A 72,089-nucleotide genomic window follows, 5' to 3' on the forward strand; every position below is an offset into this window, starting at 1 on the left:
TTCTATTTTGCCAAATCTTTCCTTGTTGTTTTATGCACTGGCTCTGGCTTACGCTCACTAATTTCCCTTCTCTTTAGTCAAGGGCCAAGCAGTTTTTGTACAACTGGTGTTCAGACACCTTTTCCGTTGGTTCAGGAGTTTCACTTTGTAACCTTCAATATACCTCCTATCTGAGCACTTGCTTTGAAGAGGTTCAGAAAAAAAAATTTTGGGTGGTGGTCATTAACCTTTTAAGAGGTTAAGAAAAACATGTTTTTGGTGGCTATCATTAACCTTTTGAGAGGTTAAGAAAAACATGTTTTTGGAAGCTATCATTAACCTTTTGAGAGGTTAAGAAAAACATGTTTTTGGAAGCTATCATTAACCTTTTGAAAGGTTAATGGTTAATGATAGACTTGAAAACACGTATTTTGAGTCTATCCATTAACCTGTGATAACTTGAGGCTCAAAAGTTGGATTTTAAAAATTCCAAGTGTTGTGCAAAGCTGATAACGAGTCGGAGACATGGAAGTTTAGAGACTCACAAAAATTCAAAGATAAAATGGACAATTTAAGGCTTAAAACCGAGCAAGTTTCAAAAATTAACCATGTCCTATAAAATTGAAACAATTTTATAACCAGGCAACAATATTATAGATAAAAAAGAAGATATGATTGCTACTATTGAGCACATGAGTGAAGGCAATAGTAATTTTAATTTTTTTAAGGGTGCCATAAATTTTTAAAATCAAACAACCAATATTACAAAGATCAACCAATTTCCCAATAAAACCCAAATCGGGTATGTCCAAATTAGTGCCAAAAAAACTTCACAACTTCACAAATTACTAATAAATATGAGAATGGAAATTTTTACAGAAATTTCAGCAACATAACAACCTACAAAATGAAATTTCCAGATTTTTATAGCATTTACACAACAGCTCACAAATGTAGGACCAAACTATGCTCAGTCGGGCTCCCGAAATTAACACACAATGCCCGGAAACACCACAAAAACACTCATAAACTATCTCAGCAGTTTAATCACGACCCAATACATATATTCAACTCTATTTTAACATCTTAAAGTCTGAAATACAGAAGCAACCCAAACTAATATGAAACACTCAACTGAAAACACCAAACTCAAACCAAAAACAACCCCAAAAACCCACAAATCGGCACTATTCAGCACAAAGGAAAACTATGTATGAGCATGCACATAGAATGGCTTCAAACTCCCATCCTTAGCCTTCCTGGAAACCTACAAACTCCCATTCTTGGGTCTCCTTCTCCACAGGTTTGGCAGCCTCTAAAGAACAACAAGAAAATTAGCAAAAATCAAGTTCTGGAAATGAGTCCAAAATGCCTCCAAACCCCTTTTAAAGAGGGAATAACCCTAACTCACGTCCAAGAGGGGTTAATAAAATATAATTTAATAATAATTTTTATTTATTAGTCCATTGGTTTCCAAAGATTAGCCCCTTTTTTTCGACTTCACCTTTTTGGAGCCTGCCTGCCTTAGCAAAGTTTTTTTTTTTAAATTATTTGAATAGGGGACATGACAAGTCCTTCCCTCCCAAATATTGCTTGTCCTCAAGAAATGAAGGTTGGAATTCTTAAGAATATGTGCTCCTTCCCAAGTTGCATCCTCTAGTGGTAATCCTTTCCATTTGACCAAATGCTCTATGACGCTCCTATTTCTCAACCTTTTCTCTCTTGTATCCAAAATCTCTTCTGGTATCAAAACTAATTTTCCTTCATCATCAAGAGGTGGTAATTTTGTAGATACTATGGTTTGCTGGCCTAGAACCTTCTTTAAGAAAGATACATGAAAAATATTATGTATTTTTCTGTTTGGTGGGAGCTCCAATTCATAAGCTACCTCTCCTACCTTCTTGATGATTTTATAAGGCCCATAGAACCTTGGCTTGAGTTTCTCTGCCCCACTCCTCTTCAAGGTGCTTTGCTTATATGGCTGCAACCTAAAAAATACCAAATCTCCCACCTCAAAAGATCTTTCAATCCTTTTCCTGTCAGCATATATCTTTTGTTGGTTCTGTGCATGTTGTAGATTATCCTTGAGGGACCTTATTATGTCTTGGCTTTGCTTGATGAAATCACTTGCTGCAGGTACTCTGCTATCGGAAAGTATTAGATCAACAAAGGAAAGGGCATCATAACCATAAAGAGCATGAAAAGGAGGCATACCAATAGACATGTGATGAGATGTATTGTAACAATACTCCCCTAGGTGTAACCATTTCACCCAAGCATGTTGTTGATTGGAAACATAGTTCCTCAAATATCCCTCTATCCATTTATTAACTATCTCTGTTTGTCCATCTGTTTGAGGGTGATAGCTAGTACTGGGAGTGAGTTCAGTTCTTGCCAAATGAAAGAGATCCTTCCAAAAAGAGCTGAGGAATCTACTGTCCTGGTCACTAACAAGGTTTCTAGGCAAACCATGTAATCTAAAAATTTCCTTGAAGAACAATTCAGCCACTTGTGATGCCTTGAAATCAGATGTGATAGGAAAGAAATGTGCATACTTAGTTAGTTTATCTACCACCACATATATGCAATCCTTACCTTAAACCTTGGGCAACCCAGTGATGAAATCCATGGCAATACTTTCCCATTTTTGTTCAGGAATAGGAAGTGGCTGCAACAACCCTGCAGGAAAATTTTGCTCACTCTTGCTTTGTTGGCATACCATACATTCCTTGATGTGTTTAAGGACATCCTCCTTCATACCCTTCCATGAAAATCGCTCTCGAATTTGCCTGTATGTCTTGAAGTATCCCTGATGACCAGCCAAAGGTGTGTCATGAAAGGCCCTCAATATCCTCTCCTTAGTTTTTGACCCTGGCACTAAGAAGATCCTGTTCTTGTAATATATCAATTCATCAAAAACCTTGTACCTATTATCATCCACTAACTTATCCAAAATCTTGGTGGCAAATGAATCTTTAACATACTCTAAAATTATGGAGACTTTCCAATCAGCAGAGATAGATGATAAGGAAAACAAAGTGGGCTTTCTTGAGAGAGCATCAGCAACCACATTATTCTTTCCTTTCATGTATTCAATATCAAAATCATAAGCTTGCAATTTTCTTACCCATTTTTCTTGTCGATCATTCAAATCCCTTTGGTTCAAGAAGAACCTAAGGCTATTATGGTCTGTCTTTACAATGAATCTCCCACATATCAAATATTGTCTAAACTTATGAAGTGCATGCATGATTGCCAACATTTCCTTATCATAGATGGAGTAACCTTTCTCTGATTGATTTAATTTTCTACTCTCAAATGCTATTGGATGTCCCCTTTGAGTTAGGACAGCCCCCATACCTTCTCCAGAAGCATCACATTCAACAACAAAAGGTAAAGAGAAATCTGGAATTGCAAGCACAGGGCATGAAATCATTACCTCCTTAAGCTTATCAAATATTTTTTATGCCTCTTCTGTCCAAACAAAAGCTCCTTTCTTTGTCAAATCAGTCAAGGGGGCAGCAAGCTGAGAAAATCCCTTGGAAAATCTCCTATAGTAGCTACACAACCTGAAGAAACCTCTCAACTGTGTAAGATTAGTGGGTGGAGGCCAATCCAAAATTGCTTGAATTTTTTGTTGATCAACCTGTACTCCTTTAGAGCTTATAATATGTCCCAAATATAGGATCTCTGTCAAACCAAACTCACATTTAGATAGCTTAGCATAGAAGGATTGCTGCTCCAAGATTCCCAAAACAGTGTCTATGTGCTTTAGATGCTCTTCCCATGTTTTACTGTATATCAAGATATCATCGAAAAATACCAAAACAAATTTTTGAAGATGCTGACTGAATACCTTATTCATACAAGATTGGAATGTTGCAGTTGCATTAGTGAGTCCAAATGGCATAACAAGAAATTCAAAGTGCCCATAGTGACATCTGAAAGTAGTCTTTTCCACATCTTCACTCCTCATTCGGATTTGATGGTAGCCTGATCTTAAGTCAATTTTTGAGAAGTATACAGCACCATGTAACTCATCAATGAGTTCATCTATGCGTGGTATGAGATACCTATTTTTTATGGTCTTCTTCTTTAGAGCCCTATAGTCTATACACATTCTCATTGTACCATCCTTTTTCTTGACAAGTACCACAGATGATGCAAATGGACTAGAGCTAGGCCTTATGAATCCCATGTCCAGGAGTTCTTTAATAGTTTTTTCAATTTCTTCCTTATAACCTCTTGGATGGCGGTATGGGGTTGTTATAACTGGTTTGGCACCCTGTTCTAACTCTATAACATGCTCAAAACCTCTATCTGGTGGTAATCTTGGAGGCAAATCATTGAAAACTATACTATTCTTATCAAGAATATTTTGAATTTCAAAATGGAAATTACCTTGATTCTTTGGAGAGCTTGTTGGTTGGATTATGACTCCTGCTTCCCATGTTACTTGGCCTCTTCGAAAAGTCCTCTCCATCCTCTTTGCAGAGACCGCCTTAGGTGCTCCATTCGATAACCCTCTCAATATGACTTCTTTCCCATTGGAATGAAATTTAAACTCCATAGTTTGATGGTTCATGTAATAGCCTCCGATAGAGTGCAACCATTGAACACCCAATACAAGATCTGTCTCCCCAATACCAACCACATAGAAGTCATCACATAACTCATAATCTCCTAAGGTCATCTTGAGTTGTTTCACCACCCATGTGCAAGGCATAGTGAATCCATCAGCTACAGTAACATTGAATCCCTCAAAATCTTCTGCTTTAAGCCCTCTTTTCATGACAAATCCCTCATCAATAAAATTGTGAGTTGCCCCACTATCAAGAAGAATGGTCAACCTTTTCCCTGCTAGTACCCCTCGAATTCGGAAGGGATGGTATCTTGGGACTCCTGATAATGCAGCTAAAGTGCCATCCTTGCTGATTTCTTTTCCTTTCTCTTCTTCTACCTCCTCCTTAGTATCATGAAATTCCTCATGCTCATCTGAATCAGATTCTGAAGCAACTTCAATATAGTGCACTTGACCTTTCCCCAAACATCTGTGTCCTGGAACCCATGGTTCTCTACAAGTAAAACAAAGCTTTTTCCTTCGTAATTCACTCCTAGTCTCTTCATCTACCTTCTTTTTTGCCACATTTGTCACATCTTTTGGTGGTAGTGTTGGGAAAGTCTTTTTCTTAAAATTTCCCTTATGTTGCCAAAGATTTGGGGGTTTTTGATTAGTGATTGATTTCATAGGCACGCAAGTTTCAAGTTGCAAGCTTCTTTTGATAGCTTCCTGTAAGGTTGAGGGTGAGAAAGCCTTAACCAAACCCTTAACAGAATCTTCTAAACCATCAAGAAAAAGATAAACGATCCTCTTTTCACTCATATCAGGTACCATAATAGCCACTTTTTGAAATTCTTTTATATACTCATTAACTGATTTGGTTTGCTTCAACTTTGACAATTCTTTAAAGTACTCTTCATCATCCTTGAAGTCAAATCTATCTATCACTCTTTAACTAAAATCTTCAAATGTAGTTACCTGATCGTGACCTTGAGTAGTCATTCCATGATACCACCAATCATAGGCTGCATCTTCCAAGTGTAAACTTGCAAATTGAACAGCATCACTCTCTTTCATGGGGTTAAGTGTGAAGAAAGTTTGTAATTTTTGTAGCCATGCTCTAGCTGAAATTTTATTTGTTCCATCAAAAGTAGGTGCTGTAAACTTTCTTATTTTATTTTTGAGCTCTCTTCCACTTGTGTCATGCTCCCTCCTATTCTCTTTATTGGGCATCAAAGTGTTCATTATATCCACATATTCTCTAAAAGGAACTGAACTACAAAAGTCATCATCTAAGCCATTATAAGTAGCTCTTAATGTAATCAAGTTACCTGTAACCTCTTCCACTGGATTAATGGTTGGATTTGGTAATGGTGGCTCATCTACAGGCAAGAAAATAGTTTTGGTTGATTTAGATGGTGTGGATCTCCCATTTCTTGGCTCCTCTGAAGTGCTCCCTTTCTCATTAATAGATGCAACTCCTTGTAATTTTTCTATCAATATTCGCAAAGCCTCTCTAGTTTTCGCCAAACCATCCACTGTTTGCTTCTGAGTATTTTGGATGTCTTGGAAAAATTTCTTTGCCATCTCATCTGGATCAGCCATACTTTTTTCTTCCTTGGATTTTGTACTTTTGCTTTCAACTGGGGGTTTGATCAAAATTTCTTTATTCTTTTCTCGCTGCAAATATCTTTTTTCTCCTTCACTTAGTTGCATGCGATCATAAATTTTGACATGCAACTAATTAGAAGCAACATGCAACCATAAAATATGACATGCAAGATCTGGGTAGTTGTCAAAACTGACATGCAAGATCTGGATAGTTATTAAAACTAACATGCAACTTCTACAAACCCTCAGGCTGGCAAGATCACGGCTCTGATACCACTGAAATGTCCCTTTACTGATTTTACATGGTATTTTCAGCCTCAAATTAGATCTTTAAAATCAAACAACCAATATTACAAAGATCAACCAATTTCCCAATAAAACCCAAATCGGGTATGTCCAAATTAGTGCCAAAAAAACTTCACAACTTCACCAATTACTAATAAATCTGAGAATAGAAATTTTTACAGAAATTTCAGCAGCATAACAGTCTACAAAATGACATTTCCAGATTTGTATAGCATTTACACAACAACTCACAAATGTAGGACCAAACTATGCTCAATCGGGCTCCCGAAATTAACACACAATGCCCGGAAACACCACAAAAACACTCATAAAATATCTCAAAAGTTTAATCATGACCCAATACATATATTCAGCTCTATTTTAACATCTTAAAGTCTGAAATACAGTAGCAACCCAAACTGATATGAAACACTCAACTGAAAACACCAAACTCAAACCAAAAACAACCCCGAAAACCCACAAATCGGCACTATTCAGCACAAAGGCAAACTCTGTATGAGCATGCACATGGAATGGCTTCAAACTCCCATCCTTAGCCTTCCTAGAAACTTGCAAACTCCCGTTCTTGGGTCTCCTTCTCCACAGGTTTGGCAGCCTCTGAAGAACAACAAGAAAATTAGCAAAAATCAAGTTCTGGAAATGAGTCCAAAATGCCTCCAAACCCCTTTTAAAGAGGGAATAACCCTAACTCACGTCCAAGAGGGGTTAATAAAATATAATTTAATAATAATTTTTATTTATTAGTCCATTGGTTTCCAAAGATTAGCCCCTTTTTTTCGACTTCACCTTTTTGGACCCTGCCTGCCTTAGCAAATTTTTTTTTTTTTAATTATTTGAATAGGGGACATGACAAGTTTTTTTCAGTTTTTTAAAAATAATTGTAATAAATAAAGAATGATTTTCATATGCTAGTTGAATGAATCAATTCATGTTATCAAAGTCTACTTTACTAAAGTTTCTTCATAATTGAAGGGTTGCATGTTTAACTACATTGAAGACTATAGCACAGCTTGCTGATAGTTTTTTAAATCTAATTTCAAACTTTCTAGAAGTACCATAAATAAAGAAAAAATCTTATTATCATATCAAAAAATTGAAATCAACTAGATAAATTTATCAAGCTTCAAGTATAAGTCAATGGGCCCTTGGAAAGACATCATAAGGGCTGAGGCTAGAATCGTACCCCTGGCTAACGGATTGACTTATCTCAGTTTTTTAAGAAATGTGACAAGTAAAGAAAAGATAACTCATTTATAGTCAAAACAAATAAGGTAAAATAGACACTTCATCAATGGATAACTCTAAATCTAATGAAATAAATAATCTCAAATTTGATTCATATTCAAAAAATTTAAAGCTGTAATTAATATGAATAGAACCTAAAACATATTTTTTCACTGTCTCTCATTTAGTTTCTATTTGAGTGCAACAAATAAAAAATTACTCTCAAATACTAGTTGGGAAAATTAATCTATATAATATATAAAAGATTATGTTGTAATTGGTTGATTATATTAGTGAAGATCATAACATGCTTCATCATGATCTTGTTTATATCATTTCAAAATTCATACAAATATAATAAATAAAGAACCCGATATAATTCATCATTCCAATAAATTGGACGGTATAAATGTCTGTACTTTTTAAATATAAACTAAAATATTGTCAATTATTTTTAAACTTATACTAACTCCACTTTTCCCAAATCTAAGTCAATGAAATGTATACCATCAAGCTCCACTCTTAAGTCAAAGATTTCGATCTCCGTGGAGAAACATTAATAAAGACTATAGCATGTTTCTTGTGATGACACTAGCTTATTCTCATGTATAAAGTAATACAATCAATAAAGAATGGAACCTAGATCATAGATCAGATACTTTTAACTGTAAACCAAAAGAAACAAAGTATTAGAAAAACAATCTAGAAAAACAATCTAAGGGCCCGTTTGGTGAGTGGAAAAGGAATAGTATTCTGGAATAGAATGTATTCCTGTTTTCCATTTGGTTCAGCCAATATTTGATCAGATCCGAAAACTTATGTTTTCTAAAATAAATAAAAATGGAATAGGAATATGTATTCTAATAACACCTATTTTGGTGGAATTGCAAAACCCATTTTTGGACCAAAAAGGGAATACTTATTCCAATTTTGGTTCGTATTCCAATCCCATTTTGGTGCATCCAAACAAAGAATTCAAAATTTTTGGAGTTACAAATGAAAGACAATATGATACATATTAAAAAAAATAGAAGGGTTTGACTTGGGGTAGAAATTAACTCGCTCTTGGTTATCTAAACCACGAGTTAAAGTATGTGATTGACATCGAAAAACATGTTAAAAGCTTACTTTGTTGACCTGCAATCATCACACTGGAACATCATTAATCAGCCCTTCAATATTAGAATGCTTTTAATTTAATAGAAGTTCAGGTGATACATTTCCTGTATTGTTTTAGGAGGTGGTAAAAATGAATGGACGCTTTACAACGTACAACTACCATGTCTAGCATTTAGATGGCAGAAACACCAACTATTTTCAACTATTTCAACGATGATAGAAGTTTGAGATAGACATATTTGTTTTTGTCTAGTTGTTGATGTTTGCATTATGATTTTCTTTTAAATTTAACTGGTGTTTTTTAATAGAATATCTCAATCAAATTATTTTCAAAATGATAAAAGAAATAAGGATACCCGTGAATAATTAAGTTATAATTAAAGTGTTAAGAATTATTAAAGTAAATGTCAAATAACAAAAATTTAAAAAAGCAGAAATTAAAAGAGCTTAAGTACAATGTAGATTTCCTAAAAGAAATTAAAAGGAATCAACAATTTGAAAATAGTTTTGGTTTTTAATTCACTGTAATCTTCATATATTGAAATAAGAATTATATGTATAATTTGAAGTTTAAAATATTTGAAAAAATGAAGTCAACAAATTAGTATAACTTTAAGAACATTCACTTAAATATGTTAAATAAAATATAAATGATATAATTCATATAGACTGCTTCACAATTGTATCATCCACATAGGCCCACAAATATATATAATGTCAAAATTCATAATAATAAATAGGGAGAGATAAAGTTTAGAAAATGGACGAAAGCTAAAAGTCAAACTCATGACTATAGCATACTTTCACCAATAGCGTTACAGATAAATATTTTTAGTTCAACTAAGAAAACTGCAAAATATATTAAAACTATATAGAATAATTATTTTTTGAAAAAATCAATGTTGTGATTGGTCAATTAAATTGAAAAGCTGATTTGAATGAATGAATAGTTTCCTATGACACAAAATAATACAAACTGTTCCATAAAGAAATGAGACTTATCATAGTATTTAATTTGATTTGAAATTACAATTTATGTATACATTTTTTATATAATGATATTCTTTTAGACTATGTCGTAAAGCCAATATCAATACTATTAGGAGAGAATATTTAAGTTTTCATTTTTAATTTGAAAGAGAATCTTCTAGCACAAAGATTGTTGATTCTAGAATTATTTCTCCATGAGATTTTTTTTTTTTTGGATAGGTAATCGGTTGAAGCCTAGATTATTTATTATTCATTTTATTATTATTGTTAGATTCAAACTCAAGACCTCTTCGATGAGAGGTTCAAAATTTACTTATGTGTTGTAGGCTCTTGCCTATAGTTCCCCATGAGAATGTTGGAAGAGAGTCAGAAAGAGGAATTTTTTTAATGGACACTTAAATATGAATTTATAGAAAAAAGTAATCTTGTTGAAGTGGTCATCATTTTGTTATGGAAACACATAATTATAAGATTATTCTCATGAAATAAATTTTACATAGAACATTTTTTTCTTTTTGTCCTATCTGTGCATTTATATGTGGATGTGTCCTTCTATTTAACTTCAATTAAATCAAATTGCATTCCAATCAAGTTTCCATTTTAAGATAAGAAAACTCAAACAAAGCAATTCAAATAAGCTTTTTAAGAGAAAGGTTTGATTACAAATTAATCATGCAACTAGGAAAATCCACATGAATGAGGAATACAATATTTCAAGATCTTGGTGTAGTAAAAAGAAAAAAATCTTATAGTAGTGATTTAATAAAAAAACTACATAAAGTGATCACAAGGAATAATCATTGAAGTGGATGACCATGGTATTCCTGAATAAGGAAAATAGTAATAGTATATGAACTAAATCAAAGAACCATAGAGATAAGGAATATGAAATTGGAAGAAGCTTGTAGAATAGGAAATGTTTTAGACATAGTTAAGCTTGAAGGTGTTGTGTTGTATCCATATGACTCATGAAATATAAGATAATGATGAACACAAGTACAACTAATTTTGAAAAATAAAAAATCACTCATTAAAATAAAATGAATCTATGAAAATATGTGAAATGTCATCAAGACAAAAAATTGAGAGATGAACAGGCAAGAACATGCGACACAATAGTAAATTTTGAGCTTCTCATCTAATAGACCTTGGGCTTGATGTTACTCAATCTTAACATATAATAATAATTAATGCCAAAAAATAATAATAAATAAACTAGGCTTCAGTCATTTAGTAATAATAAAAAGAAAAGAGAGATCATCAATTATGAAGCAATATCATGATTGGTTAGGAAGGTACAATAACATTAATATCCATCAAATAGGGCTTATCAAAGAATAAGATAAATCATCACTAAAGGGATGTTTAAAATCATTTGAGCCATATAGAAACATGAAGATTATGGATGAGATAGATCGTAAATCTAAAAGAAAATGATAGGTACTAACTCAATATATAAATGAGGATGAGGGAAAAGTTTTGTACCCTAAAAAATGGTTCAAGCCTGCAAGCCTATATGTTGTGCATATGGTCTCTAGTGTATCTCAACATTGTCTCTTTCTTCAACAATTAACCATTAAAACTTGTTCAATTGATTAAGCTAAAATTTATCGCCTTTTGAATTATATCGTTGATCATGTTCAAAATCCTCATCAAAACCTATCAAAATGTTTTAAACTTGCTCAATGTCCTTGAAATCATCTCTAAATCATGTCAAGACTTTCAAAATCAACTATATATAATTTCAAATGTATCAAAGGTTTATCAAAATCATTGTCAAAGTTTATTGATGCCTAACTAATTCATTAAATCCTTATCAAACTAATTATAATAATTGACCCAAGGAATTGTAAATGTTCATCAACACCTCATCACTATTATTCAAATCAATTTGAGTACATTTCCAAATCACATAGATGCCTCATAATCATGAAACCAACCATTTAGCAGAATTACCAAAGATCATTGGTGTTGTTTTGATCATCATCACTAATTTTCATAATCAACCTAATGCATTATTAAAGGTCATCAACGTTATTTAAAAACTATCAAAATTGACTCTCGATTCATCAAAATCAAGTTTACATTTCATAATCATTAATCAGGAAATTATTTATTAATCCATACTCTATCCCTAGGTCTTAATCATTTAATTCTATTAGTTTCCCATTTTATTAACTCTCCAAAATAATTAATTTCATATTATTTAATTGTCATCTTTTTGCAAGTTAAGGGATTATCTAATTCCTAAATTTATAATTTCCATTTTGGGGTATGTGCTAGATCATGGTGTGCCAAAAAGTGGTAACCTAAAAATTATGTAGTTTTGAAATGCCTCAAAGCATTTCAAAATCTATTCCAACTTTTTTCCACCCATCCTGATACCAAACCAAAAAATTAACACCTTTTTAAGGCCTATTATATCTTTGGATATGAACCCTACATGGTTAACTTTTGAAAATGTCCCAAAAACATGTTTATGGCCTATTGTTGTGTGTTTTTTTACTTCAAACATGTAGCTATCGACTTTTTTATCAACCAACTGGGTTTCTTAAGAATGTTCTTATCTTTCCATAAATGTAATGTCTATTAAGTTACGAGTTCAATTGATAAGTAATTATTAATTATTTACTAATGGAGTTCTATACAATGTGTTTATTCTCACACTAATTGAAAAATAACCATAACTTTCAAATGGTACAACATTTTTTAAAATTCAAATGATGCATCACATTCTATGCTTCTTCTCCTATAAGGAAAAATAAAAGGAAACTTAAATTTTGTAGAGTTTTGAATTAGTTAAGGTGGTCAGACATGAAAGTTTTTTATTTAAAAAATGCTATGGTATAAAATTAATAATAATTTATTTATTTAGAATAAAAATAGCCAAAAAATATACATCACATCTGCGAATGAGTCTATTTCTTATATCTAGAATCTTATTAAAATATATTATCATTTGATTTTGATTAAGGTGGACAAACATATGTCTACTTATTTTTGTCATGAAATTTTGCTACTATTGCATTAAAAAAAATAAAAATTGACCAATCAAATTTTATTTTTCTTAGATAAGGCCTAGTAGTTTAAAAATTAAATTAAATTTCCTAGAGATTAGTTTCTATCGAAATTTTGATAGAAGTTCATAACAAGTTTTAAATTGCATGTCAACTTGACATAACCCTAATTTGTTGATTTTTCATTGTCACTTAAAGACATAGTTTTGTTGACCATAATCATGCACATACCCTTTGGAGCGATTAAATTAAATTTAAATTTTAAAGTTCTCTTCTACTAATTTTTCCCCATCTTCCTAAATTTTTGCCTCATGGTTCCCTACTAATTTGCCTTTAGCTTTCTTTTTCCATTTTCCCTCTATTTATGATATGTAACTACTGCTAATTAGTATCATCTTTCCCTTTCTACAATCCTACTAATCATGCACTCATTTGTGCATTCAATTTGTCATAATAATGAAAATTCTTTGAGATACAATACTTTATTTCTAAATCTAAAATTTGGCCCTAAATATCTATAAATTGAGGCCAATTTCCCTAATTTTCTAACCACACTCCTAGTATTCTTATTATCGTCACTTGTCTTTCAAGTTGTTGGTGTAATTTAGTCATTATCAAAAGCTAGGTCAATCAACTTTGGTGAAGAAGAAAAGAGAACATGGAAGCTATATTTAAAGGGGATTTTATATTTTTTTTACATATGTTATGGATCTTTGTTTCAAATGGCTTTTATTGTTGGAAATCTGATTGAAAAGCTCATTGTTGTTGAAGATCAAAGAGGGAGATTGTTGTGAAAGAATGTTTCAATCATTGTTTTTCCATTGATGTCAAACCTGCTATTTGTAGGAATGATATTTTCTTATAAGATTCAAGCACTATCACTTAGTTGATTGATGAAGAGGAATTGATCAACAAGATGTAACAAGATAACCTAAGAGAAAGGTTGAATTAGGATGTTGTAATGAAGTGCAAGGATTAGCTAAGATAATGGTTAATTAGTGTATTGATAACGTACTCAAAGATATAGAGGATGGTCACATTTAGACATATTAAAAGTTGTAACAAAGTTGTCTGCAAAGCTTTAACCTTGATCATCAGAAGAAACAAAGAAAATCAATTGAAGCTAAGAAAATTCTTAGTAGAAGCTGAGTAATAGACATTTTTAGTTAGTTCCGAGTGACCTTCAAGTGTCGAGTAATCTTTAGGTGCCGAGCATCAAGAAAATCATAGTTGATGCCGAGTAACACAGTATGTGCTGAGGACCAGTATTTCAATAGTGTCAAGCTACTTCATTATTTCAAATAACAAAGATTCACAAAATCTAAGCCGACCTAGTAGTTACATTGAATTTTGTGAACAAGTTAGAGGATAAGGATGATGAGTTGTTGGCACAAAATCCTATGTAAACCATTTTTGGGCAAATTCTAATGGATTATTCAAGAAGCTTCTAGAGGAAACATAATATGGGTTAGATGCAATGAATCCTACCTAATCCATGCGAATTGAAATTGAAGAAAAAGATGAATTGAGTGGGAAAAGGAATTCCAAGACTTCTATTTAAGAAATCATAACCAAGAAGAAAGGAGCTGCTGATACTATTGTTGTAGAAGTGTCAAATCTATGAAGTGATTCAAAGAGTGTCAAGAAAAAGAAGGAAGAGCACATAGGTTCTGCTTCTACAAGTGGTCATGTAGAGATGATTACATAGATACATTGAGTATGGAAACTCAAGAAGACAAAGCTTGAAAGATAAGGCAAGTAGTTAAGAGTTGCAGAGATAGAAGTCCAAGCAAGGTTATGAACAGAGAAGTGATCTAAAATCTATAATATAAGTTATATGTTGTAGTCAAGTCAATATTTTCTAATACTCTCTAGAAATTATATTAGATCTGAAAATCCTATGGACTTAGGTTGGCCTAACAACCATTTGTAAATCCTTTAATAGGGTGAAATTCCAAGTGAATGTTCTAAAGTCCTTTTACCAAACCCACTTCTAATAGGGTGGTTAAATCGTCTAACAAGGTCACATTTAATAGTGTGTTTTGTGAGCCTTTAATAGGGTAGGCCTTTCATAGGGCATCACTTTAGAAGGGTGAGACTTGAGCAACATGTTACTAGTGGTTTTTCCCAAATTGGGTTTCCATGTAAATCACTATTTCATGTGTTGATTTCCTATGTGTAATACTTGCATGATGATTTGCAGTAACTTGCTAATTAGACAAGTTAAAGTTTGAATGAATGAATGATTGAATGGATTTACCACACTTAGATAAAGATTTGAAAGGGACATTTGGACCCTGAATAATTGATTCACCCCCCCCCTCTCTCTCAGTTATTCTAAAGTAATTCTAACAATTGGTATCAGAGCCTTCTATGGATTTAGTTTCAAGGTACTAGAAGCAAGAAGATCAAGATGTCCAAGAGAGAAGTTCCCAAGTTTAACAAAGACAACTTTGCTGCATGGCAGAGTTTGATGAAATTGCACCTTGGATTAATAGGTGAATATGCACAAACTTCAATTGGAACAAAACATGTAACTCTAGTAGGACCTCTTACTGCAGATGATTTGAACAAAAAGAAGGATCACAATCGAGAAATGTTGGAGATTGCCTCTACACTTAGCTACGCCAAATATGATGATGTCAAAGACTATGATACTGTATTCAAGATGTGGAAAACCTTGTCAAAAATTTATGGAGGAGATCAGAATGTCTAGAGAGCAAAGAGAGAAAGCCTAAGAGGGAAGTTTGATGACATGAAGATGGAGGAAGGTGAAAATGTTGCTTAGTATGCTACAAGAATAAAAGAAGTGGTGAGTGCAATAAGAAGTCTAGGTGGTAAATTGGAAGAAGAAACATCCACTGACAAATACTTGAGAACTCTGCTCCCTATCTATGTTGTAAGAGTTTCAACCATTCAAGAGCTAAGGTGTGTACAAGGAAACACACTAAGTTTTGAAGGAATAGTTGGAAGACTGACTGCATTTGAGCTATCCAATTTTGATAATTATAGACCTAAGAACCTTGAATTTGCTTTCAAGGCCAAAATGACAATAAAAGATGCTAAGGAGGACACATCAACCAAAAAAAGGAGAAAAGGAATAGTTAGAAGCACTACTGACCAAGAGATTTCATAGAGGTAAAGGAAAATTCAAAGGTAAGCTTCCTATAATATATTTCAATTGTAATGAAGTAGGTCATATAGCTACAAGATGCCCATAGAAGAAAAACTTTAAAGAAGGAAGCAAGTTCAGGAACAAAAGAGAAGATGATTGCAAAGATTACAAGGAGAAAGGCAAGAGATGCTAAATTGTTGAAGAAGATTCTGATGAAAATGATGATGAAGTAGTCTATGTAGCCATGAAGGATGAATCAAACAAATATTAAGATGAAGCAACAAAATTGGTTACCTATGTGAACAAGAATGACAAGTGGATCATAGATAGTGGATGCTCACATCACATGATAGGAGATAAAAGTAAGTTCATTACCTTTACTCAATATGATGGAAATAGCATTAGATTTGGTAATGATGTTGTTGGCATTATGATTATTTTTGTCATTAGTGACAACACTTACTTAATTATGAATGCTTACCAAGCATCCATTAGTTACTTTGTAAGCTTAGCAGTTATACAGTTTACACCGAGCATTCTTGAAGCTACCAAGTAAATACAGACAATGTAAAGACCAACAGTGTCTACCGAGTTTCTTAGTATCTATCGTGCTTCACAATGTCTACCGAGTAGCAAGTTTGTGTCATGAAAATTAAGTATAATTTGACCATTGAAAGAAGTAGTGTTTACCAAGTGAAGCAAGGTAAAATTAGTGTGCAGTATCTACTGAGTGACACTACATCTACCAAGTCATCAATGGTTATCGAGTTTAGAATTGCATCGAGTGATTAGTATGGAATGAGCCTTCACTTCTATCGAGTGCATGATGATGCCAAGTAATGCAGTAGATGCCATGTATCAGAAGGTCATGAGTTAGTTTAGCGAACCCGAGTTATTTGTTGTTGGGCTGACCTTGTAATGTATTTGTTCACTTGTATTTTGGTCGACCTTCCAATATTGTAAATTTGAAAGGTATATATGAAATATGTGTTATAAGATATCAATCATCAAGGAATAGAAAATTAATGTAAAGTAATTTTGAAGAGTATCTGTGAAGGATTTCAACAACAGTTCAAGAAATACAACAAGCTCAATATAGAGGCAGAAATGTTATATTCATCACATAAGGTGATAAGTGCATAAAGGATATTATCAGTAATTTGTTGTAAGTAGATCCACTATTTCATCTTAATAGGTGAATCAATTTTCTAAATCCTCTAACAAGGTAGGCTTAACAGTCTTTGTACAAATCTTTTAACAAAGTGCATACTTCATTGTATGTTTGTAAATCCTTTAACAAGGTGGACCTAGTAGTCCTCTGTGCTGCTAATAGGATAGATCACCAGAAGTGGTCACTATAAGCCTTAACAAGCCAACTGTATACTATAGTATTGAAGTTTTGTGGGTATCATCCCCACCCCAGTTTTACTTTCTATTTGGAAGGTTTTTGGGTCACCAAAATATTGCGTTCTCTTGTGCAATAAATGTTTTATGTTTTAGAACTAATGAATGTAGTAGCATAGATGTATGTGTGGTAAATATAAAGGAAAGTTTTTAAAGTTATTGATTCACCCCTCCCCTCTCAGTAACTCATCATATCTTGAATATTTCCAACAATTGGTATTAGAGCTTTGTGGTTCTCAGGATAAAAGTTGGTAGCTTGAGCAAAGATCTAAAAATAAAAATAGAGATATTTAGACTTGACAAGGCAATTGAAAATTAAAAGCTAGATCTAGAGATGACCATGGCTCAACTCAAAGAAGGAAAGGAGCATCTTTCCCAATCCCTAAGAAGAAGGAAGGAACTTGCAGGAAAAATGAATGACCATCAATATGTTGAAGAAAAGATTGAAGATCTTTTACCATCAAGTAGCTCAGATGAAGCTAATGAGGCAATCAAGGAACTCCTAGCAAAGAATGGCTCTCTGTAGGAAGAAGTAAGAAAACTTAAAAGAGAACAAGAAATCCAATCAATCAGGCTTTGCAAAATTTTGGAACAAAGAAATAAGGAAAATGAAGACTTGGAGATAAGAAATAATCAATCCAATCAGCATGAAGACCTCATTGATCAAATCTCTGGAGCAAATGAAGAAATCAGGATTCTCAAAGCATAGAATGAAAGAATAAGAAGTGATCTGAATTGTGAAAGGGAAATTAATGAAATAATATTGAGAGAACTGAGATGTGAAAACCAAATTGTTGAAAAATTAAAGAATGACCTAAATACTAAAAAAAAAATCAATGAAAGAATGATGAAATCACAAGAAGACATGAATCAATTGATTTAGCAAAATGAGCAGAATCTTCATAAGCAAAAGGGTAAAGCAGGACTTGGATACAATGAAGAACAAGGTGAATCTTCCAAGCAAGGTGCAAAAAGGAATCTAAAACCCTCATGTAATCATTGTGGGAAAATTGGTCATACATCAAACAAATGCTAGAGAAATGGAAAAGGAAAATTCAATAGAAAGTGCTATAACTATAATCAGCATGGTCACAAAGCTAATGAATGCAAAGAGAAATCAAAATATGAAGGTAATTGTCACAAATGCAAAAGGCATGGTCACAAGGCATCTAAATGTAGATCCAAATCATTCAATCTAGCTGAACAACTTGTAAAGGCAATATTTGGATGGGACTACAATACCTGGTGCAGATGTCACTATTGTGGAGAATATGGACACATTGGTATAAATTGTTCAGGGCATCACCTAAGGAAGAAGGACACTAATATAAGGTGTTACACATGCATTGAACTCAGTCATATAGCTAAAAAATTTATGAATATAGGTAAAATTGAAGATGAAAAGAAAGCAAGGGCTGACAACATAAGGAAAAAAATGAAGTAGCAATGGATTCCTAAATCCACTGAAGATACAAGCTCAAATCATGGAAGTGAAGTCACTCAATAAGTAGGTGACTCCATCCCCTAAAACTAAATTCCTAAGAATGAGTTGGAGCTATACTCAGCAAGGAAATCATAAACAGTTCCAAGAAATATGAGGAATGCAAATGATGCAATCAATATTGTAGATGCACCAAGATCATAGAAAGGTTATCTTTCACTGATTGCATTAGACTCTACCAAGAAAAGTAATCATAGACTTTATCGAGGAAGGTCAGGAGTAAAAGAAATTTGGTTTGTCCACCGAGTTGATACTCTTTTTGAGTTAGGTTAGTGGATGATAGTCTATCACGCACTACAACAATATGATACCTAGCATTAATGGAAAACTTTTCATCAAAATGGGTGAAATTCAACTTCATTTTTCATTGTATCCTTAGAGCAAAGAGATTTCCAGGTGCATTCAAGCAATTTCAAGTGATTTTGAGCAAATTTGTAGTTAGGGATTTTGTTTGAAGATTTCCACCACTTACCAAGAAACAATGGCATCCAGAAGCACAAGCACTAGCAAGGCAAAAAGAGGATCAAAAATTTTGGTCAATGGTGTAGAATGGAAAGCACCAAATTTGAAGTTAGTTCCTGTAGTGGTAGAGGCACTCGACCCTAATGGTGCTCAATCACAAATTCCACCAGAGGTATTTCTGATTAATGATATCCACACTCATTTTAAATGTTTAATTCAAGAGATAGGAACCCTAGAAATGGATAGTGCTTTAGAAGAAATGTTTGTTGATGACTCACTAAAACTCGAGCATAAGAATTTGGAAACAAAAGGGTTGACCCACATATCACATTTGCCAAGAAGCTTTCAAATAAAATGGATTAGGTATATTCTTAGCTGTGTTCACAATGGTTAGTTATGGTTGGAACAACCCATATTGATTACCAAGAAGATGATTCACAAGATTACTAGCCTTCCCATTTTGAGAAAAGCTAAATCCACCAAAACCCTAGGTCAGGATGAACTCCAAAAGAAAACCCTAGCTAAGTGGGATGGTAGAGGCTTAAAAATTAGCACTGTTACTAACATAGAGTTGAGATTCGGAATTCGTTTAATTGCTCACAAGATTTATAGTTTCAGTTGTTTGAATAGTGTGCCATGTGAGGCAGTAGACCTAGCATTCAAAGTTGTGAAGAAAAAATTGGAATATGACCTATCTGAGCTACTGCTAAGTCAACTAAACAAGAATATGGATAGCATCAGGTCATCAAAGAATAATCCCTATAAATTTGGCTCTTTGTTAACATGTCTCTTCTTTTATGTACAAAAATTATTTTCATCTAAAGGTTCTGTAGTACGGAGAAAGGATGTTACCATTTTATATTAGATAAATGAGTTTATAGTAGAAATGAGTGTAAACTTTGATAGTATAATGGATAATTACTTTGAAGAATTCAAAGAAAGGATGAAAAATAAGTTCAAGATTCCTCCTAAACTTGTTGAGGACTACAAGAATGATGTGTGTTTCATGGTAGACTGCGATAGAGTATACATTTAGGTAGTCAGGCCCTGAGTTGCATAGGTGAAACCTCTACCTTATGAGGTAAATATTGATGAAACTAGGGACATCATTGAAGCACTAGTAAATGAGCCTGTAGATCCCAAGCAACCAATTTTTGGTACTTATGATGAGGCAAAAGCCAGGATAGAATTAGAGATTAAGCTTCCTCAAGCAATCAACAAAGGTAAAAGAAAGATTACTAAGATGAAAACTGTTAGTGATCCCTTAATTCTCATCGAGGGAAAAGGAGAGGACAAAGAAGAGGATCAAGAAATAGACAATAAAGAGCAAGAATATTAAAAAAAAGGCAGAGCCAACAAAGAAGAAAGGAAGGGTCATCGTTACTAAACCCCCAAAGGCCTCTACAATTGTTTTCACTAGGAGAGGCAAATGTAAAAATAAATATGAAGTAGTATTCAACAAGCCCCAATTTACCTTCCAAGAAAGGTTGAAATAGATGGAAGAGGGAGTCGACATCACTAACTTCAAAGATTTAAAGTTTGAAACTAGAACTGATGTAGAGAAGATGTAGATTGAGGAAATGGTACTTTCCAAAATGGGAAAATGGAAGTATTCCCCAGACCAGATTGCTCCTCAGATCTCAAAAGAATTATTAGTAAGACTACAATTGAGGTGGGAATCAGCCTCACAAACAACAAAAGACATCTATGAACAATCCTTGAAGAATCTATTACCAAATCTCACTAAGGTAGAAGTAAAGGCAGCCATGAAGAATAATGAAGGTAAAATGTTGATTAGATTTCACACATGTTTGATTCTAATTAAAGACTTTGAGCAGTTTCTAAGAGATGCAACAAACATGTGGAAGAATATCTATCATCTACATAAGCCTAGTGATGATCCAGTTGAGATCCAAGATGATGATGATGATACTGATGATGAAGAAGATGACATCACTCCATATGCTACTGTTGATACTAGAGATTATCAAGCACTAAGGGATGATGATGAAGAGAAAGGGGAAGACAAGGAGGAAGAGGATGAAGAAGATGACCTAATGAAGATTGCAGCACAATTCATTGCTTCTCCTCCTCATCCTCCACCTAAGATGGCAACATCATCAGGGTTGGAGACAAATTAAGCAAGATTTATTGCATCAACATCAAAAATATCATCTACTCCTGCTAGCCCATAGCTCCAAGCATCTTCTATGGAAGTATCAATTACTTCATCTACCGAGCCACATCTCTCTTCATCAACACCCAAGCAATCAGTCACAGCATCATCACCTATGTCAACTTCCTTTGCCCCATGTATAGTAAGTTCGATAGCCTATTCTACAATTTTGTCTATAATAGCTCTAACTAAACCAATCTTCATCAATAATCCAATTATAAATATTCCAACCTATACATTACCCATTGGTACATCATTTTTGGGAAGCACATCAATTTTTGATATAGTTGGTACTTCTCTCAGTTTTGCTCCAATTGGACCAATTCAAATTTTTTTTGCTAGTCCATCTATATCAACTATTGTTTCTATTTCTAAATCCAAGGAAGTAAGCACTGAAGTAAAAACAAAGACTCCTCTAAAAATTCTTCTTACTGGTAAGGTAATTGATGAAGATTTAGACTTGGATAAAGAAATTATTATTCCCAAGATAGATTTGGACACTACCTCAGCCAACAAAATGAGAATGGTTAGTCACCTTTTAGAGAAAAAGGCAAGGCAAAAGCAACTAGGAGAAGAAAGGGACAGAGAATACACTATAATCAAGAATGCTAAAAACATAATCATTGAAGCTATTGGTGTTGATGTTGATCCATCTCAACACATTTTGTTACAATTAGAAGAGGCTGTAAATAAGTTCAATGAGGACACCTCTAGGAAAGAGAAGTTCATTGAAAAGGTAGAGAAGAAATTTAACAATAAGGTGCTTGAGCACATTGCAATAAAGCAAGTAAAATTATCCTCAATTTTGAGCAACCTTGAGAAAGCTTTTACACATGTGACATCACTTTTTGGAAAGCTCTATGATGTTATCGAGTACACCAAGGAGGTCAAAGAAAAATTGAATAAGATAGATGTGGAAATGAAGGCTAGTGCTCAAAATTTGTAGCTTGACCATAGTTCAAGCTCATCGCATCACATGAAGGTGACATTTTTGTTAGAAATGCAGGAAGAATTACTTAGAGAAGAAGCCATGATCAGGTCTATACTAATTGACATCCAAAATATTATTCTTCTAGTCATGGACCAAATGCAAAAATATATTGCCTATTCAAAAACATTGATTCAAGACAACAATTTTTCTATAGCAGATCATATGATTGAAATTTTTGCAAAAGTTCAAGTGGCTCTCTCCACCTAGAAAATTTTGTAAGATAATTGGGATAAGACATTGTCTCTTATTCTCAAGGTACACTCTGAATTCCTCTCACATTTTGGTGTTTCTATTTGAATTTCTTGTATATATTCTTTGGCATTATTGTCAAAAAGGCGGAGTATGAGATGAACAAGAAAAGAAAGCAAAAGGAGTAAGAGAGACATTGCGGAGAAATAAAAATAAATTGACATATGTACAAATAAAATCTATGCATGCCATATGTATGGGGGAGATATGTAAGATATGTATATAGTAGATTTACAAAGATCATTTTTTGTAAATCAGAATGCCAGTTAACATAAGTTTTGGTTCATAAGTTTTTTTGTCACTAATGCCAAAGGGAGAGATTGTCAACATTATGATTATTTTTGTCATTAGTGTCAACACTTACTTAATTTTGAATGCTTACCAAGCATCCAGTGGTTACCTTGTAAGCTTAACAATTATATAGTTTACACTGAAAATTCTTGAAGCTACCAAGTAAATACAGACAATGTGAAGACCAACAGTGTCTACCAAATTTCTCAGTATCTACCGAACACCAAGTATGAAAATTTAGTGTAAACTAAGCATTGAAAGAAGTAGTGTTTACTGAGTCTACCAAGTGACACTACATCTACCGAGTCACCAATGGTTATCGAGTTCAAAACTACATCGAGTGATTAGTATGGACCAAGCCTTCACTTCTACCAAGTGCATGATGATGTCGAGTAATGCAGTGGATGTCATGTATCAGAAGGTCACTGAGTCAGTTTAGTGAACCCAAGTTATTTACTATTGGGCTGACTTTGCAATGTATTTTTTCACTTGTATTTGCGACCTTGTAATTTTGTAAATTTGAAAGGTATATATGAAAGATGTGTTGTAATATATGAATCATCAAGGAATATCAAAGTAATGTGAAGTAATTTTGAAGAGTATCTGTGAAGGATTTCAACAGTAGTTCAAGAAATACAACAAGTTCAATACAGAGGTAGAAATGTTATATTTATCACATAAGGTGATAAGTGCATAAAGGATCTTATTAGCAATTTGTTGTAGGTAGATCCACTATTTCATCTTAATAGGTGAATCAGTTTTCTAAATCCTCTAACAAGGTAGACTTAATAGTCTTTGTACAAATCTCTTAACAAAGTGCATACTTCATTGTATGTTTGTAAATCCTTTAACAAGGTGGACCTAGTAGTCCTATGTGCTCCTAACAGGGTAGATCACTAGAAGTGGTCAATGTAAGCCTTAATAGGCCAACTTTATACTACAATATTGAAGTTTTGTGGGTATCATCCCCACCCTAGTTTTACTTTCTATTTGGAAGGTTTTTGGGTCACCAAAATATTGTGTTCTCTTGTGCAATGAATGTTTTATGTCTTAGAACTAATGAATGCAGTAGCATAGATGTATGTGTGGTAAATATAAAGGAAATTTTTTTAAGTTATTGATTCACCCCTCCCCTCTCAATAACTTGTCATATCTTGAATATTTCTAACTGATGCCCCATGTCAAATCAAAGGAAAAGGCTCTATCAAACTTACAAAGAAAATTTCATGTGATAATGTCTACTATGTTGAAGGATTGAACTAGACCTTGTTGAGTGTATCTCAGTTAGACAATGTAGGTTGGAAAGTGGAATTTGGAAATAAAAATGCCAAGATCTATGATATTGATGGGAATCTAATAGGAAAAGGTGAACAAACTAGGAGTAATCTATTTTACCTAGATATGGAAGAAGCAACATGTCTTATTGTTAGAATTGATGATGTGTGGTTTTGGCATAAAAGGTTGTGTCATATTAGATTTGGTAATCTGATCAGCATTAGTAGGAAGAAAAAAGTCAGAGGATTTCCCAAGTTAAAGAAACCTAAAAACATAATGTGTAAACAATGCCAACTAGGGAAGATGACTAAATCTAGTTTCAAAAGCAAAGCATACACTTCCAATGAAGTTCTAGAGTTAGTTCATATAGATTTATGTGGCCCAATAGAAGTACAAAGCTACCTAGGAGACAGATACATAAAGCTATTTGTAGATGATTATTCTAGAATGATGACTACTATGTTTTTAAAAGAAAAATTTGATGCATTTCAAATGTTCAAATGGTATTTGGCTATAGATTTGAGAAGGAAATAGGAAAAAACCTAAAATGCCTAAGGTCAGACAGAGGAGGTGAGTTCACATCAAGAGAATTTGAAGTATTTTGTAATGACAAAGGTATGAAAAGGAAAATGTCAACACCTAGAACTCCACCATAGAATGGTATTGCTAAAAGGAGAAATAGGTTAGTGATTAACTATGCTAGAATCTTGATGATGGAGAAAAATGTTACACTTAAGTACTGGAGGGAAGTTGTAAGTACTGCAGTCTACACACTAAATAGAGTTTGAGTCAAGAAAGGTACAAATGCAACACCCTTTGAATCATGGTATGGTCATTCACCTAATGTTAAACATTTCAAAGTGTTTGGTTGTAAATGCTATATTCTAAAAGACACTAGAAATAGAAAGTTTGATGCAAAAAGTGATGAAGGAATATTTCTTGGGTACTCCACTAAAAGTAAGGCATATAAGTGTTTGAATACTAACACTAATAGAGTTGTGGAGAGTGAAAATATAAATTTTGATGAGCATGGAGAAGTTCAAGATGATGAGTCAAAGAAAATAGAGGGTTATAGATACTTTGTATACTTCTACAAAGGAATGACAACTAAAGACAATGTTGCAAATCAAGTTGGGAACCAACAACAAATTTTAGTATCTATCGAGTCTCAGTCTTTGAATGTCGAGTTACATTCAAAAGCTGAGCTACAGAAAGTAGAAAATGAACAAACTAGTTTTGAAAATAGTATACATGAAAGGAATGATGAATTACCTAATGAAGAAGAATGAAATGAATCTAAAGTTGAAGGATCAAACGTGGAAAGAAGGACTGAACCCATATTAGCTTAGTATGTAAGAAGACATCACCCTCCAGATCAAATCATTGGTGATAAGGATGCTAGACCAATGAAAGGGAATAGACTCAGAAATGAATCATGTCTTGAGCAAGGTTGAACCCAAAACAACCAAAGATGCTAATGAAGGTATGCTCTGATACCACTGATGAAGGGCCAACACCACCCGTACCAACTCACAACCAAGATCACAACAATATGGAGATAGAGAGATGAAAAAATGCTTCATAAGAATCCATTAATATTTGAAATTCATTACAATATTCTCCACATGGAAGAACTCCAAATTCTTACAAAATAAGAGAGATTCCTCACTAAGGGCTTCCAACTAGAAGAGCTTACAACAAAAGATCTTGTTCGCTACACCTTGAGAGCTTCCTTACAAGAGATTACATTCGAAGACCTTCACCTTGAGAGCTTACACTTGAAGAGTTTAATTACAAATGAACATAAGCCTTCCTTAAATAGGCACTTATCACCCAATGCATGATTTATCCACAACATTCTAGAATATCCACAACCTTCTACAATATCCACAACCTTCTAGAATTTCCACCTAAATACAACTAAGCACCACCATGTGGGCCAATTAGAAAATTACATTTCTTTTGTAGATCACAAAAAATATTAAATGCATGATTTAAGGAACTTTCCACAAACTTCTTAAGATGCCACCTACACACCTCGATCAATGGAATAACAACTATTTTTATTATTTTTCTATTTATGCCACCTATGCACCTTGAAAATAAAAATTCCTCTTTTCTCCTTTTTCCTATTTTTCTATTTTTAATTTATTTTTCTTTCTATTTTTGTCACTTTCTCTCTCCTCCACAAATTTTTTATTTCTAATAATTTAATTTTCCCATGCAACATGCTCCTGCATCAGACTCCCCTAGTAGATAGAAAAGTGTGTCCCACACTTTGATGCCAAAAGAAAGATATACAACCATCTTCATCTTCACCAAAGGCTTCCACCTTAACAAGGACAAGAAAACCAACATGCAAATCTTTCCACATTTTTTTTTTCTGATGCATGATGCTCCTGCATCTGACTCCCATGGTAGGAAAAATTTTGTGAATATGGATTCACAAAATGAAGTAGCCACTGTTGATTTTTTTTTTCTCTTCCTCCAACACATAGCTAGAACAAGTATCTGGTGCTGATATATTTCCTTCTTTCTTCTTTTCCAACACCTAGTCAGAACAAATGTCTATTGCTAAAATTTCTCCTTTGCAATGAACTTTGTCCACGTATAAATCTTATCCTCATCCAATCTTGTTGAATTAATCAGACCTATAATAAACCCAGCAACACCATACCAATCTTTCTTTGCATACCACACATCACTAACAAGATTCTCATACAAACCATAATCAATATCTTTTAAACTCATCTCAAAGACAACATCCCATAATTCATAAGAATTTACCTCTTTCATGTCTTCATCTTTGATTTCTGTGTCTTCAACAAGGCATGTAACTACTCCACTTGCTTGATCTCCAACAAAGGCACTATACTTTTTCCTCCATTGCTGCAATCTTCAAATGATCTTCATCTATTTCAGGTTCATAAATCTTGTCATCTTTGTGCTCTTCCTCTTCTCTTTCATCTTTCTCAACTTTAGGTTCACAAATAATTTCCTCTTCATCCTCTTGCTCTTCTTTTGTATCACATGTCGGATACTCCACTGGATCTTCTTTCTTTTCCACATCCAAGGAATTATCAACATCCTTTTTTTGGTAATGCACTCTTCATTTTCACAACTTAGCTTCTAATTCATTCACTTGCTTCTTCAAATCAACTAGCAATGCCTCTTGATTTCTTGCCCTAATTTTCTCTAGTCAAGGAATCCTCAAAATCCATCCAATCACAAAAGTCATCTTCTTCTTTCTCTTCTCCATAATCAAGTATTTAGAAGACAAATCTTGTCCAACACAAGATCCTAGTGCAAACTACCTCACAGTCTGTGATCTATCTACACAATCAAGAACTTCTTGACAAACTTCACCCAACTCAAGGTCCTAGTGAAAACTGCCTCACTTTCAGCGATCTATCCACATGCTCAGGAACTCCCTCTCTAATACCACTGATGAAGGACCAACACCACCTGTACCAACTCACAACCAAGATCACAACAATATGGAGATAGAGAGATGAAAAAATTCTTCATAAGCATCCATTAATATTTGAAATTCATTACAATATTCTCCACATGGAAGAACTCCAAATTCTTACAAAATAAGAGAGATTCCTCACTAAGGGCTTCCAACTGGAAGAGCTTACAACAAAAGAGCTTGTTCGCTACACCTTGAGAGCTTTCTTATAAGAGATTACATTCAGAGAGCTTCACCTTGAGAGCTTACACTTGAAGAGCTTAATTACAAATGAACATAAGCCTTCCTTAAGTAGGCACTTACCACCCAATGCATGATTTATCCACAACATTCTAGAATATCCACAACCTTCTACAATATTCACAACTGTCTAGAATTTCCACCTAAATACAACTAAGCACCACCATGTGGCCCAATTAGAAAATTACATTTCTTTTGTAGATCACAACAAATATTAAATGCATGATTTAAGGAACTTTCTACAAACTTCTTAAGATGCCACCTACACACCTCGATTAATGGAATAACAACTATTTTTATTATTTTTCTATTTACGCCACCTATGCACCTTGACGATAAAAATTCCTCTTTCCTCCTTTTTCCTATTTTTCTATTTTTTAATCTCTTTTTCCTTCTATTTTTGTCACTTTCTCTCTCCTCCAATTTTTTTTTTTTTCTAATAATTTAATTTTCCCATGCAAGATGATCCTGCATCAGACTCCCTTGGTAGATAGAAAAGTGTGTCCCACACTTTGATGCCAAAAGAAAGATATACAACCATCTTCATCTTCACCAAAGGCTTCCACCTTAACAAGGACAAGAAAACTAACATGAAAAGCATCAGATGCACTGCAATATGATGACTGGTATAAGGCCATGAAAGAAGAGATAGATTAGATATAGAAAAACAAAACTTGGTCTCTAGTTCCTAGACCAGTTGATAAGAATGTGATTGATACCAAGTGGGTGTTTAGAAACAAACTTGATGAGAATGGTAAAATAATAAGAAACAAAGCTAGACTAGTTTGCAAAGGCTATGCACAAGAAGGACTGGATTGTGGAGAGACATTTTCTCCTATTGCAAGAATGGAAGGAGTAAGAACATTACTTGCATATGCTACATATAAAAGTTTCAAAGTCTACTAGATGGATGTGAAGTCAACATTTTTGAATGGTATACTAGAGGAGGAAGTCTAAATAGAACAACTAGAGGGGTTTGTTGGTGAGAAGAACAAAAACATGGTCTGCAAACTACACAAAGCACTTTATGGATTGAAGCAAGTGCCAAGAGCATGGTATGAAAGGTTGCAAAAATATCTTGTAAAAATAGGATTTGAAAGAATAGATGACAATAGCAATTTCTATATCAAATCTGAGGAAAGTACAGACATTTTGATTTCAAAAATCTTTGTTGATGACATAATATTTGGAGAAAAAGATGTTTTATGCAAAGATTTTGCAAATCAAATGAAGCATGAATTTGAGATGTCAATGTTTGGAGAAATCAAATTCTTTGTTGGATTACAAGTACATTAGTTAAAGCATGGCATATTTGTGACTCAATCCAAATACATCAAGGAAATACTCAAAGCATTTGGGCTAGAAGACTCGAAACTAGTCAGCACACCAATGGCAACTGGACATAAGCTATCCAAGAATGATGAGTCTACTGAAGTAAATTAGACATTAAACGGGTCAATGATTGGAAAGATGCAATATGTTGTACACAATAGACCAGACATTGCATTAGCCATCGGAATAGTGGCTAGATTTTTTGCCAATCCAAGGGAAAACCACTTAATGATAGTAAAGAGAATATTGAGATACCTAAAAGGAACTAATGAATTTGGTTTGTACTACAAAAGGAATGAGAAATTTGAATAGAGAGCTTACACTGATGTAGATTGGGGAGGTAACATTGATGATAGAAAAATCACTAGTGGAGGAGCACTTTTTTAGGAAACAGGTTGATTACATGGACAAACAAAAAACAAAGCTGCACCTCACAGTCTACTGCTGAAGCTGAATATGTGGTAGCTGCTATAAACTGCACTAATATTGTATGGATCAAACATTTGTTGCAAGGTATGAAGGAAGAGGTAATTGAGCCTATGACACTTTATTGTGATAATACAAGTGCTATCAATATATCAAAGAATCTAGTAATGCATGCTAAAACCAAGCATATTGCAATTAAGTATCGTTATGTAAGAGAGTTAGTGGAAGATAAACAAGTGAAGATGGAATATGTTAGCTCAAAGGAATAGATTTCTGATGTCTTCACAAAAGCACTACCTAAAGATGCTTTCGAGTATCTTAAAGGTACGTTAGGGGTGATACCCTAGCTAAGGCTACTTAAAGCAAAAGCAAGAATGCCCTGCATCAAATAAGCTAAATGCTAAAGATTTTATACATTGATGTGAAGGATGTTTACTTTGGGATTCATGCCTAAAGTAATAGAAGTGCTGAAAACTTCAAATTAGTCACAAGCAAGGTGACAGAGGGAGAGATTGACTAAATTTGTAAGAGCTACATCTACATATTAAGGATGCTAATACATCTTTGGCATTGTTGTCAAAGAGGGAGAAGTGAACAATTGATCAACAACTATTGACGATAAAAGATTCAGATAAAGATTGAATATAAAAAACTAATCAAATAAAGATAGATGGAGATTTTAGAGGTTGATCAGAATAGTAGAAGATGAACAATACAAAGGGAGAACAACAAAGAACAAGGCTACAACAGTAAAGAGGGAGAAGCTAAAATTAAGCAATAAGAATAGTAAAAGGAGATGTAATGTTACAATTTACTTTTAACTTTTGACTTACTGTTTCAACCTAGTTAGTTTGTGGTTGAATAGTTTAAGTCTAATGGTTGATCAGCTTGGTTTACCATCAATGCCAAAGAGGGAGATTGTTGGAAATCTAATTGAAAAGCTCATTGTTACTAAAGATTAAAGAGGGAGATTGTTGTAAAAGAATGTTTCAATCATTGTTTTTCCATTGATGTCAAACCTTCTATTTGTAGGAATGATATTTTCTTATAAGATTCAATCACTATCACTTAGTTGATTGATGAAGAGGATTTGATCAGCAAGATGTAACAAGAGAACCTAAGGGAAAGGTTGATTTATGATGTTGTAATGAAATGCAAGGATTATCTAAGACAATTGTTAAGTAGTGTATTTATATCATACTCAAAGATACAAAGGATGGTCACATTTAGACATATTAAAAATTTGTAACAAAGTTGTCTGCAAAGCTTTAACCTTGATCATCAGAAGAAACAAAGGAAATCTGTTGAAGCTGAGAAAATTCTTAGTAGATGCTGAGCAAAAGATATTTTTAGTTAGTGCTGAGTGACCTTTAAGTGTCGAGTAATCTTTAGGTGTTGAGCATCAGGAAAAACATAGTTGATGCCGAGTAACATAGTATGTGCCGAGCACCAGGATTTCAATAGTGCTGAGCTGTGGCATTATTTCAAATAACAAGGATTCACCAAATCCAAGCCAACCTAGTACTTGCATTGAATTTTGTGAACAAGTTGGAGGATAAGGATGATGAGTTGTTGGCATAGAATCCTATGTAAACCATTTTTGGGTGAATTCTAATGGATTATTCAAGAAGCTTCTAGAGGAAATAGAATATGGGTTAGATGCAATGAATCCTACCTAATCCATGCGAATTGAAATTGAAGAACAAGATGAATCGAGTGGGAAAAGGAACTCCAAGACTTCTATTTAAGAAGTCATAACTAAGAAGAAGGGAGCTACTAATATTGTTGCTATAGAAGTGTCAAATCTATGAAGTGATTGAAAGAGTGTCAAGAAAGAGAAGGAAGAGCATAGAGGTTCTGCTTCTATAAGTGGTCATGAAGAGATGATTGTATTGGTACATTGAGTATGGATACTCAAGAAGAAAAAGCTTGAAAGATAAGGCAAGTAGTTAAGACTTGTAGAGATAGAAGGCCAAGCAAGGGTATGAGTAGAGAAGTGATCTAAAATCTACAAGATAAGTTGTATGTTATAGTTCTAAAAATCTCTAGCAACTATATTAGATCTAAAAATCCTATGGACTTAGGTTGGCCTAATAGCCATTTGTAAATCCTTTAATAGGGTGACATTCCAAGCGAATGTTCTAAAGTCCTTTTACCAGGCCCACTTCTAATAGGGTGGTTAAATCCTCTAATGAGGTCACATTTAATAGTGTGTGTTGTAAGCCTTTAATAGGGTAGGCCTTTCATAGGGCATCACTTCAGAAGGGTGAGAATTGAGTAGCATGTTACTAGTGCTTTTTCCCAAATTTGGTTTCCATGTAAATCACTATGTCATGTGTTGATTTCCTATGTGTTATACTTGCATGATGATTTGTAGTAACTTGCTAATTAGAAAAAGTTAAAGTTTGAATGAATGAATGATTGAATGGATTTACCAAACTTAGATAAAGATTTGAAAGTGACATTTGGACCTTGAATAACTGATTCACCCCCCCTCTCAGTTATTCTAAAGCAATTCTAACATTTATGATTCAACTAAATTAATTTCATGTATTGTTTAAGATTTTTTTGCCTACCTTAATATACTTATAGTAAAAAAGTGAGTGCACATAATCTATATTGCATAAATAAATGGAGGACCAAAAGTCACAAAATATAGAAAAATATAAAAAATTGAGATGTGCACATAGTTAAAATAACTACTAAAATGATCCATGATGATTGTATATCTTGTTCTAAATATTTAGAATAATAGAGAGGGGGGTGTGATGGGATGAAGGAATGTCAAGAGTCCATGGGTTTTTATGGTTTTTTTTGTGATATTTAATGAATTTTAACTATAATATTTTCTATAGACCTATAACTCTCTTTATTTTCCATAAGTTTCATGACACTATATGATTTCCTAATTATATTGCTATGGTTAGAACTTATATATAAGAATGGGATTAAATATGTGTATGATATATGGATGTGCATACCCTTTTTCCTTTCTTACTTTTAGTGGATAGGTTTTTGAAGCTATGCATTATGAGCAAGAACTGATATGCATATTGAATATTTGTATCATGGATTAATGAAGTAAATTTATGTAGTGAATTAATGCATGTGTACTAATCTTTTGCAAAAATAAGTCAAAGGAAGGAGTGTATACAAAGGAATTAATAGTACAGTTATATGATTACCTGATATATATAAGTTTTTGAAGATCAAGTTAGCCTAACTTCCATTTTCTATGCAAATCTAGAAGTGATTATGTCATGTGTTTAAGACTAGAATGGATACCTGCAGGATCATGCTATGCCAAACGTGGCAATGTGAAAAAAGTGGAGTTTGAAAACATCTAAAAGTGTTTCAAAATCCACTTTGACTTTTCCCCACCAATCCTAATACCAAGGAAAAAATATTGGGCCACGCCTTTTCAATAATCTGATCCATTATCGAGTACCTGATACCATATTAGGTATCCAATATACCCAAAACTTGCAACATGGAATTTAGGAAAAAAAACCAAGAGTGATTTTGACCATTTACATTTTGGATTTGTTTGTGTTGTTCCATTTTAGGTATTAGATATAGCTAAAATAATTTTTTATTTTTTTATGCTTTGAATGAATATTAATATAAATTAGTTAATTTCAATAGAAATTGCTGAAAATTGTTGAAATTTTTGGAGGGAAATCAAAATTTGGCAAGTGTGGCAATCAACAACTAAATTGTATATTAATATATTAGTATTTATTCATATATTATTATTATTAAATATAATATATAAATATATATGATTATGATTATTATGATTATTATTGTTATTATTAAATTATTATCATACAATGTAGTAATATATTATTATAATAGTAAATATATAGTCATATATTATTATTACATAATATACTAATGTATTATTATTATTAAATATAATATAATCAAATGGGCTAAAAGGACATAGGATAACATATGACCCCATTTGACACATTTCATGACAACATTTGTGGACCCATAGGGGTCTTAAGACACCTAGGTACCTATTTCATTCATTGGAATGGGTCAAAATGGGTCATAGGATAACCTATGAGTAATTTTGACATATTTCATGACAACATGTGTCCCTAGGGGTCCTAGGACCCATAGGGACCTATTTCATTCTTTTGAATGGGTCAAAAGGGGTCATAGGATAACCTATGAAACCTTTCAATGCATTTCATAACAACATGTGTCTCTAGGGGTCCTAGGACCCCTAGGGACCTATTTCATTCTTTCAAATGGGTTAAAAGGGGTGATAGGATAGCCTATGACCTTTTTGATGCATTTCTTGACAACATGTGTCTCTCGATTTCCTAGGACCCCTAGGGACCTATTTCATTCTTTTGCTTGGGATGAAAGATGTCATAGGATAACCTATGACCGCTTTCAAAAAAATTCATGACAACATGTATCCCTAGGAGTCCTAGGACCCCTAGGGACCTATTTCATTCATTCAAATGGGTTGAGAGGGGTTATAGGATAACATATGACCTCATTCAATAAATTTCATGACAACACCTATCACTAGGTCTCCTACAACCCCTTGGGACCTATTTCATTCATTCAAATGGATCGAAGGGGGTCACATAATAACCTATTCCACCTTTCAATGTATTTCATGATAAGACCTATTTCATTCATTGAATGGGTCAAAAGGGGTCATAGGATAACCTATGACCCTTTTGATGTATTTCATGACAAAATGTGTCCTTAGTGGTCCTAGGACCCCTAGGGACCTATTTCATTCATTTGAATGGGTCAAAAGGGCTAAAAGGATAACCTATGACCCCTTTTAATGCATTTCATGGTAACCTGTGTCCCTAGGGGTCCTAGGACCCATAGTGAGCTATTTCATTTATTCATATGGGTTGAAACACATCATAAGATAACCTATGACCCCTTTCAACACATTTCATGACAACATGTCCCTAGAGGTCCTAGGACCCCTACAGACCCATTTCATTCATTCAAATGGGTCGAAAGGGGTCATAAGATAACCTATGACCCCTTTCAATGCATTTCATGACAACAAGTGTCCCTAGGGGTCCTAGGACCCCTACGAACCTATTTCATTTGTTTAAATGGGTCAAAAAGGGTCATAGGATAACCTATGAACCCTTTCAATGTATTTCATGACAACATCTATCCCTAGTGTCCTAGTGTTGGAAATATACTTGAGTAACTAAGAGGGAAAGGGTGAATCAGTTACCACTAAAATAAATCCCATATTCCTTAGATGTTATCACAAACCACAAATGCTATTGAAAATATTGTTGCTTGGCAAAGACATAAACAATCGGTTAAGAATGATAATATGTTGTAACTCGGTAACCATTGAAATAACAATTGTAACTCAATAAATTCTTAACATGAATTTGTTAAGATATTATCCATGATTAAGTTTAATTAACTTAGTTTCATACACATAAAAGAAATAGCATGAACACAAGTGACACCAAGATTTAATGTTGAAACCCAATTTGGGAAAAACCACCAATTGAAACTAGTTACACTTTTTCACTCTTCTGAGGTGAGTTGTGTTAGGAGCTAACCCTATTCAAGGTTACAGAACACACTATTAAGTGTGACCCTGTTAGAGGATTTAGTCACCCTATTAGGATTGGCCTTGTTAGAGGTCTTAGACACTTCAATCTAGAAATTCTAGCTTGTTAGTGGATTTTTACAAATAGTTATTAACCCAACTCTATTAATAGATTTAGATCACTGCTACAATGGTTAGAGAGTAACAATAAGATGACCTAATTTCTAGTGCAACTATATTACTTATTTTAGATCTCAATTCTAGCTCGAATACTTGATCCTTCCTAATTGAATGTATCTTTGTAGCTCCTCAAGGATATTATGCATATCTTTCTAATTTGTTTCCTTTTAGCATCTTCTATTATTCCATACAGTTGCACACTTTCAATCCTCAACTTAAGCTTATACTTATATCATACATATTTTCAAGTCGGTTTGAATATAACTTAGAATCATTAATATTTATCTCCTTAGTCATCTAGAACCAACAAACTAATCCATTAAACTCAATATGCCAAAAAAGAATATCCTTCATTATCTGGACCTACTCATTAGACACTAACTCACAAATGATTTCCCTATGTTAACCACCTAAAGTTAGTTAACACTGCAACTTCACCAAGTTCCTTTGGTAACTAAGCGATCTTGATTAACACTTATTCCATCAAACTTACCTTTGTTACTTGAGTGAGCTTGGTTAACACTCAACATTTGTGAACTTCTCTTCGACCCCTAAGTGAACTTGGTAGACATTGTCTTCCTAACTTGGCAAATACTAGAATTCTTAGTAGATACAGGAAACTATATTCATTGCTCAAGTGAGCTCGACATACACTAACTGGTAAGGATATGAAATTTTGTGTAATATCAAAGACAATACATAATTAAAAAAATGTATTAAAAAATATCCTTCTTTAGCATTGATAGAAACACAACATGTCATAATACAATGAAATTTTAGATCAAAATAAAGTAACAAAAATGTCCTTAATTTCATTATGATTCTTATCCATGAGAACTCCCTTTGCTTTTAGTTTCTCTCTCTACCAGCAAACTTTTTCTTCAACATCTTCTTCTGATAGAAAACTCTCACTCTTTGATATCAGCTCTAAATATTTTAGACCAAGTTCTTCCTCTTTGACATCGCTAAAAATTCTCCCTCATCATTGATCTCTCCTTCTTTATAAAATCTTTGTGAATATGATAGAAAACTCTCTCTCTTATCTTATGCCAAAGATAATATTCAATGAACAACAATGTACCTCATGTATAGATCCATATACATTCTGTCCTTCTTAATACTACATCAACTTCACTAATCTTCAACATGCATTGGTTGATGCATCACTAAAATTCATTTGGTGAGCTTTAGATAAGGGAATAACCCCTAGCTTACCTTTTAGATACAAAAATGCATCATTAGGTAATGGGTTAGTGAATATGTATACAATTTGTTCTTTAGTATTCACATATTCCAATCTTACCTCTTTATATTGCACCAATTCTCTTAGAAAATGATATTTTATAGCAATGTGCTTGGTCTTGGTATGCATTACTAGATTCTTTGATATATTAATTGCATTGGTGTTATCATAGAAGATAGCCACTAGTTCCTTGATCTCTACCTTCATACCTACCAATAGTTGTTTGAACCAAACAATATTGGAACAATTAACTATTGCTATAACATACTCTACTTTTGTTGTAGACTGAGAAATATATATTTTCTTCTTGCTTGTCCAAGACATTGGTCTTTCACCAAAAATGAATGCTCCACCACTAGTGATCTTCCTATCATTGACAATTCCTACCCAATCAACATAAGTAAAGGCTTTCAAATCTAAATTGTCTCCTTTCTTGTACCATAATCCATAATCTTTAGTATCCTTTAGATACCTCATGATTCTCTTGATTGCCATCATATGATTTTCTTTAGGATTTGCTGAGAATATTGCTATCATACCAACTGCTAATATAATATCATGCCTTGTATACATTACATATTGTAGTTTATCAATCATTGATTTCTATGTGGTCTAATCTACTTCCTTGAAATCATCATTCTTGGAATCTCATGTCTAGTAGACCTAGGTGCTGCAACTGGTCTTGAATCTTCCATTCTAAACTTCTTTAGTATCTCCTTGATATATTTAGATTGAGTAATGTAGATACCAACTTTCTTCAATTAAATCTATAATCCAACAAAGAATTTTATCTCTCTAAATATGGACATCTCAAATTCCTTGCTCATTTCTTATGAAAATGCTTTGCACAAGTCATCATTTCTCATAAATAATGTGTCATCCACAAAGATTTCTGCCATCATAATCTTCTTGTCTGGTCCTTCTTTGATATGTAAGCAACTGTTATCATTTGTCATTTGTAAAAAAAAATTAATCAAGTAGTTATGAAGTGTTTCATACCAAGCTTTGGGAACTAGCTTGAGACCATACAATTCTTTGTGTAGTTTATAGACCGCATCCCTTTTTCTATGATCTACAAAACCTTTAGGTTATTCTATATAAACTTCTTCTTCAAGAATTCCATTTAAAAATGTAGATTTCACATTCATTTGATAAACTTTAAATCCTTTATGTGCAACATAAGAAAGTAAGTCCCAACACATTAAAATCTTGCAACATGACCATAAGTTTCACCATAATCAACACCTTCTTCTTGAGAATAACCTTTTCATACTAACCTTTCTTTGTTTCTACAAACTTCTCCGTCCTCATTTAGCTTATTTATGAAAACCCAATTTCTACCAATTACATTTTCCTCCTTGGGTCTAGGAACAAGAGTCCAAGTCTTATTCCTTTCCATTTTTTCTATCTTCATTCATTACTTCAATCCATCTTTAATTATCCAAAGCATCTTTAACTGATCTAGGTTCAAATTCAATAAGAAAACGTGTACCTTTCAATTTGTTTCTTGTCACTGTACCATTTGACTTGTCTCTAATTTTTTGACCAGGTACACAGTGTCTTCTAAAACAAGTTGGAAACATAGGTATTTTGGATCTACAACTTGTTTCACTAGCCTCACCATGATCTTCGGTATCAAGCTTGGGTCTCACTATCTATGAATCAGGTCATTCAGACTCAGTTTGTTCTAATTGCAGCTCAGTAGCCTCCAACTATGACTTGGGTTCTTTAAACTATGACTTAGGTTACACTAGATGCAACTCATGTGCTTTTAGAGATTTTGGGGACTTGGGAGGTGAAGTCTCTTGACTTCAAATTAGATTTGGCAATCTGTTAGGTTCAAAGTAAATAAACTTTTAGTAATCCTCAATTTCTTTACTGCTCTCTTCTTCACTTTTTTTTGCAAACTCATCAATCCCTAAATGTGAACTTTGTATGATTTTATGAGTAGACAAATTCAAACATTTATATGCTTTACTTTTTCTGAAGTAATGTAGGAATATGCCTTCATCACCTTTGACATCAAATTTACCTTTCCTATTCTCTTTCAAAATATAACATTTGCTACCAAATAATTTCAAGTAACTTACATCAGGTTTGTAGCCATACCATAGTTCATAAGGAGTTTGATTTGAGTCTTTCTTCATCTATACTCTATATAAGGTATGCACTGTAGTACTAATTGCTTCCTTCTAGTATTTTATTTTTCAACATTCTTTTCTATCATCAAATTTCTTGCACAATCCATGATGGATATATTCCTTCTCTCAGCTATACCATTCTATTGTGGTGTACCAATAGCTGATACTTGCATTTTAATTTCTTTTTAGTGCAGAATTTATTGAGTTCATTAGAAATGAATTCACCATCTCTATCTAATCTCAAACACTTCATTTTCTTTACCATTTCCTTCTCTACTCTTGCTAGATACCACTTAAAATTTTAAAAAGATTCAGACTTATCTTTTAGATACATTACAATTATCATTCTAGAATAATCATCAACAAAAATACTAAAGTATGTATCTCCACTATAGCTTTCAATTCCAATAGGTACACATAAGTCAGAATGAACCAACTCCAAGACTTCTTCAAAATGATAGTTCTTTCTTTTGAAACTTATCTTATCCATCTTACCAATTTGAAATTTTTTCCATAGGCCGATACCAAGTTTTCTCAAACCAAGAATACCTCTCGCTCTTTTGTTTCTTCTTATCTTGATCAGATTATCAAAGTTCACATAACATAAAATTTTATGCCATAACCAACTTTCTTCTACTTGAGCAATGAAACATGATCTTTCACTAAGATTTAGGTAGAATAAGTTACCTTTTGTTTGGTTACTAGACCCAATTATATTTCCTTTTCCATCTAGCAACTCAACCTTCCCATTCATGAATTATACCTTGAATCCACTGTTATTCAGTTGTGCCACACTTAGTAGATTAAGATTTAGTCCTTCAACCCAATATGTATTATCACATACAAGTTCATTGGTTAGTGAGATACAACCTTTTCGATTTATGCAACATGGTTGATTGTTTACAAATCTTACACTTGTGCCATCTTAATGTTCCAAATATTCAAAAAAAATTTTATCACCAGTCATATGATGTGAGCAACCACTATCAATAATACATGTACCATTTTGCTAACACGAGAGATAAGTGCCATTTTATCTTCTTCTTTATCAAATATATCTTTTACAACAATATAAATCATCTCATCATTATCACTACTAGCTGAATCTTTAGCCATAAAACAAGACTTCTTACCTTTCCCTTTGAACTTGTTGTGCTTATTTTAATCTTTGTCTTCTTTGTTTGGACACCTTGCAACAATGTGGCCAACTTCTTCAAAAGAAAAACAAATTAAAGGAATTTTACCTTTATACTTTCCTTTGCCTTTGGGATACCTTCTTGCAAAAAATGCTTCAATGAATTCAAGATCACTAATAGAACTATCTTCCTCTTCACTTTTAGATTTTTTCCCTTTAGAACTTTTAGCTTTCTTCTTGAGTGACAACTTGGCTTCAAATGTGGACTCAAGATTGCTAGAACTAGGAGTATAATTATAATAGTTATATAGCTCAAATGTTGTCAATCTTCCAACTAGAGAATCCAAATTTATCTTTTTATTTTGATCACATATCATCTCTTGAATAGAAGATGCTTCGATTACATAGATAAGAAGAAGGGTTTTGAGTACCTTTCTTACCACTATTACATCTTTAATTGTCCCTCTAGAGGCTTTGATTCTTTCAAAATATTTCACAATTTTTTCATCCTCTCTTATCTTCATCTGATCAAACTAACCTCTCAAGCATTCTACTTTGACTATTTTCACATTATCATTAGCTCCATAGATATCCTTTAGTTTGGTCCATGTGTCATGAGAAGTAGCACATCCTTTACCCTCATCAAATTCAACATAGTTAAGAGTTGATGCAATGTTAATCATCATAATATTATGATTTTTCTTTTCAACAATCTCCTCCATAGTCAATGCTCTAGTAGGAGCCTTATAAGAATTTTTCAAATATTTCAAAGTTGAACCATTGATGGTTTCTAGGTGTAACTTCATAGGTTTCTGCCATGCCTTGATGTTATTTTTGTTCAGCTTGGGAATCTCTCTTCTATAAGACACCCTGATCTTTAGCTTAGGTCCTTGAAACCTTTCTACTAACAACAAATGTTTTGATACCAATTGTTGGAAATATAAGGGGAGTAACTAAGAGGGGAGGGGTGAATAAGTTACCAATAAAATAAATCCCAAATCCCTTAGATGTCAGCATAGAACATAGACACTATTGAACAATAATATTTCTTAGAAAACACACAGGAACTTGGTTAATACTAATAATATGTTGTAGCTCGGTAACCACTAAAATAACCACTGTAACTTGGAAAATGCTTAACATGTAGTTCTTAAGATATTATCTATGATTATCCTTAATTAGCTTATTTTTATATACATAAAAGAAATAGCATAAAAAAAGTGACACCAAGATTTAACATGTAAACCAAATTTGGGAAAAACTACCAATTCAAACTAGTTATAATTTTTCACTCTTCATAAGTGAGCCCTATTAGAAGCCAACCTTGTTAAAGGTTACAAAACACACTATTAGGTGTGACCCTATTAAAGGATTTAATCACCCTACTAGGAGTGGCATTGTTAGAGGTCTTTAGACACTTCAATCCAAAAATTCCAACTTGTTAGAGGATTTATAAATAGATATTAAGCCAACTCTATTAAGAGATTTAGATTATTGCTACAATGGTTAGAGAGTAACAATGCGATGACTTGATTTCTGATGCAACTATATTGCTGATTTCAGATCTCACTTCTAGCTCAAATACTTGATCCTTCCTAATCAAATCTATCCTTCTAGCTCCTCAAAAATATTTTTCTTATCCTTCTAATTTACTTCCTCTTAGCATCTTCTATTCTTCCATACACTTGCACACTTTCAATCCTTAACATAATCCTATACTTATATCATAAATATTGGCAAGTTGGTTTCAATATATAACTTAGAATAATTAATATTCATATCCTCTATAAGCTAGAACCAACAAATAAATCCATTAAAATCAATATGCCAAAACAAGAAAATCCTTTGTTAGCCAACCCTTCTTGTTAGACACTAACTCTGAAATGATTTCCCTATGTTAACCAATTGAACTTAGTTAACATTGCATCTTCACAAAGTTTCTTCGGTAAATGAGTGAGCTCAATTAATACTTAACTTCTAAGAAGTTCTCTTTGATGCCTAAGTGAACATGGTAGACAATGTCTTCTAAACTTGGAAAAGACTAGAATGCTTCATAAAGGCATGAAACTATCTCCATATCTCAAGCGAGCTTGACATAAACTAATTGGTAAAGATATGAAATTTTGTGTAACATCAAAGACAATAAATAATTAACCAATTGTATTCAACACCTAGGAACCCTAGGGACCTATTTCATTCATTTGAATGGGTTAAAATGGGTCATAGGATAGCCTATAACCCCTTTTGATGCATTTCATAAAAGCATCTATCCCTAGGGGTGCTAGGACTCCCAAGGACTTATTTCATTCATTATAATGGTTCAAAAGGGGTCACAGGATAACCTATGACCCATTTCAATGCATTTTATGACATCATATGTCTCTAGGGATCTTAGGACCACCACAGACTTATTTCATTCATTCAAATGGGTTGAAAGGGTCTATAGGATAACCTATGATCCCTTTCAATGCATTTCATGAAAACATGTGTCCTTAGACCCCTAGGGACCTATTTCATTCATTTGAATGGGTCGAAAGGGATCATCAGGTAACCCATGGCCCCATTGGACCCATTGCATTGTAACATATGTCCCTAGGGGTCTTAGGACCCCTAGTGACATAAGGTAATTGATGTAATGTGGCCCACGGCCCTATTGGACCCATTGTATTTTGACATGTGTCCCTATGGTTCCTAGGACCCCTAGGGGCATAGGGTATTCAATGTTATGGGTTGAATGAGGTTGTCGGCTAGCCCACAACCATATTTCATCCATTGCATTGATTAGCCTACCCTATGACCCCATTACTATATAATAGTAATAATAATAATATATGACTATATATTAAATATAATAGTAATAGTCATATATATTATTATATTATATATAATAATAATAGTAATATTTTATAGTATTGTATTTAATAATTATAATTATTATAATATGAACTAATATATAGTTGTAGATGCTCAAAAATGGTTCCCATCTACGATTTCATCACTTCTTCATACTAATTTGTCCCATTTTCTCATTCTACTAACTTCGATCTTTTGGCCAAAATTGATTATACTTTATCATTTTTATCCTTCTTCACATCAACTTCATGTAATTTTGAAACCATATCAAAAAAACTCGAAACCATTTCATATCACTCAGAATCACCCCAAATCAACTCAAAATCACTCGAAATCAGTCCTAATCAGCAAGAAACATATCAAACATCTCAAATCAATCATAATTTATCTGACTCCTAGGTATTGTTGTGGGTTTCAGTACCTTGGAAACCTATCAACTTATCAATCTTATCAATCTAACCTTAGTATTGTTGTGGCTCTCAGTGCTAGGTCAAACTATCATTCATGTCATCCAATCTTGGAAATTTTTGGGGCTTTCAATGTCAAATCATCGCATCATCAACCATTTTAATAATATTGACAGTGTCCATTGATGTTACTATGATCAAAACTTATCAATCAATTTCAATCCTATAGCATTTACAATGTCAGTTAAATGTTACATATCAACCAATTCATGTCATGTGTCCTTGGCATGTTATCAATTTCGATCTATCAATCAATTTGACCATGGCTTTGTTATATCTATCATCATATTCTTCAATATTCATTATCATTACATTTTCATCAAAGGATACTGTCCCATTTATTTAATCATTTCTGGCCAATCATCTACTAATTTCCTCTATAAGACTAAATGATGCAAGAGCATCCAGAGGTATAAAGGCAATCCTGTGTCAACCAAAAAAAAGTACTTAAACTTAGTTTCTATTTCATGTGTTTTCATTTTTGGATACCCATTTGGGTTAAATAAAGGTTCCAACTCTCACAGTTCCATTATCAGTGTTCTAGGATAGAGTATTTGAACACCTTTGGATACATGTAAATGCTAAAAAAATAGGAGTATGTAATTGAGCCATAATTTAGGTGAACTAGAAGGTGTAAATTTGTCAGAAGATTGTAATTGTAATTTAGAGCATTCCAGAAAAAGAATCATGTCGAAAGGCCCCATGGTTTGAAATTTATTGCAATTTTTCAATTTCTAGGGACCTCCTAAGAATGCTCCAAATTCAGGTTAGGGGCATTAAATGACCTTAAATAGGGCCAAAAAATGAGGAATGAGAAAAGATGGTCCATAGGGCTATAGAGCACTTCAAGAGCTTTCTGGAAATGTAAACAGTTCATCAATCAGAGCTACGGTTCAAAAGTTATGCCTCCCAAAAGTTCAGTTATTGTTTCTGGATTCTTCTAATTTTGTGTCGACTTCTAATGTGACTTCTAGAGCCTTCTATTTGGTTGGTGGATTCCAACTAGCACTTTCTAGAATGTATTCCTAATCCTTAACCCTCTAGAGTCTATTTAAGAACATTTCTGGCACTATAAAAGGCAATTCAGAGTGGAGTTTGAGAGGAGGTACTAAAAGGAGCAATTATCTCCAGACTTATACTATTGTAAGCCCTTAGGGCATGTTTTGAAGTATATTTTCTCTGTACTGAATGTAATAGCATAGTTACACAGTTAATACAATTTTCCCTTTCCTATTGTGTCCATTCTGTGCTTGGGTCGTGTCCCCATCATTAAATAACCCATATTTTAATCCTATTATTCTTTCTAATTATTCTTCCTAATTATAATCTCAATTAATTAATTTTATTAATTAATTAGTTCATCATTCGTAAATCATGGAAATTCTTAATTTCCTAAGTTCCATTTTCCATCATTAATTCCATTTTCTACTAATTCTTATTTTGTGGAATAAAAGGATTCTTAATTCAAATATTCCATAAAATATTCCATCATAGTGACACTTGGATATGACACCTCATGGATTCTCCTTTGACACTTGGATAAGATATGTCATAATCAAATATTCTTATTCCTCATGCATGTCCTTATTTGGCTTATTTGTCATAGATTCTTGGCTTTAGGTGGGTTGAGGTGTCTTATGATGTGTCATAGATTCTCTTCCATGTTTAGCCAAGTTTGACTTCCATGCATTATAGAATATTACAATTGGCATATTTTGTCATATGTGTCATGGATTTTCAAAGGAATCTCTTACCACATCACATATCTATGGGTGAAAAATCCAATGCTCTCACCTTGAGTGTTGATTATAAAATGGACACTATTTCTGTCATTTCCCTTCTTACTTCCTTAAGTCTTGGGAAGTTTTTAGATCCTTAACTTCTTTTCATTTTCACATCATCTTCTCTCAAGCTTAAATCACAACTTCAAATATTCTCATGGCATTATCCAAATCATAGACTTTTGCTTCAATTTTGTGTGCACTATAGGCAACTTTGGAGCTACAATCATTTGGAGAAGAAAGAAGGACATGGGAGCTACAAATGAAAGAGGGGGTTTCTATTGCTTTCTTTATTAGTTTGGCTTTCATGGTAGACTAGTGGATGCTAACGTATGTTGATTGAGTTTTGTGATTTCTCATAGTATGTTATGCATTTAACCCATTTTCTAGTTGCTACATTTGGTGAACCTGACGTGAACATGCATATCTAACTTGGGTTTTCTTGTTTTGTGCTTGTAGGTGCAAGGAAGGAGCTCACTTGGAAGGGTAAAATGACTATATGATCTTCTTTTTCACACCTAGATTAATTAGGGGTCTAGTAAGATGGTTTTATCCTTTCATTCTATGCACTTTGTCAACTTGCTATCCTAGGGTGCACTCCGCTCTCTCAGGGCGCACTTGGGACTCCTGGGAGCTATTTTAGGAACTTGGGAGCCACCAAAACCCCTTTCTATTGTTTCTAACTTACCAAATACATCATAAAACTACTAACTATGTCATTGACATAGTTGGTACTATCTGGGTGGACTTGGTAGTATAGGTGTCAAAAACTTTCAGTTTCTGGGTCTTATTTAGGCACCCATTCCCCGTAACTTGCACTTGACCTCCCAACTGTGCCCAAAAACCACCAACTTCACCCAACTAGGCCCCAAATACATCATTGATTTAGTCTAGACTATATAGGTGCACTTGGGGGTGTTCTGAGCCATTTTGGCCTTCTAGGGTGCCATCTGCTCTATCAAAGCACACTTAGCTCATAGTGACAATACATTAATCAAAATCTGCACATAAGGTTTCCATTTTCTTCTAGGACATATATTAGAGGATTTTTGTGCTACTAATGGTCTACTTGTAGCATGTGGAAATCATGGGATGAAGACATGATTATAAGAAACTACTAATGTGTGCTTTGCAGGATGTTGTCGAAGACTTTGTGTGTCTTTCAAAACTATGTGTGTGGATTTCCTAGATTAGATAATACTTCATTTGGTGATTAAAATGAACTTTTTCTTTTCTATTTGGTGTGTCTACAGTCTTTAAATCCCTAGGGGTTACATTGGATGTATCCTCTCCCCTCACCATTCATGGATCTTGGGTGTAAAAGAAATTCGTGTAACTTCTATAGGGGGCCTGCCTTAGACCAAGATACTTGATATTGGGTATGTTAGGGGATGACCTTAGAGTGGTAATGGGCCAAATCTAGGTCAAAATTTTAGTCACTATATAAAATTTTATTATGATGAAATCCATGTCGGCAGTATTTTTGCATGATAGCTCTCCTCTAGTACCCTTGTGGTGTGTCAAACCCTGATTCTCGAGGCTGGGAGACCTTCTGCAAAAGTTTATCATTTACTTTCCAAATGGAATTCCCTTAATAAAAACCATTTTTTAGTGGCCAAAATCCTTTCTATCCACTAGGTCAAGTGATCACCCATGCCCGTGAAGACATCCTACATTCTCGCGGTCCTTAGTAGAGGCAACAGTGCCTTGGGAACTCATGCCCCTTGGGAAGCAGATCTTGGTAGCCTTGAGAAGTGAGTGCACTATAAGGGGGAGCCTATGGTGGCAAGATCCTAGGTTTTCTCCTCTAGATAAGCATGGCTAAACTTTGGTTCAAGTAGGAATTCAGTGGATATAGTCCTAAAAGCCTAGGTTGTGGTGTGTTTGTTAACTTTTAACAACAACTATTCTTGTCTTAATGTGTCTTGCATGTGTGTAAAACATAATCAAGATAGAAGCTAACATTAAAATTTACACCTTGAAACTTTTCAAAACATCACACATTTCCAAAACATTTCAGCCCTTGTTCAAACTTGGAAAACTTTGGTACAACACACTCAAACCTTGGAAAACATGGTGACTTGTGCTCCTAAGTGTGCTTGGCAAAATGTAGATCTCACACTTGCATAGACTTCACTTGCATTCACCCTAGTATAGGCCTCATTCATGAATTATATAGACTTCATATTTCACCTTTTAGTCATCATTTAGTATTTATTACCTTTCATATTGCATCTGTTTAGGTTTAGTTTACCTCCCTTAGTCTTTTGCATTTCCATCTTAAAATCTGCACCTTGCATCTTTGCATACCTATTCATCATCTTGACCACTTTATCCATCATTTCAAGTTTCCTAACCATAATTTTGAGCATTCATACTAGTCTTAACATTGTCCCCTACTATTAACCTCTCTATGATATCAATCTGGAAAACATAGCTCCCAAAATTGCCTTAGTTTCAACCTAATTTACCAACTACACCCTTAAACTACCAACTGCATCATAAAACTACCAAATATGTCATTGATGTAGTTGGCACTATTTGGGTGCACTTGGTGGTCCTTAGACCTAGTTTTGGATTCCAGATAGCATTTTGGGGGCTTCAACAGTGTCCTTAGGTACCTGGTTAGCTCCCCTTGCATTAGCTTGCCCAGATCTGTATTCTACATCACCTAGTCTTCATTACCTTCAATTAAGACATAATTACCTAGGTCATAACCTCTATTTTTACCTCTCAATGCATCCTAAGATCAACCCCAATATCTTATCTTCTTGGCATATCAGTTTGGCAACCATACCTTTCAGAATCAGCAAACATTCTTCTTAGCTTACCAACTGTGCCTAGAAACTACCAACTGTGCCCAAACTAGCCCCAAATACATAAATTATGCAACTGGTACTATTAGGGTGCACTTGGAACTATTAGGGTGTACTTGGTTTCCTACATGACCATTTTGGGCCTTCGAACTGCACTTTAGGACCCCACAACTACATCCAGGAGCCTCTACACCTCCTCATTTTGTACTTGACCCAAAACTGCATCTTGCACCCAAAATCCCCTTTTTCATCATATTAATTGTACATATCACACATATAATCAGCATCACCACCATTTTGAGTCCCCAAAACATCATTTTGAACCCTCGAAACCTTTGAATTTAGTCAAAAATCTAGACAAAGTATGAGTCTTAGAGTATCTCCCAGTGTTGATGGATAATGGATCTTGACTAGTCTTTTTATCTTTTCTTATCACTTTATTTGGTCAAAATCTATCTAGGTATTGATATATTTGACCTTTTCATCTTTCATCAATTTGATCTTTTCATCTTTTATCACTTTTTGGTCAAGATCCAAAGTCCTTTATCACAAGGTTAAGCCCCTAGACAAAATACTTTCTAAACGTTTTACCTAAGTTCAAAATATTGCATACACCTCTATCATTAGCATAATCATATTCCTAAACATAATTTTTACTTACCCTAGTGGTATATCCCCTTCATCTTGCATTGATCAAAATCCTTAGCATCATTTTAATTATGAAACCCTATCAAATTGTCCATCAACCAAATTGCCTTCTTGAGCATTTACCCTCATTTTGCATGTTCCAAACATCATTATCAGCCCTTGAACATCACCCCTTGTATAGTATACCTTTCACACACCAACCTTTAGCATCCTTAGGAGGTCTAAAACATAATCCTACTTGTCATTTTGCATACCTTCGAGTCATTTTCATCCCCTCTAGTCAAACTTCAAAATATCACCTTGCATTTTGCATTTGCATAACATCCCTAGGACATTTTCACTTTGCACATCAAAACCATAACTCATTTAGAATTTCCTCACATTTCATAACATTCTTAAACACTTAAAAATCCAAAAAACACTCATATCTTGCATACCCACCACTCTAAATCACCCAAAACACTCAAAATTTCCATTGTATCTACATTCTTAGGTATCATGCCAGCACTTACTAGGACATAATCAGCTCAAAAACCCAAGGAACTCTATCAACCTTTGTTTTCCAAGCCACAAGCACAAACAAAATCTTGTCCAAGATAGATAAAGAGCAAGAACACCCAACAAACCTTTGACAAAGACCAAATCGAGGCATCACAACCATTACTAGTAGACCCCTTGAACATGTACCCGCAAGATCCTCATAATCAAGCTATGGCCTAAGAAATCTTGAACAATGCACCTACCATGAGATTTTCTCCAAAAAATTCCCCCACAAATGGGATGGTTCAATGGAGTCTTGACTTTGAACCTATATTTGTGCCAATACCACCAAGTGGTGGAAGTGTACCAACCACACCCAAGGATGAACAATCACACTCCTTTGAATTTAGCCAACCTAACACAAGTAACTTCAACTATAACACATAAAACATAAAACAAGGCACTATACACCTAAATGATGACTCTAACACTTATTATGGCATCATTGATGAAGAAATGGCTAGGGCATGTCAAGACAAAAACTTTTGTAAAAACTTCAAACTTTTGGAAGCCCAAGAAATTGTCAAATTGAACCCAAATATGGAAGGACCTAAGTCCAATCATTGAACCAACACAACCATTGAAAACATACAACCCATGATCAATTTGGACTTAGATAAGGGAAAACAACCTTTGGAGTTTTCAACTACAATAATGACACCTATAAGGTCCCATCAAGAACCAACAATTGAAATCCTTCAAAGTACATTTGAACACATCAATGTTAATCCCTTGTTTGATGAAATACCATCAATTCCTAAACACCCCAAAAGTACATTGAGACTTGATTTTAGTCACATGATGAAACAACAAGATGCACCTAAAGGGACTTGTACTCTGGGGATGCTAGACATACCTTCTTTGGAGGCAAATCAAAAAAGTACACCTTTGCTCCTAACCCTACCAAGTGGCATGACATCAAATGTCATGGAGTCTCCCACAAGTATGCTATGTGTAACATCATCTACAACAATCCCTATTGACATACAAAGGAAAACTCTTATTGACATTACACCAATTCCCAAAAGGAATGAACCTCATTGTCAAGTCAATATGATATCCCAAGTAGAAACCTCCAAAACACAAAGGAGCCAAAAAAACAATACCAACATGATGATCACTTCACAAGGACTTAGTCAACTCCCACAACAACATCAACCTATGGTAGTGCAAGGACTTAACACTTCCAACCCTCAACCAAGTATACATCCACTTAACACACATCCCACATATCAACAACAACATCAACCACAATGACAAAAACATCAAGTGGGGCAAACATCCAACATTCCTAATATACAGTCCCATGTGAACCCACTTGACTTATACACAATTTATCAACAACAATTTCAGAAATAATTCCAACAACAACAAACCATGTTTGGTAAACAACAAGAACAACTCAAAAAACAAATGGAATATCGAAGATGCCTTGAGAAACAAATTACATACCAACAACATTTATTACAACAACAACATGTGCCACAACAACCTCAACAAATACCTCTACAACAACACTCACATACATGGTCTCACATACAACCAACAGAGGTATTCCAATAGAAACTTCCACACATGGCACAACAACAACACATGGTACAACAATTTCAGTCAATCCCACAACAAGTGCCGCATCAAATTTCACAACAAGTACCCCAACAACAAGGACCCTTCTACCTTTGAGGTGCCAACATACCTCCACCACCTAGCGACACTTCACCAGACTCATCAAATACAAAAATGTTAGAACCAAGTAGACATAATTCTCACCATAGCAAACGATCTATTCATAGACACAAAAGACTTGAAGGAAAGACCATCATGTAAAACCCTAGTGAAGAAATATTACAACAATTCAAACAAATTTCCAAACAAGTCGAGGCATTGGGAGTCCAAAAGAAACAAGCTCTATATACAAAAAGGGACCTATGTCCTAACCCATTCGATAAAAGTCTATATATGCCTCCATTCCCAAAACACTTTGAAGCTCCAAGGTTTGACAAATATTGAGGAAAAGGAAACCCTATTGATCACATCTAAGAATTTTGTGCTTCATGTACTGAACTCAGTGATGAGCCCACTTACCTCATAAGATTGTTCCCTTGTTGTCTAAGTGGGCCTGCACTTGAATGGTACTCCAAACTTCCTAGTAATATCAAATCTTGGTCAAAACTCGTAGACAAGTTTATCTCCCACTTTGCCTTTAACATTACAAATGAGGTGACACTTTTTGATTTGTGCTCAATTGAACAAAAGGTAGGAGAGCCATTCATCACATTCTTACTCTATTGGAGAAGCTTAGTTAGTCAATGCTCACTAGACATTCCTAAAGAACAACAAGTTAACTTGTGCATTGAAAACTTAGTCCCAGACTTAATGTATGAACTCAAAATCAAGAGCCCAAGCACCATTTCCAAACTAATGAAAAAAGGGTCTAGTATTGAAGATTTTCTTACCTATAAGGGAATCCTCAAGACAAACAAGGACAACACCAATACCAACTTGTCTAATGACAAGCCAAAATTTTTCTCCAAAAACAAGAATGTGACTAATGATGGCATTATGGATGCTTGAAAAATTAGCACAACACAACCTCAATTGACTTTGAAAGGTGCAAACCCCACAAATTCACAAACTACTAATCAAACAACACCTCAGCAATAGAAAGCTCAGACTTCTACACAAGACAAAAGACATCCTAGAACCAAGGATAGAAAATTCACACCATTGGGGATACCTCTTAAGACTGCATTGCAACAGTTATTGAGTAATAACTTCCTGCAATTACCCCCAATCAAAGATGAACAACTGACTAAAGCTGATTGGTGGGATGACAAAAAGTACTGTGATTACCATCGCACTAAAGGACATAAGACTTCATCATGCTTCCAATTGAAACATGCAATACAAGACCTTATTGATGATGGTGTAATCACAGTTGACCCATCATTGTTATCATCCAACTCTGACCACACTATATTCAAAGATCCTTTGGGTAATCATGACAAAGAGAAACCCTCCAGTTCAAACTCAAACTCACAAGCTAATGTGAGTTACACATGCATGGGATATGACTACACTGTCAACTATTTCAATGAGTTTGATTCTTGCATATCCACATTCACATTGAAGGATAAAGACCATCATTGCGCTGTCACTACATGTCATGCCAAGATCACCCTACCTAGATCTCAATCTAGACCTACTACTTATACTAGACTTGCACCCCTTAGTAGACCTATTGCCCCTACTTTGTCTTATTGTAGCCTTGTTGAACAACTCGGCAAGACCCCTGCACAAATATCCATCTTGGACCTACTGTGTGCATCTCCCCAACACCAAAAGATCTAGGAGCAAGCCCTTAAAGAGTCAGTAGTCCTAGATAACATTGATGTTGCCCAATTCCAAGCCATGGTTGGGAACCTATCCATGTCACAACATATCACTTTTTCCCCTCGAGATATTCCTAAAGACAAACCCAACCACAATGATCCCATTAATCTTGAAGTCTTCATCCATGATGCCAAAGTCAAACATGTCTTAATAGATGGAGGAGCAAGACTAAACATTTGTACTCTTAAGGTTGTCAATAGTTTGGGTTATTCTGAAGATGATGTGGATCCCTCTCGAAGAATCACAATAAAAGCTTATGATGATGGTGAATGCTTCTCCAGGGATGTCATCACATTACCTATCAAAGTTGGTCTAGCTACTAAAGACACATTAATCCATGTCCTAGATATAGAAATGAATTGCAACATGATACTGGGATGCCTTTGGCTTCATGCTATGAAAGTAGTCCCTTCTACATATCATCAATGTCTTAAGTTTTCCTATGAAAAGATGGAGGTTACCATCCTTGGTGATCTAGATATTTTCCAATTTTTTGCTAATCTAAGAGATGCTATTTCATACCAAATCCTAACAAACAATGAAGCACAACCCAAAAATTCCTCTAAGTATGTGGATGCTGATTCACTCCTTAGTAAGGCCAAGGAAAAGATGAAGATTGAAGATAATGGGTGTGGAGAATAATTTTTGTCTCATGTATCCCACATCAAGAAGTCACCACTTTCTCCCATTAGTACATAGAATACCACTTCTAGCAATGAGAATACTTCTATTTGTATGTAGAAAGAAAAAGCAGAACAAGAACCCACTTTGATATCTTCTAGGAAGTATGGACTTGGGTTTAATATCATGCATAAACAAGGCTATGATGGCTATGTTCTTGGATCTCAAAAACAAGGAATCATTGAACCTATCACTACAAAAGGATGACCTCCTAGTTTGGGGCTTGTATTTAAACCATTACGAATAGGTCCTCCTAGTACTATGATACCTATGTGTAAGATTATGGATGTTTTGAATGATGAAAAGGCATCTGAGGATATTCCACTTGAAACCAACAATCCTCTAGCTTCTGAGCATAACCCCAATGATCTAGCTGAATCAGATACCCATATATCTATCTTTAACCAAAGCCCATTCAGTACTGATGATGAAATTCCCTCAAGTTATCCTAAACTATTAGATTGGGACCAATGTGGACCACCAATTTTTGATCAATTTGATGATGATGAAACTCTTATAATAGACTTTGAAATATATGGAGGCATTATGGACAATAATCATAAAGAAGAAATTTCTCCTAAAGAGAACACATTGGCATATTGTTGGGAGTCAACTCCATCTGACAACAAAGAAAAAATAATGAGCATAGGTCTCTTGGTGAAAACCAAAAGGCAACATTAGCTGGTGAAAAATCAAAAGCTAAGTAGCTCCCAAGGATACAAAATGAAAAATATGATGCCATAAATATCAATGTTCCAATGTTCAACATGCCACAAAGTCTTTTGGAAATCTCTCAATCAGCATTCATGTGGAAGGTCATTGGTCTCAACCCTCCAAACCCTCCCTTATATCTAGTTGTTTGTCCCCACATCTAGCTACCTAATTTTCCCAACACCCAAGATCAAATCTTTATCCAACAAGCCTTTGCATATGTCATTATCAGTGATATTCCATATATAACATCCTTTGATCCAATTATCCTCAAATGCCTTGATTCGAAAGAGACAAACATTGTCTTACATATGGTACACAATGGTATATCTCGAGGCCTTTTTGGTGGTTTGATATTAGCTATAGACTCAAAACAAATCCTACATAGTTATGGTCAATCATGGATCTAGAGCTCATCAGCTAGCAGTACCAAAAATAGATATCTTCTCAGCATTTGTTAGTGACATTCTTAATTCCATCTAAAAGTACTAAAAAAATATCCAAAAAAATTGCAAAAAGTCATGAAAAAAGAAAAGAAAAAATTGAAAAAAGTCATGAAAAAATGGATGCCTTGATGAAAACCTAGCAAATAGGTGTCTTGGCACAAAAATTTGAGTCAAGAGAAAAATTTCATCCAAAAGTGAAAACCTAGAAAAAAGGTACTTTGGGCAAGTACCATGGTGAAAACCTAGCAAATAGGTGCCATGTGTAATCCATTGTTGCTTCTCCATCTATCAGGATTCCATCTAGTCTTTTCTCCCTCTATCATTCCTTGATCATATTCTTCCTATTACAAGACATCCTTGGCTCCTTGGCCATGACTCATGAATTTGTTAATGTCCTTTGTTATCTTACCAAGCATTACCAGTCTATACACACTCTGTCATTGTCCTTTGTACATAGTTTGCATCTTTTCTGGGGGCATATTACCTACATGGTGCATGATTTTGAACTTGAACCGGGGGCATATCCCTAAGAAATTTTTATCCATTGGCCTTATCACATAATGGATTGGAGCTAACACTTGTATATGCTTATATGATCCTAAAAAAATCTATAAAAAATGTAAAATGTTCTAAAAAAACCACTAAAAATCACATAATGTCCTAAAAAATTCCTAAACATTCAAATAAAATATCCTAAACAAGCACTAAAATTTATAAAATGTCCTAAATAAACCCTAAAAATTGTAAAATGTCCTAGAAAAACTAGTCACACCAAAAAATCAAATATCCCCAAAAACCCTAAAAATTAGAAAACCCATCAAAATTTTGCAATAAACCTTGTACATATTCATTGTGCATAACCATCCCTTTTTCTTACAAACTTACACTTTGCAAACTAAAACTCAAAGCACTACACTTTCAAGAAAATCACACTATCTCGACAACGTGAACCAACAATCAATCCAACATATCACTATGAACCTATCAACTAAATCCAAAACTAGAACTATCACATTATCAACATGTCAAACACTGTCTACAAACCTAAAACATTAACAAAAATGTAATAATGGACAAAAGTAGCTCCTGGCTCATGCTATTTAGTGAGTTATTTATTTTTTCTTTATTTTTCTTTGATCATGTCCCTATGCTACTCGATGATATCAACTAATCTATGAGAGTGGCCAAAATGGTTCATGGTCATATTATTTTATTTCTATCTATTACAATGTATCTTTGAGAGTTTGGGGCATGTAAATATGCCTTAGGAAGGACAAGGTCATTTTCTCTCCGCATTGTGCTTATTTACACAAAAGGCTTGCATTTGTGCTCTGGCCCTTTATGCTATGATGTGTTGCATTCCATTTGCCATATCAAAATAATGCTCCATTTGACATATAGTGCACTTTCTAGAAGCAAAATTCTTTCCATCATACTAACATCTCCTCATCTCATCTTTCTTTTTCATCTCATTCTCCATCACCATGATCATGTCTTCCAATTCACCAAATCATCTTCATCTTGCATTCATGCATTCTGGCATCATCTTCCAATGTCAATCAACTTTTAGTGACTTTCCACTTGGTTCAACCTTAGTTTGACATTTTTCTCATCATCTTTGACCAAATTTTACCATTTTTGATGATTTCACTCATGTTATGACATCTTTCCATCATTTTGGGCATGCATGCAAATTTTTGGGGCATTCCGAGTCTAATCAGCCTGTTTTTGGCCCCCAAAGCCTTTTAGGGCACAATCTAGACTTTTAGGGTGTAGTTGAGGTTCCCAACTGTGTCATTGACACACTTGGTCATACCAGCTAGGTCATTGATGCACTTGGTAGATTTTGGGCACACTTGGGGACCTAGGTTATCCAAAACTGCTCCTGGAACCCCTATGTTGCACTCTAGAGGCCATAACTTTTGCGTTTCAACTTCAATTTACAAACCATTAGTTGCATTGGACTCATATAATTTTTTTGAACAAAATTATCTAAATTTTTCATTATTTGGTCACTATATGGAGTGGTAATCCTTGAAACTACTGTTGGGCTCTTAGTTGCCCCCTGTCATGTTGATTTTGGCCCCCTAGAGCCTTCTCGGGCACATTTTGCACTTTCCAAGTCCACTTGGGCTTACCAAGTGCAACATTGATGCACTTGGTACTGTCATGATGCACTTGGTTGAGTTTTGGGTGCACTTGGGGACCTAGGATCCCCAAAACTGCTCCTAGAGCCCCTATGTTGCACTTTGGAGCCCATAACTTTTGCGTTTTAACTTGAATTTTCAATCCGTTAGTTGGATTGGATTTGTATCTTTTTTTTGGAAAAAATGAACAATAATTTTCATCATTTTTTTTTTTTCTTGAGTGGTAACCCATGAAATTACTCTTGGGCTCTTGATTAACCCTATTTTGCACTTTGGGCCTCATAACTTTTACATTTTAGCTTTGATTTTCATTTTGTTAGTTGCTATGGTTTTGTCTTCTTGTTGTTGACAAATTGACTTATCATATTTTCATCTTAGTCAATTTCTTGAGGGGTCAGCCATATATATCATCCCTACTGGGGCATGTTATGGCTTTCTCATCAGTTATTCTTTGATACAACACTCTAAATCACATTGTATCAAAGAGGGGGAAAATGTAGATGCTCAAAAATGGTTCACATCTATGATTTCATCACTTCTTCATACTAATTTGTCCCATTTTCTCATTCTACTAACTTTGATCTTTTGGCCAAAATTGATTATACTTTATCATTTGTATCCTTCTTCACATCAATTTCATGTCATTTTGAAACCATATCAAATCAACTCAAAACCATTTCATATCACTCAAAATCACCCCAAATCAACTTAGAATCACTTAGAATCAGTCCTAATCAGCAAAAAACATATCAATCATCTCAAATAAATCATCATTTATCCAACTCCTAGGTATTTTTGTGGCTTTCAGTATCTTGGAAACCTATCAACTTATCAATCTTATCAATCTGACCTTAGTACTGTCCTGGCTCTCAGTGCTAGGTCAAACTGTCATTCATGTCATCTAATCTTGGAAATTTTTGAGGCTTTCAATGTTAAATAATGGTATCATCAATCATTTTAATAATATTGATAGTGTCTGTTGATGTTATTATGATCAAAACTTATCAATCAATTTCAATCTTGTAGCATTTACAATGTAGGTTAAATGTTACATATCAACCAATTCATGTCATGTGTCATTGGCATGTTATCAATTTTGATCTATCAATCAATTTGACCATGGATTTGGTCTATCTATCATCATCTTCTTTGATATCCATTATCATCACATTTTCATCAAAGGATACTATCCCATTTATTTAATCATTTTTGGCCAATCATCTACTAATTTCCTCTATAGGATTAAATAACCCATAATTTAACCCTATTATTCTTTCTAATTATTCTTCCTAATTATCATCCTCAATTAATTAATTTTATTAATTAATTGGTTCATCATTCAAAAACCATATAAATTCTTAATTTCCTAAGTTTCATTTTCCATCATTAATTCCATTTTCTACTAATTCTTGTTTTGTGGAATAAAATAATTTTTAATTCAAATATTCCATAAAATATTGCATCATAGTGACACTTGGATATGACACCTCGTGGATTCTCCTTTGACACTTGGATAAGATATGTCATAATCAAATATTCTTATTCCTTTTGCATTTCCTTATTTGGCTTATTTGTCATAGATTCTTGGCTTTAAGTGGGTTGAGGTGTCGTATGACGTGTCGTAGATTCTCTTCCATGTTTAGCCAAGTTTGACTTCCATGCGTCATAGAATCTTACAATTGGCATATTTTCTCATATGCGTCATGGATTATCAAAGGAATCTCTTGCCACATCACATATCTATGGGTGAAAAATCCAATGCTCTCACCTTGAGTGTTGATTATAAAATGGACACTATTTCTGTCATTTCCCTTCTTACTTAAGTCTTGGGAAGTTTTTAGATCCTTAGCTTCTTTGCATTTTCAAATCATCTTCTCTCAAGCTTAAATCACAACTTCAAATATTCTCATGGCATTATCCAAATCATAGACTTTTGCTTCAATTTTGTGTGCACTATAGGCAACTTTGGAGCTACAATCATTTGGAGAAGAAAGAAGGACGTGGGAGCTACAAATGAAAGAGGGGGTTTCTATTGCTTTCTTTATTAGTTTGGCTTTCATGGTAGACTAGTGGGTGCTAACGTATGTTGATTGAGTTTTGTGATTTCTCATAGTATGTTATGCATTTAACCCATTTTCTAGTTGCTACAATAGTAACATATAAACTTTTTTAATATTGTTGAACACTTTGCAAATTGATTTGCCTCCAAAATTTGGGTAATTAGTTTTTGAAATTTATTTTTTGCTGCCAAATTTCAACTACCCAATTTTGGATTGGGTATCTGATTAGGCTTGGTATTTACCAAACATCTTTGTTCAACTCAAAAAAAATGTTTGAGACATGTTTAACTAATGTTCAAACTTCGAGTAGCCATCTAACAATATCTTTTTCATCTAAATTCAATGAAACAAAAAGGGTTTTCTAAAAACACTCTCAAGTTTCCATGAATGTAATTTCTATCGAATTTTGGGTTTGATAAGTATTTATTAGTTAATTTTTAATAAAGAAGTCTGTAAAATGTTGATTGACATACTAACTAAAAAATAACTATAACTTTCAAATGCTATAACTTTTTTGAAATCCAAAAGTTGCATCACATTCTATGCTTCGCCTAGTATAAGAATAAAAAAATAAAAAAATAATTTTGTGATGTTTTTAATTTGTGAAGGTGGTAAAACATTGGATTTTTTATTCTAAAAAAGTTAGAGTAGAAAATTCATATTTAATTATTTATTTGGTATAAAAATACCCAAAAATTTTGTCACATCTACACACAAGTCTACTATTTATATCTATAATTATATTAAAAAATATTGTCATCTGATTTTGATTAAGGTGGTCAAACACACACCTACATTTTTATTTTTGCCCTAAATTTTTTGTAGTGCTGCATTAAAATCCAAAATTTTGACAAATCAAATAATTTTTTCTCTAGATAAGGCCAAGTAGTTTAGAAACTACATTTAATTTCCTACATATTCTTTTCTTGTGAATTTTTGATATAAAGCCCATAACTACTTTAATATTATGTGTCAACATAAACCTAATTTGTAGGTTTTTCACTACCACTTAAGGCCATAGTTTTGTTGACCATGATCCTACACATACCCTCATTCTATTTAAGACGTGTATCATGATGTAATAATTGTATTTCTAAGTTCTCAATTTTGAAGGTAGATCTTAGGAAGTCATTTTTTTGTAGTTGCTTTAAATAAGCCATTGAATAAGGCTCTAAAGTTAGTTTAGCAGAGTTTGTAATTTCCATAATATTTTTCTCTCAGATGTAAACTATCATTTCTAATTTGTACTATTCTATGAGTTGATTCCAATAGAAGCTATTATCATTATGTGTTAATATTTATGGTTTATAATTGTATTTGTTCACTTACCCAAGGGTTCCCACTTGCTAAGTTAACCTAGTTCATAGAATTAGTTTCTCTTGTGATAGGATTAAGATCTATGTTGTTCCCACAACCATTGGTAACAAAACCAATAGCTATTCCTCCAATAAAGGAAAATAGTGTAGAGTTTTGTTTGTATTTCATTTCTTTCATTTATCTAAGGTTCTTACATTCATATATATATATATATATATATATATATATATATATATATATATATATATATATATATATATATATATATATATATATATATATATATATATATATATATATATATATATATATATATATATATATATATATACACAAAGTGTTCCTATTCTTAATTCCATAGGATAGAAAATGATAGTTAAAGAGGTTTAAATCATATAGTTTGTGAACATCATTTTAAGTTTACATCCCTCATTGATTAAGAAAATGGGCCTCAAGGATAGTTTTGGATGCTATGATTGATGTACAATCCATATGAACAAAGCTTAGTTTCCAATGCAATAATTTTACCAATCATTCTTGGCATCATTGTTAGGGATGGTGTTAATTGAAACCTTTTATTAGGGCCATTTTCAAGAGTTTGCATGCAAAATTAGTTGTTCAAGTTTTATTCAAAATTCAACTTAGTATTGGTTTGTCTACATCCATAGGTGAAGAGACCATCTCAGGAGATTTATTCCTTAAAATGATCCATTTCAAATAGAAGAAATTGTATATCCTAAGCAAGTAGATCAACACCCTAAAGAAGAACAATCCTAAAGTAAATCCAACTACTGTAGAGGAGCCACCATTTGAAAATCTTTTTGTAGCCTATCATGTTAGCCTCCATTCATCATCCTTTGATGAATCATTAGGTTTGAATATTAACCTTTTCCCATATATATCATGATAATCCTTTAGCCATTATCATCTATAGGCAATGACATTCACCACCACCACCTACAATGGCACAACTTACATTTCCATTTTTCATACCTAGATTCTAGGATAACAATAATCTTTAAAATAAATCATCCTTCCACCCTTCCCAAGTTCTATGGCTTAATTAATCAAGATCCTGAAACCTTTCTTTTGAATTTGACATATTTTTTAGAGCGTATGATTACACAATTGATGATCATTGGCTGAAATTATTTCCCTCTACTTTGAAAGAGGCAACCCTAAGATGGTTCATGGGTTTAGAAGCTAATGTTGCAATAAACTAGGATAGAATGAAGGAAATTTTTCTTTCTAAATATGAAGATTATTGTAGAGGGAACATGGGAGGAGATGATATCTTCAGGTCGCAATAGAAGGAAGATGAAACTCTTGAAGATTATGTTTCAAGATTCCTTTATAATTTACAAAGGAATACTAAACATTAGCTAAATGATTAATCTCAAAAGCATCTTTTCTTAAGGGATGTATAGGAGACTTGTGTACCAGCCCTAGATCTCATGGCTAGAGGAGACATCACACAAAGTACATGGGAGGATATAAAGAGATATTGCAAGAATTACTCAAGGTCCACTGATAAAAAAAGAAGAGTAATTCATTCTCATTCCCTAAAGAATGGTGGAGCTAGTGTATCAAAAATGGATGTCTAAAATTTATTATCTAATTTCAAGCAAGACATTATCAATAATATTGTAACCTAGTTAGATACAATGCAATCCAAAAGGAAACATGAAGAAGTTGATGTTATGTTAGCTGAGTTTTTCTCTCAATATTAGGAGAAGAAATGAAATTGCAAGTGTAAGATGGTTTCTATTTTGGAGATCCAATTACAATAGATTCTAGTGGAGCTCAAAGAAAGTAATGATAATGGAAAGATATTGTATGTTTCTTAGAGGAGTTCATGGGCTCAGAGATAAGCTATGCCTTAAGACCATCTCCAAAAATTTTGAAATTTTAATAATCAATGGTAGAACCCTAATTTTTCACACCAAAATAATTCGAATCATTCTTGGGCTCCTCATTCTCAATCTATGTGGAATAATCAATCATAGAATAATCCTACACTTGATCAATGACAACAACCCAAATAGAAAGCCCCTCCACAACAACAAAATTGGCAATTGCCTAATTAGAATTGGCAATAATAGTCCAAAGAGTGACAAGCCCCATAGAATAACTAGCAATAGTCATCTTAGTGGTGACGTAATTGATAGTATAATACCTTACAAAAACCTCAAAATCAAGCTATAATGCCACCTCCTCTTGCAGCCAATAATAATCCACCCAAACAAACTCAATTACCTACTCAACCCACACCATGTACAACCAACATGACTACTCAAAAAATTAATATTCTTCCATTGATAATCAGAAAAAAACCTATTCAATCAATGATATACACCTCCATTTTGGAGCCACTTTTCCAAATCCTATAAGGTTTATCATAACAAAGGTTACTTCTAAAGAAGCATTAGATGAGGAATCCCTTCCTATGTTATCATAGCCTCTTGTAGCTTAGTCACCACCATTTCTAAAAATACTTACTCAACCATTAAGTCTCCCTAAAAACCCTATTGTAAGAGAATTATTCAATCAGTTGAAGAAAATGATAGTAAAGGTACCATGGCTAGATGCTCTCAAGGAAATCCCAACATATGCCAAAGCTATTAAATTAGCCTGTATAAAACAACTTGTTAGAAAGTGAAATGATCCCCAAACTATCCATGTCACAGGAAAACTATCTAACCTTATGCTAAACGAATCAATAGTTCTAAAATATTATGATCCACAGAGTCCAGTTGTCACAATCCATATTAATGGAATACAAGTACAAAATGCTTTAATATACTTAGGTGCATCTATTAATGACATGAGTAGGGAGTTGATTCTTCACCCTAATATCATTGGTATTCTAGAAACTCCTACCATACTTTAGCTTGTTGATAGTTCCATAGTAAAGCTTGATGATATGATAGAAGATGTCATAGTAACATTGGATTCATGGGAGTATCTAGTGGATTTTGTCATTTTATCACCTAAAGAAACTTTGGGAGGTTATCTTATTATCCTAGGAAAACCTTGGTTAGTTACAATAGATGCTTGTATTGCTTGCCAATAAGAAAAAATGACCATCTCTAATGGATCTACTATTAAGAAATTGACTTTTTACTCTTCTGCTAAACCACTCTTGCAAGATGACCAAGTTGTTTGGCCTAATTTAGGAGATGATGAACCAAAGATAAAATCAATAAATCAGCTCATGATGATTAAAAGAAACTCTTTATGACTCCTCAAAATGATGATGATATTCATGCATCTATTGTATTCAATGAATATGGTAAAGATACCACTTTTTGTAGTGACCATAATTGTTCATTACAAATAATTCTTCCTCCTAAGGACACACCCAACTTTCCTACAACTACTAGATACATGTTGAAAAAAATTGGTTAATTGTGTATTTTCATTGACGTTACACAAAATGTCATGTCTTTACTAGTCAGCATATGCAGAGCTCACTCAGGCATTAAAGATAGTTTCTTGTCTATTGAGTATTCCAAAGTCTGCCAAGTTTAGAAGAAAATGTCTACCGAGTTCACTTAGGAGACAAAGAAAAGTTCACATAAGTTGGCTATTAACCAAGCTCACTCAATTAATGAAGGAAAAGTTGGATGGAACCAATGTTAATCAAGCTCACTTAGTTGCCAAAGGAACTTTGTAAAAAAGTAGTGTTAACCAAGTTCACTAGTTTAACAATGAAAAACTATTTATGAGCTAGTGTCTACTGAGCAAGGTCAACTAACAAACGATTTTCTTATTTTGGGATTGAGTTAAATATTTTTTTTTTTTGGTTCTATCCAACTAAGGAGATGAATATTAAGTATTCTAAGTTGTATGCAAGCTAACTTGACAATGTGTATGATATAAATATAAGGTCAAGTTGAGGATTGAATGTGTGCAAGTGAATAGAAGATTTGAAGATGCTTAGAGGAAGCAAGTTAGAAGGATGAGAAGAATATTCTTGTGGAGATGCAAAGATAAATTCAATTAGAAAGGATCAAGTATACAATCTAGAATTGAGATCTATAATCAGAAATTCAGTCACATCAAAAATTAGGTCATCTCATTGTTACTCTCTAGCCATTTTAGAAATGATCTAAATCTCTTAACAAAATTAGCTTAACAGATATTTATAAATCCTTTAACAAGGTGGCATTTCTAGATTGAAGTATCTAAAGACCTCTAACAAGGCCACACCTAATAGGGTGATTAAATACTCTAATAGGGTCACACCTAATAGTGTGTTTTGTAACCTTTAATAGGGTTGGCTCCTAACAAGGCTCACTTTAGAAGAGTGAAAATCAATAACTAGCTGCAAGTGGTATTTTTTCCCAAATTGGGTTTCCATGTTAAATCTTGGTGTCACTTGTGTCCATGTTGTTTCTTTTATGTGTATGCAACTAAGTTAATTAAGAATAATCACATATAATATCTTAAGTTTTGCATTTTTTGAGATACAGTTGCTATTTTAGTTCAGTATAGTGTAAACTGAGTGCCTGTGTATTTATCAAGAATCAACATTTTCAGTGAAGTTTATGTTATGTTCTGACATCTAAGGGATCTTGGATTTATTTTAGTGGTAACTGATTCATCCCTCTCCTCTCAATTACTCCTCTTATATTTCCAACAATTGGTATTAGAGCTTCTTGGTACCTACACAAAAATGTTTAAAGGGCCTAAGCTAAAGATCAAGATGTCATACAAGAGATAGATTCCCAAGTTGAACAAAGATAAATTTTAGGCATGGAAAGAACTTATGAATTTGCATGTCAAAACCATCAATAATCTTGGTTTGAAATACTTCGAAAATTCTTACAAAGCTCCTACTAGAACAAAAAATCATAATATCATGATGATTGACATTGCATCAACTCTTAACTATTCCTAGTTTGGTAAAGTCAAAGGATGAGATACTTCTCATGACATGTGGACCAAACTAATAGATATCCATGGAGGTGATGATAACTTAAAAAGAGCCAAGGAATAAATCTTAAGAGGTCAAATGAAAACATTGAAAAATATGTTGAGAGAATCAAAGCCAATGTTAGTGCTATCAAATCCTCTAAAGGAGCAATTGAAGATGTAACATTGGTAAGAAAGGTACTCATAACACTTCTTCCTATCTATGCAATCAGAGTGTCTTCTATTCAATAGATGAGAAGTGATCCAAATAACAAGATAAATAACTATGATAACAATGACAACTATGATAATTATACTCCTAGTTCTAGTATTCTTGAGTCTACATTTGAAGCCAAGGTATTACTAAAAAAGAAAGCTAAAAATTCTAAAATAAAATAATCTAAAAGTAAAGAGAATGATAGTTCTAGTAATGATCTTGAAGCCATTGAAGCATTTATTGCAAGAAGGTATCTCAATGGCAAAGGAAAGATTTGTTTCTCTTGTCAAGAAGTTTGACACACTACTTGAAGATGTCCAAACATAGAAGACAAAGGTGAAAAGCAACCTAAAATCTACACAGGCATGAAGGATTTCAATAACTTTAGGGAATACAAGGAAAAAGGTAAGAAATATTGTTTTTATGACAAAATATTTAGAGAGTAGTGAAGATGATGAAATGATTTGTATTGCTATAAATGACGAATATGATAATGAACAAGATAAAATGATATTTGATGTTAGCAAAAATAATACATGGATTATTGATAGTGGTTGCTCACATCATATGATTGGTGACAAAAAGTTTTTTGAACATATGGAACGTTATGATGGTGGAAGTGTGAGATTTGGAAACAATGAACCATGTTTCATAAAAGGAAAAGGTTGTACCTCACTAACCATTGAACTTAAATGTGATAATGCTTATTGGGTTAAAGGACTAAAGCATAATCTACTAAGTGTGGTACAATTGAATAATATTGGATTCAAGGTAGAAGTCATGAATGGGAAGGAAAATCTACTAGATGGAAAAGAAAATCTAGTTGTGTCTGGTAAACAAACAAAAGTTAACCTATTCAACCTAGATCTCAGTCAATGTTCATGTTTTATTTCTCAAGTAGAAGAAAGATAATTATGGCATAAAATATTATGTCATGTGAACTTTGATAATATGATTAAGATAAGAAAGGAAAAAAGAGTGAGATGTATTCCTAGTCTGAGGAAACTTGATAGGGACCTATGCAAAATTGTCAAATTGGTAAGATGGGCAAGACAAGTTTCAAAAGGAAGAACTATCATTCTAAATAAGTCTTTGAGCTAGCTCATAGAAACTTATGTGTACCTATTGTAATTTAAATCTATAGTAGAGATAAGTATTTTATTCTTTTTGTTGATGATTATTCTAGAATGACGACTATAATGTATTTGAAAGACAAATCTAAAGCATTTTAAAATTTTAAGTGGTATTTATCAAGGGTAGAGAAAGAGACTGGAAAGAAGTTGAAGTGTTTAAGGTTAGAAAGAAATGGTGAATTCATTTCCAATGAATTCAATAAATTTTGCATTGAAAGAGGAATTAAGAGACAAGTATCAGCCCCTTGTACACCACAATAGAATGGTATAGTTGAAAGAAGGAACACATGCATCATTGATTGTGCAAGAACTTTGATGATAGAAAAGAGTGTTGCAATTAAATACTAGAAGTAAGAAATCAATATTGTAGTGCATACCTTGAATAGAGTACAACTGAAAAAAGACTCAAATCAAACTCCTTATGAACTATGGTATGGCTACAAACCTAATGTAAGTTACTTGAAAGTATTTGGTAACAAATGTTATATTCTAAAAGAGTCTAAGCAAGGTAAATTTGATGTCAAAGGTGACAAAGACGTATTCATAGGATACTCCTATAGAAGTAAAGCATATAAATTTTTTGAACTTATCAACTCATAGGATCATAGAAAGCGCACATGTAAGAATTGATGAGTTTGTAGAAAAAAGTGAAGAAGAGAGCAATAAAGAACATGAGGATTACAAAAAAGTTGTCTACTATAAACCTAATACATTTCCAAATCCAATTGGAAGGCACTAGACTTCAGCTCCTGAGTTCCCAAAATCTCCAAAGGTTACCAAGTTGCAACTAGTGTAATCGAGTCACATTCTAAAGGACCTGAGTTGTAGTTAGAAACTACTAAACTATTGCTAGAGAAAATTGAGTTTGATGGATCCAAGTCATAGATAGTGGGACCTAAGCTTGATACAAAATATCATGGAGAGGATAGTAGAAAAATTTCTAAATCCAAAGTACCTATGATAGAAAGATATTTCAGAAGGCACCATGCACCTCATTAGATTATTGGAGAAAAGTGAGATGGAACAATGCCAAGAAAAGAATTGAAAGGTACATGTTATCTTACTAAATTTGAACCTAGATCAATGAAAGATACTTTGGATAATGAATTTTGGATTGAAGCTACAAATGAAGAGATAGAACAAGAAGAGAGGAATTGATCCAGGAGGATCTTCAGGACCTAAAATTGAAGTGTTCCAATTTCTCTTGGAAGTAGTGCCATCGCATAGAGCACATAATTCTGAATCTGGCACAACTGGAACGGATGAAAAAGGAGTCCGTTTGTGCAAGATATTGCCAGTCAAAGCTTGGTCAAAGGCTGGTCAACTCAGTGAATCGGGAATAGAGGTCAACAAAAAAGGTAAAAAAAATAATCATCTCCAAAGTGGTCAACAATGGATTTCAAATCAAAGAACTTGTGGAGAGCTTTCTGACGGTGTTTGTTTCATCAGAAAAGAAGTTCGTATGTGAAAGTTACGCCATTTTAAAGTTCAGAATAAAAGATGAATATTGATGATGTCATCATGACGTCTTCAACACATGGCATCTCAAAGGAAGGTTTTTTTTTCCTTTTAAAAAGAGTTCATAGTCGAATTTGAACTCATGACCAATGACTTCTAAAAAAGGCCCATTAACCATTAGACCATGCATGGCTTTTAAAATAGATTGGTGGCAATATAGTTTTATGGATTCCTTAGCACAATTTCAAAGAAAAGGAAGACTGCTGGCGGGGTTGGAACCCCTGGCTGGTGGCTTATCAAAGCATATGATGGGTCGTTGCGCCATTTAAGGGATTTGAACTATAAATGGTGAATGTTATTTTTAAACATTAACAAACCCGCCAACCCTTTGTTAAAATAAGGGTTTTATTATATGGTTGGGATTTTATACCCAGTTTGGTTTTAAGCTAAAGTTGTAAAATATCCAAAGGGGGATTTCGGATATGGGGTTATTTAATAAACCCTATATTCGTTTTAGCCTAATTTTGGTATTTTTTTTGTATATAAAGGGGGGGATGTAGGCTTGGAAGGGATCCCGGTTTTTCCCATTCATTTCTATTTGGTGGGAATTCCAAGGAGGAGGAAAGAATTTTAGAGGAAATTGTTGGAGAGAATTTTTGAGAGCCGCTATATGATGCTGTTGTTCTGAGTCTATAGTCAGACCTTGTTTTCGGCAAAGTCATTCTGACTCTTCAGAAATCGGTCTTGCGCCTTGGTGCTTGTTACAAGACGATTTCAAGTCTGAATTTTGTACGACTTTGTGGATAGACTATAGTGCATTGTTATCAACTTTTCGAACATAATTTATGCATCGGTCACTCAGTTGAGATAGACCCGAAGACGTAGTTCATTCAGTCGGACGAACTCTGAGATCAAATTGGTTCTCTCTCTCTTTTTCTCTGTTTCATGTGCTTTAATGTGCTTTGAAGTGTTTACTAACTTTCATTTATACATTGCACTAGCACATCAAGGGTTCCCAAAATAATCAGTTCTCTGTAATTACCTTCCATCTGCTTTATGTCATTTCTTAATGTTTAATGTATTTTCGGTGAAACATTAGGCATTAAGCTTCTGTACAGTTATTCTGCAATTTTCCACTTAGTATTACATTGCCTTGGTCCTAATCAGATCAAGTTTGGTATCAAAGCCTAGTTTGGTAGATTATATATAAGTGATTGTAGGTGTATGTATAATGACATCAAAAAGAGAGGAAGTAACTCCAGCTATGATGGCAAGTATTCACTCCATCACAGAGAAAGTGGAACTACTCATCCAAGACCGTCGAGAAGAAGATGATCAAATCCAAGAATTGGAGGAGGCCAATCATCAACTTCGACTGGAGAATGCAAATCTCCGAAGGCTTCTAGAAGAAGCTAATCGTGAGAAGTAGAGCTTGCATGAGATGTTTCGAAGGGAGAACATTGTAAAGAGTCCTCTTTGTTCGGAGAGTGTGGGCATGTATGTTTCAAGCCCACGAGTAGAAGGAATTTCCTCATACTCTCCACTCACTCCCCCTGGAAGTTCCTCATACTCTCCACTCACCCCTCCTGGAAGTATGTTTGCTTCATCAGTTGTGAAGTCTTTGCTGAAGCAAGGATTCCCTTGTGGCCATGGCACATGGGCTAATTTTGGCTCAGAGGAGAATGCCAGCCACTGTTCTTTTTGCGAACAAATGGAGTACTTGAGACAGTTTCAAGCTCCTACCAACCATAGTGGTTGGATAGAAGCATCTTCTGCATTAGAACAGAAGCAAGAACCTAAACATCACTCCATTGGAAGTTTTGAAAAGCACATGAAGGGCATCGGTGGGAAGCTAATGTCCAAGATGGGATATAGTGGCAAAGGCCTGGGCATTCAGGAGTAGGGCATCACCCATCCTATTGAGGCAAAGCAGAGGCCTCGAAAGCTAGGATTGGGATTTGGAGAAATTGACAAGAACTCTAAAGCCTTGTCGAAAATGAATTCTCTAGACCATGTAGAGGCTAATTCTTCTATGAAGAAGAAGGTCAAGTCACATGGGAAGATCCAAAATTTCTGCAGCCATTGCCAGATAAGCAGCCATTGGGTAGAAAAGTGTTGGAAGTTGCACCCAGAACTTTGACACTTCCCTAAGTTCATTGCAAAATCCAGTCAGCCTAGAGTAGGCAGGGAAGGGATCAAGGTGGTACTCGACACCACCAAGCAAGAGACTAGGGCACAGGCAGCACCAGTAGTCTCTACCACTCCTGAAGCACTCCTAGTGGAAGCGCAGCAGAGGAGTGAGAAACCCCAAAAGGGAAGTTCCGTTGAACAACTCTGAAAGAGTTGGGAACAATTTTCTACCAACTAGCATATCAACTTTTTGAGTATTACCTTTTTTTTAGGGTAACGTTGACTGTAAGCTAGTATGTTTTTTAGAATAAAACTCATTAAATTTTTTTGTAATAGGTTATTTAGGAAGTTGTATTTCTTCCTGATTGAGAATTTGTAAGGCTCTTGGAAGCCATGTCTCTGTAATCAGTGGAAAGAGATACTTGAAAACTTCTTACTACAGGATAGCAATTTGTCTTTGTAGTTTCTTTCAGTGTGAAGCTTCAGTTGAAGAGCACTTTTCAGATAGAGTTGTTGAGAATGGTCAACAGTGACCTTGTATGTCTTCAACTTGAAGACTCAGTTGAGGCCATTTTGAAGATACGTCTGAACTCAGTTGAAGTTCTTGAAGGATGTTATCAATGACCTCGTTGTTTCAGATGAACGTGACCTGAGCTGTATGGTGGAGCCTTGAATCAGCTATTCCGACGTACAAAGGTGAAGGAATATTTTAGGCTAAGGCATAGATACCATGTTCAAGTAGTTGGAGGAGCAACAGAAGCATGTCTGAAGATGGCGAGAGATGCAGAATGTGAACTACCTGTGAGAAGCACTGGGGGATAGGTTCATCATGCCCAATTTTTCCTTCTTGCTTTGGGTATTTTAAGTTCCATTTTTGAACTACATCATGAGGAGTTATAAATTCCTACATTCCCAATATGTAAGGCTACACCAGGTAGATGCGGCAGTGTGTTCGAGAGGTTCAGATTGTGGCGAGTGGCAAGATGCTAAATGCGAGATGTTTTGAAGGAATTATACACTTTTGGAGGACCAAAAGTTCTTCAGTGGGGAGGTTTGATCCAGGAGGATCTTTAGGACCTAAAATTGAAGTGTTCCAATTTCTCTCGGAAGTAGTGCCATCTCATAGAACACAGAATTCTGAATCTGGCACAACTGGAACGGATGAAAAAGGAGTCCATTTGTGCAAGATATTGCCAGTCAAAGCTTGGTCAAAGGCTAGTCAACTCAGCGAACCGAGAATAGAGGTCAACAAAAAAGGTAAAAAAAATAATCATCTCCAAAGTGGTCAACAATGGATTTCAAATCAAGGAACTTGTCGAGAGCTTTTCGACGGTGTTTGTTTCATCAGAAAAGAAGTTCGTATGTGAAAGTTACGCCATTTTAAAGTTCAAAATAAAAGATGAATATTGATGATGTCATCATGACATCTTCAACACATGGCATCTCAAAGGAAGTTTTGTTTTTCCTTTTAAAAAGAGTTCATAGTCGAATTTGAACTCATGACCAATGACTTCTAAAAAAGACCCATTAACCATTAGACCATGCATGGCTTTTAAAATAGATTGGTGGCAATATAGTTTTATGGATTCTTTAGTGCAATTTCAAAGAAAAGGAAGACCACCGGTGGGGTTGGAACCCCCGGCTGGTAGCTTATCAAAGCATATGACGGGCCGTTGCGCCATTTAAGGGATTTGAACTATAAATGGTGAATGTTATTTTTAAACATTAACAAACCCGCCAACCCTTTGTTAAAATAAGGGTTTTGTTATATGGTTGGGATTTTATACCCAGTTTGGTTTTAAGGTGAAGTTGTAAAATATCCAAAGGGGAATTTCGGATATGGGGTTATTTAATAAACCCTATATTCGTTTTAGCCTAATTTTGGCATATTTTTTTGTATATAAAGGGGGGGGATGTAGGCTTAGAAGGGATCCCGGTTTTTCCCATTCATTTCTATTTGGTGGGCATTCCAAGGAGGAGGAAAGAATTTTAGAGGAAATTGTTGGAGAGAATTTTTGAGAGCCGCTATATGATGCTATTGGTCTGAGTCTATAGTCAGACCTTGTTGTAGGCAAAGTCATTCTGACTCTTCAAAAATCGGTCTTGCGCCTTGGTGCTTGTTACAAGACGATTTCGAGTCTGAATTTTGTACGACTTTTTGGATAGACTATAGTGAATTGTTATCAACTTTCAGAACATAATTTATGCATCGGTCACTCAGTTGAGATAGACCTGGAGACGTAGTCCGTTCAGCCGGATGAACTCTGAGATCAAACCGGTTCTCTCTCTCTTTTTCTCTGTTTCATGTGCTTTAATGTGCTTTGAAGTTTTTACTAACTTTCATTTATACATTGCACTAGCACATCAG

The sequence above is a fragment of the Cupressus sempervirens genome, chromosome 10 (assembly GCF_028749045.1).
Source record: "Cupressus sempervirens isolate cs-2001-9-10 chromosome 10, ASM2874904v1, whole genome shotgun sequence".
Lineage (NCBI taxonomy): Eukaryota > Viridiplantae > Streptophyta > Pinopsida > Cupressales > Cupressaceae > Cupressus > Cupressus sempervirens.